The 71,845-nt window shown below is 39.7% G+C and overlaps 2 protein-coding genes across 6 annotated transcripts; both read right to left on the bottom strand.

Moving 5' to 3' along the window:
* Positions 1-1,341: 1,341 nt before the first annotated feature.
* Positions 1,342-18,098, bottom strand: PRKAB2 (protein kinase AMP-activated non-catalytic subunit beta 2). 4 transcript variants are annotated; one of them, XM_080803028.1, is made up of 10 exons: positions 18,006-18,098; positions 17,535-17,715; positions 13,409-13,575; positions 12,481-12,574; positions 12,127-12,247; positions 9,035-9,168; positions 8,267-8,335; positions 7,353-7,389; positions 6,147-6,190; positions 1,342-2,650 (listed from the first exon to the last, which is right to left on the bottom strand). In XM_080803028.1, the coding sequence occupies exons 2-9, from the start codon at positions 17,688-17,690 to the stop codon at positions 6,171-6,173; spliced, it is 798 nt and encodes a 265-aa protein (XP_080659154.1). In that variant the 5' UTR covers positions 17,691-17,715; positions 18,006-18,098; the 3' UTR covers positions 1,342-2,650; positions 6,147-6,170. The 4 variants fall into 4 exon arrangements, with proteins under 4 accessions (XP_080659154.1, XP_080659151.1, XP_080659152.1 ...); XM_080803025.1 differs by lacking the exon at positions 7,353-7,389 and having other exon boundaries at positions 18,006-18,088; XM_080803026.1 differs by lacking the exons at positions 7,353-7,389; positions 18,006-18,098 and adding an exon at positions 17,917-17,925.
* Positions 18,099-39,979: 21,881 nt separating this feature from the next.
* On the bottom strand, positions 39,980-70,940 carry FMO5 (flavin containing dimethylaniline monoxygenase 5). Of its 2 annotated transcripts, XM_080802980.1 has the most exons (9): positions 70,890-70,940; positions 70,452-70,624; positions 58,292-58,480; positions 54,912-55,074; positions 53,782-53,924; positions 50,434-50,633; positions 46,409-46,761; positions 44,345-44,417; positions 39,980-41,726 (listed from the first exon to the last, which is right to left on the bottom strand). In XM_080802980.1, exons 2-9 carry the CDS (start codon positions 70,584-70,586, stop codon positions 41,381-41,383), a joined length of 1,602 nt encoding a protein of 533 aa, XP_080659106.1. In that variant the 5' UTR covers positions 70,587-70,624; positions 70,890-70,940; the 3' UTR covers positions 39,980-41,380. The 2 variants fall into 2 exon arrangements, with proteins under 2 accessions (XP_080659106.1, XP_080659107.1); XM_080802981.1 differs by lacking the exon at positions 70,890-70,940 and having other exon boundaries at positions 70,452-70,717.
* Positions 70,941-71,845: the final 905 nt, after the last annotated feature.

Raw genomic sequence — 71,845 nt, 5'->3', positions numbered from 1 at the left:
GAAATCAGTGAAAAGAGAAAACTCTCAAGACAGAAACCTCCTTCAGAGCACAACCGAATGCCCGAAGAATTCCAAATGGTAGGAGAGCATGGAGAAATTCATCTTCAGCCAGTGTAACTGCCCTGGAGCCAAAGAATGGGTTTAGGGTGAGAAAGGACTCCAGACTTGCATATGTGCTATGGATGAACACTGGCCATGTAAGCCCGTGGTGGGGGACAGGGGACGGGAAGCAGAGAGATTTATGTCTTTGAGCAACGCATATTGTGTCGGTGCAGAGGATGAGGGTTGGAATACAAGACCCCAAACCAGGTGGGCCAGAGAGAAATGCTTTAGGAACCACACACCAATGCAAGTTTGGACCTTCATAGAATTCTGGTGCCATGCTGTTTTAGAGATCATGGTGCCTGATGTTTGGGAGAGCATTCGGTCAGAGGCTAAGTCCGCATCACATCTGACACTTTGCAGATAGCAAACTGACAATAGCAGTTAGTCTCTTGACCTGCTCCTGGGGGTTAAGGTGAACTTTTCTTCTGTCTGCAATCAACTCGTCTTCATCACCTGCCCGACTTCACCCCTTCACACTTCACTGATCACCTTCCCTACTGTTTTCACCCTGTAGTCACTCCCCGTGTCACTCTCTTATCTCCCTTAAGGAAATCCCACTTTAGACACTGTAGAGTGGCAAATATAGGGGAGTGTGTTGTTTTAGGCAGTCTAGAGCTCAGCTATGTAAAAATCCTGTGAAATAAAGGGATGGAAGACAAAAATTACCCTGTTACCATCACGAACATAGCCATTTGAGAAGAGTGATTTGCTGTCAGAATGAAGCACACAATCCACTTTCATATATAACGAAGTATCTGTCTGACAGTAAGAATAAGTCGGATCTTCATCCTTGGATGTGCATTAGAATCATCTGGAGACTCTAATACAGATGCCTGGAACCCATACCAGAGATTTCCATTTAATTAGGGATGGAGGTAATAGATGGGGCACCAATATTTTCATAGGACCTGCGTAGGTGATATGAATGTACACACAGGTGAAAACCCTAAGTCTAGGGCCTCAGCAAATCCAGCACAGGAAAATAGCTAAGTACGCAGCTTTACAGAATGTGCCAAATTTCAAATCCCTGAGTTCACATTCCTCTAGTTAATGATGGGATAGCTTGGAAAAGAGGAAAATTGGCAGATGGTTGGATGACACCACTTTTGTCCACACCTATGACCTCTCTTTATTCAAATGTGTTTGTGTGGCAGTTTGCATCCTTTACATTCTGAGATCACCAGAGCAGATAGATCTTTATAATATAACCAGTGACCAATGAAGAACTCAAATATTATAGCTGTATGATACTTTTATTCAACAATTTTCTGGGGAAAACCTCACATTTCTGTATGTGTTACATCACATAATTTTCAGACATGTCAAAGTCCAGTGACAAATGACATTTGGGGAAAAGATGTGAAACCCATTCTTGTATGCCAATTCTTGTATGCTGAAAACCAGCCCTGTACCTCAGCACTAAAGGTTACAAAAAGCACCATTTAAAGGACTCACATATTTAATTCCCTTCCAAATTATAGTCTTACTCCCCCTTTATGACAGAGCTGCACTCATTCAAAATGCTTCAGTGAAATAACAACCAGCATCCTTCAATTTACCAAAATTCAAGCAAGTCTCACCTATGAGGCCCATTGTGCAGATTAGGACTAATGGACATCAGTGACCTTTGGCTGTTCTAAAACCACAACCTAGGTACAGTAAGTGTTCTTCGGATGGGAACAGAAGACGACCAAATACATAATACAATACTTATGGTAGGTAGTTATCCCTTGACCACTTGACTACAAAATCCAGTGGTTTCACAGCAATCTTACTGCAAAAGCACTGTGCTCCAATGCAATTAATTCAACTCCAACTAACATTGGAACTAATAAAAAATTTAATTTTTAATGAAACTTAATCACTTCAAACCACAATAGAGAAAAGCAAATCAAGACAAAGTCCACATTTGAATCCTAGAGGGATTCCATTGTTAAGAATTAGATTTCATAGGTAACAGACTCTTGAGACTTCTTTCTTTCTTCTTATAGTTTAAAAAACAGATTGGCTTTTTTACTCCAGAGGTCTAGGATCACTGCAGAAGTGATAGCCCTTCAATCTTCCACTGTGGTGGGTGCTTAAGGAAAAATAAATGCCTAGGATCCAGAGTCTTCCTAATCCTTAGCCCTCACAGGTGCTCTATCTGTAACTGGAGCTATCAGTCCCTGGTAGAAGACAGCAAGGACTTGGTTTTAAGGATGTGTCAGAATAACGTGTGAACAAATTATGTATCTGCTTGTAAGCCTATGCCCCAAGTCACTATTACGTGAGGACTTAGAAATCTCTGAGAATAGAATATTTTTCAAACACACACAACATAGACTATTGCATATCAATTTTAGTTGAGGTCAAAATTTTAAAAGCCCTATTTCCCCAATTAGAAGCAGGGGATTCTATCATTAGTATGTCTTCTTCATTTATACTCAGATTAATACAAGCAGAGTCTTGTATTAATTAAGAGTCTTCTTTCCAAACTTAACTTCATTTTAGCAGCATACACGGAGTACTGACACTTTGCAAAGGTTTTATCTCAGATCCATTAGTTCTACGAGAGACAAGAATTGGAGGCCTGGGATTAGTATGATCCTCTCAGAATCTCCTCTTGGACTATTCTTTTATAGGGTTTCTCTACCATATAAGCATTGTTTAAAAAAAAAAAAAAAGCCAATACACTTGAGGCCAGGCATGCTCACAGGGGGTGTTACCTAGAGTGACCAAATCCCATTCAACTCTAAGCTTTTTTTTTTTTTTTTTAAAGATTTTATTTACTTCTTTGACAGACAGAGATCACAGAGAAGCAGGCAGAGAGAGAGGAGGAAGCAGGCTGCCTGCTGAGCAGAGAGCTGGATGCGGGGCTTGATCCCAGGACTCTGGGATCATGACCTGAGCCGAAGGCAGAGGCTTTAACCCACTGAGCCACCCAGGTGCCCCTCAACTCTAAGCTTAATGCAAGCTTTAACCATGACCGGACCAGCAGGATGGTGAAACATTTGTTTTAGGTAATATTTGACCTAAGGCTCTGGTAAAGTCAGCTTGACAAATGAAGGTAAAGCAGAATACAAAAGAAAGGATAGACAAAAGGAACAAGAGACAAAGGGATGTTTATAAAGTAGGTTTTGCACAATGAGATCCAAAGGATACCAGTATGTTATGTCTCATTTAATTAACCACAAGAAAAAGGCTATTTTTAGTTCTGAGTTACTTAAGCCTTTTAACTTTCCAGTATCCTTAGCTCAGTCACTCTTCCTTTTTCCTCACAACCCCCAAACCATGATGTATTTCTTAAAGGATTAGCACTCCTGAAGAGTGATTTTCAAACTTTGACTCTGTGAAACTCCTATAGGAAAAAACAACAACAAACAAAAACAAAAACAAAAAAGCCATGTTTTTTAAAAGCTAAAAAGGTGGGGTTTTTTTCTGCCTTTTTTCATTTTCAAAATCTGCCAAGCTCTCTTCTTTAGAAAATAAACTACCCCTTTAACCAACATAGAAGAATGAATAGGTTGTACTTTGGGCTACCTTCCTCCTTCCCTCTCTACCTTCTAGAACAGTTTCTTGGGGACAGACTGTGTGTAATAGGCTTATCAGGCCCAAGGGGTGTATTAGGAAGGAGTGTGGAGAAGGAACGGTGCTAAAGGAGGCATCACCCAGTCCCCCTTGCCTATCCTCTTCCATACCAGCTGGTAGGCTCTCATTTCGCATTTGGCTGGGAGATTACCAAAGAATTTCGGAAATTGACACTTTCTGTACATATCCAGATTAGGAAGGTTTGAAGGCCACCAGTACCAGTGACTGGAGCCAGAGCCAGTTCACAGAAGCTGCTGGCCTGAGAAACTGAAGGAATCTCTCTTCCTGCCCCACTCTACTGATACATCTGTGTAAAAAATTTAATACACCGAATACATAGGCAATTACACTTCAATACTGTTGACAAGAAATAGTGTGATAAAATCCTCCAAGTAACAACCAAAGCTTTGAATCCTCCTATGTGCCCCACTTATCTAATGGGTATTAGAAAAAAAACAATAGTATAACTGTAGACAGTGCAGATCTTGAGAATTGGTTATAATAGGATTTGGCCTGGATTTTTTAAATGAAACACCACTCAAAAAGTGGTTGGGACCATAAATGGTTTCCCACAAAAGTGTTTTGCTGCAGAAAGGGGCCTCAAGTGGCTAAAGCTCAAAGTTTTAAAGCTCAAGCATTTACTTTCAGAAAGTAACCACCAAAGCACTTAGAAATTTACATTCCCAGCAAAACAACCCCACGCCCTACTGCCTCACTCCCAGGATCTAAGGCCTACATACCCAACGATAGCTGTGTCATCAGCTTTGAACAAGAAAGAAAGGAGGTAGCTAAACTGACCTATGGGTGCCCTTTCAGCGTGCCTCATCCTAATAGTCAAGTCGTCCCTCAAGCATCAAGTTTGGCCTCCTTCAGTGTTCAATGTTTTGACCTGCATTTATCCTTAATGGAAGAGCCACAGATACTTGGGGAAAAAAAAATGTTTTCTCTCTGAACCCTAACAGTGGATTGAATAGCTACTTTTCATTCCACAAATGAGAACCATTGACCCCACTTCTTCATCAAACACTTTAAAAAAAGAGAAAAACAAAGAGGTCCTGTTTGTACTTGGTACAGGGAAGCAATACTATTCATGGTTAGGAACCCCAGGGGTATCTTTTTGCTTCTTGGCCTACTAAGTCTAAGTTGAGGGAAATTTTTAGGTGCACCAAAGGAACCCGAATTTGTTTCTAGAACACTGTTTAGTGATGTGCACAGGGTTGGCCACACTAATGTAAGCCTACAGAGGGCTAGACTACTTCTCTCTTGTTGAAGAAAATCTTGGGAACCATTTGTCAAGAGCCTAAAATTTTCCTATTCAGTGTCTTAAGAATCATGAAAAGGTATTTTTTAATTAAAGAAAAAATGTAGGCACATAAAAATCTCCCAAAGATAAAAGACATTAAAGTTTCCCTGGTTCCACTCCCACCTTCGAAACTGTCTGCTCTGTGAAAGAAAATACAGAAGCAGGGCCAGGCCAGGTGGGACTAACCTATGGGAATGTGTCAAGACAGCCTAAGCTGTGGCACTAAACTAAGAAAGTAGACCTTCTGCCCTCTGCCTTTCTTATAATGCTGAGACATATTTCTTTAGTAGAAGGGAAAACAAGTGTTAACAAAGTGGCCTGGGCCTGTGCTGGGCTGAAAAGGAGACTTCCTGGCAGCCCCAGTCTGTGTGGTAGGTCAGGTCTCACATAGCCTTTGAAAGGGGTCACTGGCCAGTGACTTCTGTGTTAGGGATGGGTCAGGTATAGGATCTGAGGGAGGTTATCAAAGTAAGAACGTGAAATGAGATGAGAAAGGGTTCCTGTGGGGCATCTGGTATCATAAAAAGCACAGATTGTGCCACATACTCTAGGAATACAGAGAACCCATGCAAGGGAAAGCTGCCCCTGCAAGGAGGCAACTGTAAGTGGGGCAGAAGTCTGGCACAAGCCCATCCCTTGGAAAGCCAAGGTAGCAGTGGCAGAATCTCTATCCAACAAGGATCCTGAGAGTTGGCTCTTCATCCATTTTAGGGAACAAGCTTCCTGTAACTGGTCTTTCTGCAGCTCCCCCAAACTGGTCTTGGTGAGTCCCCACAAGCAGAGAGAACACATCTAGCTAGGAGGCTTCCATTAACCTTCCTCTCATATATGTGTGTGTATATATATATATACACACACGCACATATATGTATATATGTGCATATATATATATATATATAATACACACACACACACACATATATATATATAACTTTCTCGTCTTAAAATAAATTCCATGAATTCATAAAGCTCCCATCTGCAATCGAATGCAAAAGCAGAGCATCCTACTCAAAGGCTCTGAAACACACATATCAGCCTCAAAGCAAATTAGCCTTCCAGTCTTAGGTAAGACTGGTCCAGTCCAGAAAGGCAAGGGAGATGCTTCTCTTAAATCCTGGGAGGCAGGAAGGGATCCCTTCAGATGGGCTTATACAGCAGAGTAGTGACATACTTCTTCTTGTAGCGATGGGTTGCACTAAGGACCATCACACTGTCCTGCAACAGAAAGAAACATGCAGCTGATTCGTTAGTTCAGATGACAGGTGGCTCTTCCAGCCACCAGTCCTTTACAGTCACTCACTTTTAACAGAGAGAGTTGGAAAAAAAAAACATAGAGAGAGTTGATATCATATAAACAGGCTGGTTCAATTCAACTTAAATTCCAATCCTGACTCCAACTGTTACTCTATTTGTGGCCTTGCATAATCTACTTGATGCTTCTAAGCCTTTTTTTCTCATCAGGACAAAGGATAACACCTACCATGAAAGTGGTTATAGAAGACTATCTGGCACAGTACCTGACACATAGCAGATGCTGAAGAAATATTACTTTCCTACCTTCTTACTCCCTTCCCTACCTCAAATTTGAATACTGGGCTTAAAACTAGCGTGGCGGCAGAGGGAGGGGAGGGAGAAGATATCCTGACATTCATTTGTAGAAGTCTAAAATGCAGTGAGAAGAAAAGGGAGTGATTTTTTTTTTCTATTTCCAAGCCCCAAAGCAAGTCTAATTTCCATTTCATGCAATGATGAACTTAAAAAGTTCATTCTAATCAAGAGGAGACTCAGGAATCCCTCTCTATCCTTGAACAAAGTAGACCCCCAAAATCTTCCCTGAAAAGACACTCAATCCAATGGATCAACTCACACATCCTAAACACTCTGACAGAACCTGGAGTGGGTTAAGGGCAAGCTGAATCACAGTAATCAAGACCCTGATCTGCGTTAGAAGCAATGTGCCAAGTAAGAGGTACTCTTTCCCTGGCTGTGTTACAGCTCAAGGGTATGCCATAGGAGGAGATGGTAGGCCCGGGAGCATCAGTTGATAGCCAAGGAGCAGTTACAGGAGGCAAAATTCAGTCTGATTCAAAGAACCCAAGCAAATCCAACTGAGAAACCAATGCATCTTCCCAATTTCCCACACAGTGAGTTATCTACAATGAATGCTTCTCAGATTAACATTCTGTGACCAGAGTATGCTGATCACAGCCTAAATATGACAGACGCTAGGAAGGTAAAAAAAATTTGGCTCCAGGAAGGGTCTGGTAGAAATGAGGAGCAGATGAGAGAAAAACCTTGGAAAGACCTGGCACAGAGATCTCTAGGAAAGAACGTGGAATGAGGACAGGAGGACCTGAGTCCTCTCTCTGGTACTTACTGGTATTATGACCTTCTCTGAGCCTTAGTTTCTTTATCTATAAAACAGGGGTTAAAAATAATACTTACCTCACAAGGTTATTATAAAATTTAAATTCAATAATATATATTTGAAAAGTACCACATAATCTGTTAAAGGTAGCTGTATCAGTGATTTCCCTAATCTGGCTGCACACCTAAGAAATAAAAGCAGCCTAATAAACAAGTACTGGGGGTCCATCCTAGATGGACTTGTTTAGAATCTCTGGGGCTGTAGGCTTTGGAGCTGTATTTTCACAAATTTCCCCAGGTCATTCTGACAATGGTCAGCCTAGTCTGATAACTACGGAGCCATATAAAACTCCATTCCAACAGCCAAACCACAAAGACATGACAAGACTGAAAAGGTATTTTCAACCCAGACTCTAACGTGGCAGAGAAGCTAAGGACTCTAGAATTGGAGGGGACAGAGAAAATCTGGTCACATTCCTCCTTCACCTGGTGTAGTGGAGAGATGCAGCACTCAAGAGCAGCTCACATCCACCTTTAAAAAGCAAAAGCCTTAATCACATCCAAGCATTCTCTGAACTGGAAGATCAACTTGTTTTGCCTGCAAATGAAATCCTAGTGCTATGAACTCCAATTTAATGAAGTAGGTGGTACAAAAGTTATAGCTATCCAGAAAGAAACCAGGAAGCAAACAAGTTCATTCAATCACAGGGCAATTCAGCTAGCCAGAACATAGGGATGGGGACTAAGATTAAAAACAAACAAACAAAAAACCCACCTACCAGTTAATAAAAAGAAAGTTCATCTACTATAATTTGACCTTACAGCCAGCTTTAGCTTCAGTGAGGTAGCAGGGGAAGTAAGCACTGGAGAAAACATGTTACCCCGGCCCTCCCATTTTGGGGAAGAGGGAGGCCCACCACTTACCTTAATGGATAATGCATAGAGATGGTTCAGCATAACATGATTGGGCTCAGGAAGCAAGGCTGGGTCACACTAAGAGAGAAATTAAAAAATCACTAAATGGAGTTAAGTGCACAGTTTTGATTGAAACAGTTTTCTCTTCCTTAGAGCTCTTTGGAACTGTTGAGAAATGCTAAACTAGAATGCGTGTTTCTTTTAAATAATACACTCACTCTAGTACATATCAATTTTTACGTTCTCACTACAGAGAATTAGGAAAATTCTGAGTCCAGGACAGAAACTCTAAGCCTTAGCATCTATTTATCTCCTTTAATAGAACTAAAACAAAAATCTTGCCCACAACACATATAGAAGATTTGTGTTAAGAGACAAAATAATCTTAGTGGGAATCAAGTGGATTGACTAAAGATGTAAATTATATGAAAAAAAGAAACCAAAAACCAACCCAAATCCCTTATACTCCCTTTGTATATCCCCAAATGGTAAGTATGCCTTATCTTGTGTTGAACTGGAAGTCCCAGAAATCGGTTCTAGCAATCCATGGCTCTGGGTCTAATTCATTAGGACCAGAAGATAACTATGAATTTTGATATTAGTACCTGGAAAAGTAACAACTCGGCCCTGGAAAAAGGAACCTGTAATGTTATTGATATGTATGATTTATATTCTCAACATAGCTTTGTAATAATCCTGACTTCTAGGATTACTAACTTTGGCTCAAATGGTCCTAATAACCCCCAGATGCTGCAGCAATTCTCTCAGAATACTCACAGAAATATTAGTGTCCTTGTTAAGAATAACTTGAAGAAGGTGAGGAGGTAGGATGGGTGGGGATTTGAATCTCTCCTCAGATCGAAACACATACATTTCTTGACCATAAGGCCCTGGGGGAGAGCTGGAAAGGTCTGGAAGAGATTTATCCAAATATAAGGGAAAGTTGTAGAGCTAGTAAAACTGCATGGAAAAAACCATCAATACATGGCAGCTAATATTAAATACAGTCATAGTTCATAAACTTGTAACCTGCTAGTCTACAACTGTAATGCAAAGAAAAAGTCTGAGTCATCTTGAACATGAACCCTGAAATTCCTCAACATGGTAACATGATGTAGACGGCAGAGGAGGGCATGAGAAGTGAAAGGCATAGGTTCAGAGAAGAGCTACTCTATTTATCAGTTGTATGATTAGAACAAATCCTTCTACTATGGTCAGTTTCTTCATTAATAAATTGAAAGACAATAATCTCTAACCTATTTCACAATGTTTTTACAGGAATGAAAGGAGATAACAGATGTGACAATGCCTTGTAAACTCTCGAACGATGTGAAAAAATTAGATTTTTTTCTTTTTTCCACACAAGAACAGATAACAAGGTTATAAACACTAAGACTTGCTGGTACTACAATGATTGCAACAATGAGGACAAGATTACTAACAATGTAGTAGTTGTTACGGAAATGTAAATCAAGTAACACTTCACACTCATTAAGATGGCTGTAATAAAAACACACACAATAATAATGGTTGATGAGGATGTGGAAAAACTGGAACATTTGTACGATTCCCATTGCTGCTGGGAATGTAAAATGGTGCAGGAGCTCTGGAAAACAGTTGGGCAGTTCCTCCAAAAGCTGAACTTGAAGTTGGCATATGACCCAGAAATTATACTCTTGGGAAATGAAAACAAGTCCACACAAAGACTTAAGCACAAAAGTTGAGAACATTGTTTTTAACATACAAAAAGTGGAAACGAGGGGCGCTTGGGTGGCTCAGTGGGTTAAGGCCTCTGCCTTTGGCTCAGGTCATGATCTCAGGGTCCTGGGACCGAGCCGCATATCGGGAATCTCTGCTCCCGGGGAGCCTGCTTCCTCCTCTCTCTCTGCCTGCCTCTCTGCCTACTTGTGATCTCTGTCAAATAAATAAATAAAATCTTAAAAAAAAAAAAAAGTGGAAACGATCCAAATGTGCATCGGCTAATGAATCCCTATGATGGAACTTTATTCAGCCATAAAAAGGAGTGAAGTACTGAGACATAGTACAACATGGATGAACCCTGAAAATGTGCTAAGTGAAAGAAGCCAAACACCAAAGACCACACACTGTATGATCCCATTTATATGAAAAGGTCCAAAACAGGCAAATCCATACAGACACAAAGTAGATCAGGAAATTGGGTGAAAGAGGGAAGAGAGAGATAACAAAAGTATGCACGTCTTCTTTCTACAGAATGATGATTCCCTATCTATTGTTCATCAGGTACTTCTCCAGAATCATATAATCCAAAAATGTAGAGTTGCAAGTGGTCTTGTCACTTAACTCAGTATAATTAAGCCCTTGTTAATCACTGCCCTACCAGTCAAAAAGAATGTTCAGCTTTACTTACTGGGCTTGTATAATGAAAACTATTTTTACGATTTTCATAAACAATTATTATACTCTTGATTGGTCTTTTAGAAGCTGCATAAGCCACATCTGTGCCCCGAGATTCCACTTTGGGTCGTGTCTCCACAGATGAGAATCAACTGAGATTCTAAGCCTCGATTTTCGTGATACGGAACTGAGAACCAGAAAGGCTGAAGGACCTGTGCGTGACTTCAAAGCTGGTGAGTAGCCGGGGCAGGCTTTGAACTCACAAGGAAACAGTATACCCACTGGGAACAGGGTGCACAATTATTTAGACAGTTACAGCCTTTAATATAATTACTAAAATGGTAACTGTGAGCGTGGTTAGCAAATCAGTCTTCTGATGCTGTAGCAAATGTGATGAAAGCCATGGGAAAAAGTAAGATTGGGAAAAACAAAAGGATACAGGTCTTTTCCTCTAACAGGAAATTTATTTTTTCATCAAAAACTAATAAAATTTCAGTTAACATACACACAAAAGAGTTGTGGGGGTTTTGTAACCCTTTCTCCCCAGAGACAGTCATAGCTGGAGGGCCATATAAAACTGTGGAACACCCAGCCTGCTAACTGGCAGGATTAAGCTAATGCAGAGGCAACTAAACAAGGCAAACCAGACAGAACTAGTCTCAGCTCGTGAAACTGCCAAAAGGTCAATGAAAACTTGAAATATTGCTAGAAACAGCTTTTTAAACTATAGGCTATAACCCATTAGTGGCTCATGAAAGAAAGGATAAAATAGAAAATAGAGCGTATCACATATAACAAAGACAGACATTCTGCTGAGACTTGTCTTACAGTGTGCATGTGTGTGTTTGTGTGTGTGTGAGACAGAAAGAGAGGGAGAGAAATGGGGACAGGAAGAGAGATGGGAAGAGAGAGGCTGGGTTCCAATGTGTAAAACAAATGTCTTGCTGTAGATCTTGGTTAAAAACTTTGAAATCAAATACACTAGACTGAGTTTTTTTCCTCTCAGACAAGACCTAAATGTTCAGAGGACAAATATATATGTATATATATATATATATATATATATATATATATATAAATATAATGTGTGTGTGTGTATGTGTGTGTATACACACACTTCTATATCTATATCTATATATAGATATATAGCTATAAAACGCGTATGTGATTCAGAGGATTCCTGAGAAAAAGAAAAACAAAACCACTCTTGGGAAGAAACATGCATTATAGGAAAAACACATCAAGAAAGAGCAAATACGGGGCGCCTAGGTGGCTCAGTGGGTTAAAGCCACTGCCTTCAGCTCAGGTCATGGTCCCAGGGTCCTGGGATCAAGCCCCGCATCAGGCTCTCTGCTCAGCAGGAAGCCTGCTTCCCTTCCTCTCTCTCTGCCTACTTGTGATCTCTGTCTGTCAAATAAATAAATAAAATCTAAAAAAAAAAAGTTATAAAAAATATTTAAAAAAAAAAGAATGAGCAAGTACTATAAAATTACCTCGACAAGATGTCTCGGAGCTTTCCATTGAATCTAGCTTTAAAGCATCAAACACCTCGAAGTCAGATTTCTTGACATGGATCAAATTGTTAATTGTGCCAAGCTGACTGGTAACCACAGGCTGAAACAATGAAAGGAAAATATTCATATACCCTGTTTTAAATTCATCTCTTCCATCTAACTCTCCTGTTTTAAAAAATGATCATGCTCGGCACCTCGATCTTTAATCAAGAGAGAAATCCTCCAGTGTAGGAGCCCATCAATCCTGAGAGCAATGACGTCTGACACCAAGAGGAATAATAGCCAAAAGGACAAAGTTCAGTTAATGGTTACCCTTGGAGATCAAGGCCTTACCTCTGATGGATCATGAACCCACTGTCCATCCACGAAGAACTTGTACTGGTGCTCTCCCTCAGGGAGGTCTAAGATGGCAACAAAGTCATTATGGCTACAGAAAGAAAACAGAAGGTTAAACAAGCCAAGTTCCTGTTAGAAGACAGAATGTCAATGTAAAAACCATGAGACACTCACAACATACCCCAGTAATCTCCCACATTCCTAAGTGATTGTCCCCACTGGAATAAAGAATGTATAGACCCATTCACCTTTTCTGTATCACCTTGAGCACATTATTTGCCAGCCCCTCCCAATAACTTTAGTTCTTAATATCTGGAAAAGAATAATAGATGTTAATCCCCCAAAATGATTCACCTTAGTACAACTAATTTGCTTCAGTAGGAACAGATCCTTCACAAGTGTAAAAAAGATAGCAGGTAGCTTCAGAATAGAGAAGTGCCTCAAGGTACCATTTTCCATATTTTGGTGAGCACTTTCTGAAAAATAACCTACTGAAAAAGGGCCATTCTGATTACCAAGTAGTTCATTATTGCTCTGCAAGCAACAGCTCACATTACTACCTAGAACAACAATTGTGTTTTTAGTGCAGAAGTCAGAACAAGTGGACTCAGCCAATTACAGATGACTTCCCACAGGCATAGACAGGACTTGTGTTAACATAGTCCTAGAGAATGTACCCACAAAGCTGTATGATAAGTTCCTTTGAGGCAATGACATTCTAACTGGTTAAGCATTTCTGACTCACTATGAGATTAAAAAAAAAAAAAAAAAAAAAGCCACAGATGTAATCACTGGCCACAGAAAATGTTCTAGAGAGAGTCCCTAGCGGGTGGAGAGGAGCAGTCCAGCCAGGTCTCTCTCCTGAGTAGGAAAATCAGGTCTGTACTCCTGACCCTGTAGACTCAACCAAGACACTCGTCTTCACCTCTTAATCAGTGGAATCTTGGTGCTCCAATTGTTGAAGGACCCAGAGATGAAGACCTCCTTGCCTCCTTCAGACCAGCGGATAACAGTGGGCCGGGCCTGCTGTGTGGGCTTTACGGAGTCCTCCAAATCCTGCTGCCATGATACAAACTCTTTGTCCCCAGGGAGCTGTAAGAAGCATTAGGTCATCCCTAAATTGTGACCCAGGAACTCTTAAAAGGTCACTCTCCTCCCTAGGGCAGAGAGAGGTGCTATGTTTCTGGGAAGGATCAGTAAGCCTTGAAGTTAGCAACTGAATCAGATTTTGAATACACTATAGAGAAATAACCCATCTAGGACCAAATGGTCAATTGGCTTATGCTCAATGGTTGCCCAAAGCAAAGCCTAACTTTAGAGTTTGCATAGATCACTCACCCTTTCAGAGCCTGAGGATCTCCCTTTCAGAAAAGAGGTGGGGGAAGCTTAATTCTCCCCGTTCCAGATTAACCTACAGGCAGGCAATTACGACATGCTTCTGAGTCTCTCTTAAGAGAAAAAAATATGAAAAAAAAGTACACTTCCATAAAAAACAATAAAGTTAGCCAGGTATTTTTCACATGTAAATATGAATAGCTCTGAATTACCAGTCGTAATGCAAGTTTGAGACACTGAAATTCGTAAGTAATTCATAAACTTCATTTTGGCTAATCAGTTACAAAAAGGACGTTAAAAGTATAGTAAAATCGTATCATTGGTTTCTTAATTTTTTTAAAAAAAGTTTTTAAGGATTTTATTTATTTATTTGACAGAGAGAGATCACAAATAGGCAGAGAGGCAGGCGGGGGTGGGGGTGGGGAGGAGGAAGCAGGCTCCCCGCTGAGCAGAGAGCCCAATGTGGGGCTTGATCCCAGGACCCTGAGATCATGACCTGAGCCCAAGGCAGAGGCTTAACCCACTGAGTAGCCCAGGAGCCCCTGGTTTCTTAATTTTTGAGAAGTGGTTATGAAATCTTACTTGCTCACTTCTGCCAGGTATATACTAATTATTTCAGGAGTAGGGATGAAAATTCTGGAGGCTCAAGGAGGATCAGATCAAAAACAAAGCTTCCTTTTACAAAAGCGGTTCCAATATCAAATAAGGTCTGTAGGATTAAGAAAAAAAAAAGAAATGGACTTCTTAGTTAGTTTCTTTTCATTACCATCTTTTAGAACAAGAGTTGGCAGACTATGGCCAGGGAGTCATATGCTTTTTTTTTTTTTAAGGTTTTATTTATTTATTTGACAGACAGAGATCACAAGTAGGCAGAGAGGCAGGCAGAGAGGGAGGGGGGAAGCAGGCTCCCCGCTGAGCAGAGCGCCCGATGCGGGGCTCGATCCCAGGACCCCGGGATCATGACCCGAGCCGAAGGCAGAGGCTTTAACCCACTGAGCCACCCAGGCGCCCCGCCATATGCTTTTATAAATAAACTTATTTGGAAAATAGCCACACTCTTTCATTTAAATATTATCTATAACTGCTTTTATGCTAAGCTAAACTGAACAACTGACGGAGGCTGTATGGTTCACAAGGTCTAAAATATTTACTGTATGTTCCCTTACAGAAAAAGTTTGCTGATCCCCACTTCAGATTGGTTTAAATGACTTTGGTAAACAGGACTGTACTGTATCAAGTAAAAAATCCCCAAATAAAATAATGTGAGTTAAAAAAAGGATTAACTTATTCATTTGGGCTTTACTTTGAAAATGGCTAGGGTAGTCTACCTTCCACACGGTCTCTCAATAGTCCTCAAAACTACTGTGAGTTACCAGGAGCAGTATAAACTTAAGTAAACAGAGAAACAATTGAAGGGACTTTCACATTACATAAGGAAGAGTCATAAGTGAAAAGCTTTATCTCCATACTCTTAAGGCAATGCACTGTTGCCTGACTGGCTGCATTAGAATTACAGAAATTTTTACATATGCCTAAGAATGACTCTCAGATTCTGATTTAGATATAGGGCCTAGGAATCTGTTTTTAAAAAGATTCACAGAGAATAATACTGATTGTTAAAATAAACAAAGAAAAAAACTCTACAGATACATTCTAAAATATTTACAGATAAAATAATATTTGATAGGATGTCTGGAATTTGTTTCAAAATAATTGGGGGGGGGAGAGTGGCTTGGGGTATAGAAGATATAAATTTGTTCACAATTTGATCATTGTTTAAACTGGGTGATGGGTATATAGGAGTTCATTACACATTCTACTCTGAAACATGGAATATGTTTCCAAATTTCCATGCAGTGTTTAAACAAATCTCAAGTGATTCTAATGTGCAAATAGGATTGAGAACCAGCGAACTGGTCCACTGAAGAAGACTGGTGGCATTTGAAGCAATGTAGGCCCCACTGCCACTGTTCTATAAGTTACTTTCATAATTTAGTATTTTCAGTTCAGATTTTGAAAGCTAGAAACTATTAATATGCCTAGCTTTGGAAGAAAGCACTTCCACATATGACATGACACTTCTATGGCAGGCCTGTGTTCAGCTAACAGAAAGACCATTTACTTCAAGTTAAATCGTCACCAAAATCATCAGGAAAAGAGGCAAAACAATGAGAACTACAGGTTGAAAATATTTAAGTAAAACAATGAAGGAAGATGTAAAGAGACTAGATTGAGAACTATAAAATTTAAATGTAGAATAGACCTTAGGAATTACCTGAAACAATGTCTTTATTCACAAATGGCAAGACTGAGGTTAGGGAAAGAATGAAACAAAATAGGCTCCATTTCAGATGGACCAACCTGGCTTTTATCCAGCACACCGGTTATTGCAGTCACAGTCTGACAATACACTGTACTTAAATCCTGAGTCACTGATGTAGGAAAAGGGTAAAATTATGAGGTGGATCACCTTGAGAAAGCTTTGAAGAAATAAATTCAAATGACTGGATAGATGGCCCAAATGTTGAGGAAGAAGTTCTGAAGTGGGAGAAAGAAGAAAGGAATGGAGAAGAAACCCCAGGAAGTGTTACTTTTTCTTTTATCACCTTCACTTCTTATTCTGTAGTTATGTTCTCAATTGGGATTCAAGAAAATAAACAGAATCCAATTTTTTTTTTCCCCCAGAATCCAAATTTTATGTGCTACCTATGGGGCAAAGCATTCTTTACTCTCTAAAACCCCAGTTTGGTGAAAGGTTTGAAATACAGGAAACATCAAATGCACCCGAATCTCTTCAATCCCTCCATTTTTGTACTTTATCCCACTCATACTGCCTGCAGGGATTATTGTATTTCATGCTGACAGCTCTAAATGTGAATAGAAACATTCGGATGGTAAGCACATTGCTGTCAGCTCCATCTAACTCCTACGGGTGAGCACAAGTTGCCACTTTTCTGAAAGTCCTTGGATTTGAGAGCAAGGTCTTCCGGGCAGCTGTGGGTTGCCCTTTTTCAGTGATGCTAACAGCATGTACTACTGGATGTGAAGAAATCCTGGAATCATTTGATCTCCCGCTACAGAATATAACTGGGCGTGAGAGAAGCACCTCAGCCACCACAATATAAAGTACGAGATGAATATTGAGCAGTCAACCAAAGGAGGTCCTTTCTTGACCCCCAAGACTGGTAAAAAGTATCAAATAAGCAAGTGGTTGCTGCTCACAATCATGCCAAAGGAGGTAAGGATCAGAAGCGCGGAATTCTTAGAAGGGCAAAAATGATACGGATGCATAGAAACTGCCAGGAAAAAGTTCATTTACCCACCACAGGGTAAATTTGAGAAACTGCCGCCGATGATCAGCAACTCAGGCAACCAACCATCTTAAGTTTTCTACCAGGGTTTATAACCTATAAACTCATCAGTACTCTAAAAGCGGGCATTTGCCTGTTAGAAAAACCAGGGATGGGGTGGGGGTGGGGGTTTGAAGTCCCCATAGTAAAAATATGGCCAACAGATTAATCGAGAAACAAAAACTCTACCTCTATCCTGAGAGAGCACCGCAGTAATAATTACCCCCAACATCCCCGTCCCCCTCAAATTCCTCTAATTCAGAAAACCGCAACCTAGCTCAGTGTGATAAGAACCAGGAAAGGGAGGAGGAACTCTGACCCCCAGCCTGCTGCAGCTGCGCCCACTGAGGGCGTGGGGACGCTCACCTTGGAGTCCGGCAGGCTGAAGACGCTAGGATCGTCGGTACTCCCCACCATGATCTTATGCTCCTTGCCTGGCGCATGGCCGCCGGCGCCCTCGGCGCGTGAAGACTTGGCGCCGTGGCGCTCGCCAGCCACCCGGTCGCTGGTGGTGTTTCCCATGGCTGCAGCTCGAGTCGGGGGCCACCTGCCGTGGGGAACAACAGAGGACTAGGAACACCCCGGCGGCCGCGTCAGGGGCGCCCTCGGCTCCGCCCCTGCGCCTGGGGACCCGGGCAAGGGAATCCCCGCCCCAGGGAAGCCGTGCCCGGGGTCCCCTTTCCCCGGCCTCCAGGAGCGCCCGAAACCCCCCAAAACCCTCTCGATGTCCGCTGCTCAGGAAACCCACTTTCGGGAACACCCGGCATCCCCGCGCTCACTGCCCGGGGGCGTCCCCCACCTCAATCACCTCCCGTGATGCTCTCCCTCCTCCCCTACCCACTAGTGCGATGGCTGTTCTGCGGATAAGGCCACCAATAAAGTTATCGAAATTGAAGCCGCGCCCGGGGCTAGCGATCCGGGTTTCCTCCTAAAATGGCTACAAGGCCAGTGGCGCGAGACCCGCCCCGCGCGCGTTCCCTACAGCCGCGCGGCGACGGCTCCCGAAGCTCGCGGGCCCCTCTAGCCGCCGTCGCCTCTATGGTGGGCAGCCTCCTGGGCCAGGCGGGGGCGCCAGCCATGCAGTTAGCCTCGGGGAAATGTCCTCCGGTGGCACTGGCCCAGGAACCGCTGGTGCGGTCAGCTCCAGGGCCTGCCTTCGGGAGGAGACGGTCTCCAGATGATAATTAGGGCCACCTCCCTGGGCTCAGGTGCTCTGTACCCGGAGATGCGGTGCTTTCTTCCAGCCGCCTCACCTGGCTTCAGGTTAGCCAAAATGTTTTTTCAGCAGCATTTTTACGTGAGGCAACCCGGGGAGGTGGGTTCCCATGGGGAATTAAAAACCGGACTTCCTACTGCAGTCAGAAGGAAGGAGCGGCAGTTGTTTGAGGTTCAAGCTAACTGCTGTGGGGAGCGGTCAGCCCCAACCGGGGGCCAGGGAAGAAGGGGTCGTTAGGAGATAAACCTTGAAAAATTAGTGAAACGTTAGTCTGAAGACGAGGAGAAGGCTATTCTAAGCCAAGAAAAGCATATGCAATGAGCCACTCGAAAAGAAATCCAGTTTGAGAAACAGAGCAACAAAAACGTTAGAAGGAACACCGAAAGCAGAAAAGAACAAAGATTGTCCTCGGGCTGAGACAGATATAGGTCTTTACTGATAATTGATGGTACTTATATGGTATTTACGAATTCTTACTTTGTATTATAATCATGTGCATGTCTAATTCCCTACTAGAAACCCTTATCACTCAGTATGTGTTACCCAGACCAGCAAGCAGCATAGGCATCACCTGGGAGCTTTTTAGAAGTGTAGAATCTGAGGCTCTATCCTATAGAAATCAGAATCTGCATTTTAACAAGATCCTCAGGGGGAATGTGTATACATTTTTAAGTGTAAGAAGCACTGCGTAGACAGCTGGCAGAGAGCAAATCTAGATTTGATTACTTTTCATATTCTGCTTGCATCTTGTACTAAGTTTTTAATAAACATTTGCCCAATGAAGGGTACATGAATACCGTTTACTGCATTTCTACCAAGATAATACCACTTAAAGAGCCAGTGATGGGGAATCCCAAGTCGTACAAGGCCACTCTTTCTGAATGAGCAGCTCTATTTGTTGAAAAGTTTATTTTTAATTGCAAACCCACTCACATGAGTTCGGCAAATCCACTTCTCTGCCTTTTGTCTTTCCTCTGCGCCTAGTAAACTCAGTTATTCTCTGGCTCTTAACCACTTTGCACTTTGCAGAAAAAGGTACGTTTTTACTGTGATCTTTTGCAGGTCCCTCCAAAGTCTCCACTGCCTGGGTACCTCCTCTTTGGTCCCTACTGTTGCTCTCCCCGCCAGTTCCTTTCTTTCTTTCCATAGGACTCTGAAGCCAGGCCCTTGAAGTAGTAATACATTAAATCTTGTGTACTATTCAGCTTTCTGACCACAGGTTGGTTTCTCTATGCCAAATAATATGTTCCCGGTGTATACCTTACAATAGTCAGATCAGCATTGGAGAGGCAAACCAGGTATTACATTGGCCAATGGAAAACTTACAAAGAAAAGAATTAAACTGCTTGTAAAATTAAATACAAGTGCTTTGAGGGTTATCTCCTTTGGTGGATTACCCATGACACTGTTTTGCTCTAATAGCATTTATAAGTCAGTCAATAGTTAATAAAGTCACCCTTGCATATTGCATATTCAGACACAGGAGAAAAGTAGTTAACACTGTAGGATGGATTAATTGCTTCTTTCTAGTCCCAAGTTTGTTTATTTGCTGCCACTCCAATGTTCTCTCTTTCCTTACAGAGGGAAAGAAAAGGAGGTAATAAGTAATGTAATAATAAGTAATGTAATTGGTGGGGGTTCTCCTGACGTTACTGTGTCTCACATGTCCTTGCCACTGATCTCCTCAGATTAGCCATTCTGCCTGATAAACAGGAAAATAACAGAGAGCATGGGAAGTCTCATATCACAGTAAGCTTATATGTACATTGCTAAAGGTGTCCTTCTGAGAGGTGAAATGGAATGGGAAAAGAGTCTATTGATTTTACAGAACGTGACGACAAATTAGTTTGGGCATCTGGAGGTTTATATTCCCATTTCCCCTCCCATTTGTGGTCAGAGATGGGTAGGACATCTCATCTTGGTGATTTACATTCTAAAAATGATCTGATATTTTGTATAAAGTTGAACCTTCGCTTAACATGTAGTTTAGTAATCCCACTGCTAGGTATTTATCCAGGTGAAATAAAGGTGGGTTCATTCAAAAACCTGTATGCAAATGTTTATTTGTATTAAGTATATGTGGCTTTATTCATATTTATCCCCAAATGGAAACAGAAATGTCTTTCACCTGGTGAATCAATGAACAAAAGGTGACATAGTTGTAAATGGAAAACTACTCAGCAATAAAAAGGATTAAACTCTCCATACACACATGGATGAATTGCAGATGTATTATGGGGAGTGAAAGAAGCCAGATTGTATTTACATGACATTCTGGGAAAAGCAGTGTCAGAAACAGAACCATGCCTTCTAGGAGTTGAGGATGGGAAGGGAGAGGCTGACTACAAAGGAGCAGGAGGGAATTTGGGGGCGGGGTGCAAGGAACAGTTTCATTTCCATATCTTGATTGTAGTGGCCAAAACTTACAGAGCTGTATCTGCCAAAACTCACAGAAATGTACAATTAAAAGGATGACTTTTATTATAAGAAAATTATGCTTTAATAAGAACTAAAAATACATACTATTTTAAAAATCAGCTGTAGCAAGAGGAAAGATTAAGTTTATACACAAGAGACCACTCAGTCATTGCAGAAACTAGTTATTTTTAAAAACAAATACCATTGATTTTAAGTGTTTTCCAGCTTTATTGCAATATAATTGATAAAATTATATATATGTAAAGTGCACAACATGACAACTTGATATAAACATTGTGGAATGATTATCACAGTCAAGTTAATTAACGCACCTGTCAATCCACATAGTTACCTTTGTGTATGTGTGATGACAATACTTAAAATTTGTCTCTTAGCAAATTTCAAGTATATAATATAGTTATTATTTACTATAGTCACCATGCTATGGTTACTCTCTAAACAACATCTTGCAGTTTTTTCCACCACCTAGTCCCTGGCAACTACCACTCTACCATCTGATTCTCTGAGTTCGACTTTTTTTTTAGATTCCATGTAGAAGTGAAATTGTATGGTATTTGTCTTTCTCCGTTTGACTTATTTCCTTTCTTGTCTGACTTATTTCTTTTCTCTGACATTCACTTAGCATAATACTCTCAAGGTCTATCTATGATGCCACAGGGGGCAAGATTTTCTTCTTTCTCACGGCTGAATAATGTTCCATTATATATATATCACATCATTTTATCCATTCATCAGCAGATAGACACTTAGGTTGTTTCTGTATCTTGACAATTGTAAATAATGCTGCAATGAATATGGGAGTGCAGCTACTTCTTTGAGATCCTGATTTCATTTCCTTTGGATGTATATCCAGAAATGAGATTGCTAGATCCTATGGTAGTTCTATTTTTAATTTCTTGAGTAACCTCCATACTGTTTTCCATAGTGGCTATACCAATTTACAGTGCCACCAGCAAAGTATGAGGGTTCCCTTTTTTCCACAATGATAGCTGTTCTAACAGATATGAGGAGATACCTCACTGTGGTTTTGATTTGCATTTCCCTGATGATTCGTAATGTTGAGTGTTTCATGTACCTGTTGGCCATTTGCATTTCTTCTTTGGAGAAATGTCTATTCAGGTCTCTCATTGTTATTTTAATAAGAAATGTTTATTTGGCCTTTATCCCATTTCTGGCACAGAGCTTCTAAAACCCTTGGAATTTCCCGAGTGAGGAGGGCACTAAAGTTGTCTCTTGTTATGTTAATGACGGGACTTTTAGAAGAAGGGACTAATTTAGCTGGTTAGAGGGCTGGAACTTTCAGTCCCACCCCACTGACCTCCAGGGAGGGGAGAGGGTTTGGAAGTTGAATCAATTGCCAGTGGCCAATGACTTAATGCATTATGCCTATGTAATGAAGACTTCATAAAACCCCCAAAGGACAAGGTTTGGAGAGCTTCCAGGTTGGTGGACATGTGGAGATTCGGGGAGTTGTGAACTAGGAAAGGGCATGGAAGCTTCACACTCTTTTCCCATACCTTGCCCTGTGTATCTCTTTGCTGTTCCTGAATTATATCTTTTTTTATAGTAAATTAGGAATCTAGTGACTAAATGGGTTTCCTGAGGTATGTGAGCCACTTTAGCAAATTAATGGAACTCAAGGAGGTCTAGGAACCTCCAGTCTATAACCTGTTAGTCAGAAGCCCAGGTGACAACTTGGACTTGTGACTGGTTTCTGAAATATGTGTGTGTATGGGGGTTGCTGGCACTTCTGTAGGACTAAACTCTTAAGCTCTGGGATCAGACACCATCTCCAGGTACATAATGTCAGAACTGAGTTGAATTTTAAGACACACAGCCAGCATCCTGAGGATTGTTTGTTGGTGTGGGGAGTTATTCCAACTCCCATGTTGAAATTGGTAACCAGAATACTTAAGGACCTTTGCTTTAGTTGAATTATTTGTTTTCTTGCTATTGAATTGTTTGAATTTCTTATGTATTTTGGATATTTGTCCCTTTTTAGCTATATCAGATATATGGTTAAATAACAGATAAATATTTTTTCCTATTTGATAGGTCACCTGTTGACTGTTTCCTTTGCTATGCAAAAGCTTTTTACTTTGATGTAGTTCTGCTTGTTCATTTTTGCTTTTATTGCCTTTTCTCACCAAGACCAACGTCAAGGAGTTTTCTTTGAGGAGTTTTATAGTTTCAGGTGTAAATTCAAATCTTTAATCCATTTTGAGTTAGTTTTGTGAGTGCTATAAGATAGGCATTTAGTTTCATTCTTTAGTATGTGTATATTCAGTTTTCCCAGCACTTTTAAAGAGATTTTCCCAGAATTTTTTGGTTTTGGCACCCTTGTCAAAGATTAGTTGACCAATGGTTAGTTGACTGTTAGTTGACTATGGGTTTATTTCTGGGCTTTCTGCTCTCTTCCTTTGGTCTGTGCCTACTTTTATGTAGGTACCATACTGTTTTGATTACAGTAGTTTGAAATCAAGAAATGTAATACTTCCAGTTCTGTTCATATTTCTCAAGATTCCTTTGGCTTTTTGGGGTCTTTTGTGGCTTCTTATTTTTTATTTTAAAATAATTTTATTCTGGACTGGAAGTGGTAGTGAAGTTCTTACATTCTGTCCATCCAGAGGAAGAGGAGCCAAATTAAAGAGTCCAGAATTTTCCTCACATATTATCATAATTCTGTCTTTCAGATTCCAAAGGACTTGCATGTGAATTCTATCATGTGATCTTAAAACTGTCCTGTGAGGGTGGCCAGAACAGATAATTATATCTTATTATAAACAAGGCTTAGAGTAAATATATAGCCAGCATTTCCTAAAATGCTATGTATACCTCATTCATTTTTTAAAACTTTGATGAGGGCCTAATACCTGCTGGGCCTATGCTGAGCAGCCCCTAGAAATTTCCAAGTGAAGAATGACTATGACTCCAACTAGGTATGACCCCAAACCTGGCACTTATAGACACAGTATCTGTAGTGACACTTATAGCTAAACTAATTCACTGAAAATTTCCTCTTCCAAAAGTATAAACTTACATTATTTGGAGAATTAGAATCTCAATTAATATCATCATAATTGATTGAGCACTTAATATATATATCACTATATGAGTATTATTTGGTACTGAGAGACTGTTGCTGTAAATTGTTTGACTTAGGGCAAATATCTTTATCTTTCTAATTGTTAAGTTTTCTTATATGTAAAATGAGAGGAATTGTGCATGTCATCACTAAATCCTGGGTTAGAGTTGAAAGTATCAATATGAATTCATGTTTACCTTAATATAGATGCAGATGGATAAATATGGAAATAAATTTGTGTGTATTCATGTGGTAGTATATGTATACATATATTTCCAAGTTCTGTCCTCTGAAGGCCCTAGAAAAAAATGACAGCCCAGTAGCCATGAGCACACCTGCACCCAGGTTTTTGGGGGGGGGGGGTTGTTTTGTTTTGTTTTTTTTGGTTTTGGTTTTGGGTTTTTTTTTTTTTTTTGTACCCAGGTTTTGGTTTCTAATACCATGCTCTAATAAAAGGAACCAGGACTCTTGGGAGAAATGGCTGCTTTTAGGACTGGAACACTGAATATGTAAGATGAGTCTGGAGCATCTGGTAGTGCCAGAAAGTGAAGAAGTGCTTAAACCAAACAAACAAGCAAACACACACACAGGAAACAACTGGGGGTATGTCACAGGGACACAGGAGTCAATGCAATAGCTCCTAATGGCTAAAGAAGGAATAATATGAGCAATGAAATAAATAATACAGTATTGGATTATAATCCAAAGTATAATATAAATATCCATGAGTCTATGCTGTTAATAAAGAAATGATTAAATAAGCAAATAAAGGGGAAAGAATTCTTCCCATACAGAAAAATTCCAAAAAATTTATGTAGATATTCTGTCTTCAAAGAGATGGAACATAACTGTCAACTGCTTAAGTGTAGGCTGAGTATAGTAATTCCTTCTAAAGAGTACAATATATAAGGGGGAAAAGGAATAACTTAACAGTAGAGAGACATGACAAACACTATATCAGCCAGTTGATCAAGATTAACATCATTAGTGATAAGTCATTAGTAGTATGTACCCTTGGTATAATATAATGAAAATAACACTTTACCTCTGTGGTCTTTTTCCTGAGAAGCTATAACCTCAGCCTAATTGTGAGAAAAAATAGTAGACACTCACCAGGTAAGGGATATTCTACAAAATGCTTAACCAGTAGTAGTCTTAAAAACTTGGAAGATCATCAAAAACAAGGAAAGTCTGAGAAACTATCACAGTCTAAACGAGCCTAATGTTGAGGGGTAATGTATTTTGAGTGGGATCCTGTGACAGAAAAAGAGCATTAGAAATAAATGAAATAAATTAGAAAAAAGTACAGAACTTAGTTCTTTTTAAAAGTGTCAAGGTCCGGAAAGGCAACAAAAGCCTGAGGAGCTGACAAAGATTGGGGGAGAATAAGGATACATAACAACTAAATACAATATGGGATCCCAGAGTTGATCCTGGAACAGAAAAGGGAAATTAGCTTGAAAATTAGTGAACTTTGAATAAGGTCTGTGGCTTAGTTAACAGTATTGTATCAATGTTAATTTCCTTGAGGATTATAATGTTATATGAAATCTTATAATTAGGGAGTCTTGGCTAAGGGTATATGAGAACTCTCTGTACTGTTTTTTTTAATTGAAATATTCAGGCAACTGGGTGGCCCAGTTGGTTAAGCATCTGCCTTTGTCTCGGGTCATGATCCCAGGGTCCTGGGATTGAGTCCCATGTCTGGTCCCACCTGATGGGGAGACTGCTTCTCCCTCTCCTCCCTGCTCATGCTCTCTTTCACTATCTCTGTCTCTCAAATGAATAAATAAAATCTTAAAAAAAAAATAAAAAATAAATAAAAATGAAATATAATTGACATACAATATCCTAATGGCCTCGGATGTTCATCATAGTGATGTGATATTTTTATACATTATGAGATGAGCCCCCTGATAAGTCTAGTTACCACCTGTCACCATACAAAGTTATTACAATGTTATTGACTATATTCCCTATGCTGCACATTACATCTGCATCACTTTTTTTTTTTTTTTTTTTTTATAACTGGAAGTTTCTATTAAGAAATCCCCTTCACCTTTTTTGCCCCTCCTAACCCCTCCTCACTCTGGTAACCAACAGTTTGTTTTCTATATCTATGAGTCTGTTTCTGTTTTGTTTTGTTCATTTGTTTTGTTTTTTAGATTCTACATGTAAGTGAAATCATACAGTATTTGTCTTTGTCCCGCTTATTTTACTTAGCATAATATTCTCTAGGTCCATCAGTTCTGTCAAAAATGGCCAGATTTCATCCTTTTTTTTAATGCCTGATAAATATATATATATTTATCTTCTTTATACTACATCTTCTTTATCCATTCATCTATCCATGGACACGTAGTTTGCTTTCAAATCTTGGCTGTTGTAAATAATGCTACAATGAACATAAGAATGCATTTATCTCTTCAAATTGGTGTTTTCATTTTCTTTGGATAAAGACCCAGAAGTGATGGGCATTGAGGAGGGCACGTGTTATGATGAGCACTGGGTGTTATACATAAGTGATGAATCATTGAACACAACATCTAAAACTAGTGAAATACTGTATGTTGGCTAATTGAATTTAAATTTAGAAATATGCAGAAGTAGAATTGCTGGATCATATGCTAACTCTAGTTTTAAATTTTGAAGAATCTCCATACTGTTTTTGATAGTGCCTGCGCCAGTTTACTTTCTCACAACAGTGTATGAAGATTCCCTTTCTCCACATTCTCCCCAACATTTTTTGTGTTTTGTCTTTTTGACAATAACCAGTCTGGTGTAAACCAATCTGATGAGTCAGTATCAGTTGTGAGGTGATATCTCATTTTGGTTTTGATTTGCATTTTCTTGATAGTAAGTGATTTTGAGCATCTTTTCATGTGCCTGTTGGCTGGCCATCTGAATGTCTTCTTTGAAAAAAGTGTCTATTCAAGTCCTCTGCCCATTTTTCAATCAGGTTGTTTGTTTTTTAGATATTAAGTTGTATAAATTATTTATTTTGAATATTAATCCCTTTTCAGATGTATGATTTGCAAGTATCTGCTTGCATTCAGTGGGTTGCCTTTTTGTTTTGTTTATGGTTTCCTTCACTGTGCCAAAGCTTTTTAGCTTGATGTAATCTCATTTATTAATTTTAGCTTCTGTTGCCCTTGCCTGACAAAGCTGGTCCATAAAAATATTGTTAAAGCTGATGTCAGAGCTTACTGCCAATGTTTTCTTTTGTTTCTTTGGTTTTAGGTCCTACATGCAATTCTTCAATACGTTTTGAATTTATTTTTGTACATGGTGTCAGAAAGTGATCCAGTTATATTCTTTTGCATTAGCTATTCAGTTTTCCAACACCATTTATTGGTCTTTTCCCCATTGTGTATTCTTTTCTCCTTTGTCATAGATTAATTGATGATACATGTATGTGTTTATTTCCGGACTTTCCCTTCTATTCCATTGATCTATGTGTCTGTTTTCATGCAAGTGCTATATGGTTTTGATTACTGTAGTTTTGTAGTATAGTTTAAAGTCAGGGAACATGAGACCTCCAGCTTTGTTCTTCTTTCTCAAGATTACTTTGGCTCTTCAGGGTCTTTTTTGATTTTGTACAAATTATAGGATTGTTTGTTCTATTTCTGTAACATTACCTTTGGAATTTTAATAGAGATTATATTGGATCTGTAATTGCTTTTGGTAGTCTGAAGATTTTAACAATATTAATTATTCCATTCCATGAGCATGGAGTATCTTTCCATTATTGGTGTCATCTTCAGTTTCCTTACAGCTTTTAGCATACAGTTCTTTCACCTTCTTGATTAAATTTGTTCCTAGGTATTTTGTTCTTTCTAATGCAATTGTAAATAGGATTGTTTTCTTAACTTCTCTTCTTTGTTGTTAGTGTATAGCAATGCAGCTGATTTCTTCAATATGCAGATCTATCGCATTTCTATACAATAATAATGAAGTAGCAGAAAAAGAAATCAAGGAATTGATCCCATTTGCAATTGCACCAAAAACAATGATACCTAGGAATAAACCCAACTAAAGAGGTAAAAGATCTGTACTCTAAAAAGTATAGAATACTTAAGAAAGAAATAGAAGAGGACACAAAGAAATGAAAAAACATTCCATGGTCATGGACTGGAAGAACATATTGTTAAAATGTCTATACTACCCTAAGCAATCCACACACTCAATACAATCCCTGTCAAAATACCAACAGCATTTTTCACAGAGCTAGAACAGACAATCCTAAAATTTGTATGGAACCACCCAAATAGCCAAAGCAGTTCTGAAAAAGAAAAAAGAAAAAACAAAACTGGAGGCAACACGATTCTGGATTTCAAGCTATATTACAAAGCTGCGGTCATCGAGCTGGCACAAAAACAGACACACAGATGAAAGGAGCAGAATAGAGAACCCAGAAATGGACTCTCAACTACTTTGTCAACTAATCTTCAACAAAACAGGAAAGAATATCCAATGGAAAAAAGACAGTCTCTTCAACAAATGGTGTTGAGAAAACTGGACATTCTGCAGAAGAATGAAACTGGACCACTTTCTTATACCGTACACAAAAGCAAATTCAAAAAGGATGAAAGACCTACATGTGAGAAGGAAACCATCAAAATCCTAGAGGAGAACATAGGCTAGCAACCTTTTTGACCTTGGCCATTGCAGCTTCTTACTAGATATATTGCCAGAGGTAAGGGAAACAAAAAGCAAAAATGAACTATAGGGATTTCATCAAGATAAAAATCTTCTGCACAGCAAAGGAAACAATCAACAAAACTAAAAGACAGCCTATGGAATAGGAGAAGATATTTTTAAAAGATATATCTGATGAAGGGTTGGTATCCAAAATCTTTAAAGAACTTATCAAACTAACACCCAAAAAGAAATAATCCGGTTAAGAAATGGGCAGAAGACACGAATAGAACTTTTCTAAAGAAGAGATCAAGATGGCTAACAAAAATGAAAGGATGCTCAACATCACCATCAATAGGGAAATACAAATCAAAACCACCATGAGATAATACCTCACACCAGTCAGAAGGTTAAAATTAATAACACAAGAAACAACAGGCATTAGTGAAGATGTGGAGAAAGGGGAACCTCCTGCACTGTTGGTGGGAATGCAAACTGGTTCAGCCACTCTGGAGAACAGTATGGAGGTTCCTCAAAAAGTTAAAAATAGAACTACCCTATGACCCACCAATTGCACTACTGGGTTTTTTTGTTTGTCTTGGTTTGGTTTGGTTCATTTGTTTGTTTTCAGAGAGGGAGGTGGGAAGGGGCAGAGGGAAAAGGAGAGAGAATCTTAAGCAGGCAATTTCACTACTGGATATTTACCCAAAGGTTATGAAAATACAGATTTGAATGAGTACATGCTCCCTAATCTTTATAGTAACATTATCAACAATAGCCAAACTATGGAGAGAGTCGAAATGTCCATCGATTGATGAATGGATAAAGAAGATGTGGTGCGCGCACACACACACACACACACACACACACACACACAGGAATATTACTCAGCCATCAAAAAAAGAAACATTGCCATTTGCAATGACATGGATGGTGCTAGAGTATATTATGCTAAATGAAATAAGTCAGTCAGAGAAAGACAAATGCCATAGGATATCACTCATGTGAAATTTAAGAAAGAAAACAAATGAATATACAGGAAGAGGGAATAAGGAGAGAGGGAAACAAAGTATAAGAGGCTCTTAACAATAGAGAACAAGCTGAGGGTTGATGGGGGAGGTGGTTTGGAAATAGGCTAGGTGGGTGATGGGTATTAAAGAGGGCACTTGTTATAAACACCACGTGTTGTATATAAGTGATGAATCACTGTATTCTACTCCAGAAACCAATATTGCACTGTAAGCTAACTAAAATTTAAATTAAAAAAAGAAATACAACTGATTTCTGTATGTTAAATTTCTATCCTGCAATTTTACTGATTTCATTTATTAGTTCTAACAGTTTTTTGGTGGAATGTTTAAGGTATTCTTTATGTAGTACATCTGCTATTAGTAACAGTTTTATGTCTTCCATTCTGTTCTGATTGCCTTTTATTGCCATGACTAGAACTTCTGATACTATGTTGAGTAAAAGTGGCGAGAGTGGGCATCCTTGTCTTATTTCTCAACATAGAGAAAAAGCTCTCAGCTGTGTTAGTTGTGGATTTGTCTTGTATAGTACATTATTTCTATATCTACTTTGTTGATATAGGTATCTTTTATCACAAAAGGATATTGACTTTCTAGTCTTTTTCCAATTTTTTTAAAAGGCTGAAACTAGTTCAAAATAAAAAGTTTTTTCAAATTACTAAAGCAATCAAGGGATAGCTGGGTGGCTCCATGGGTTAAGCCTTTGCCTTTGGCTGGGGTCTTGATCTCAGGGTCCTAGGATTGAGCACGTGTCGGGCTCTCTGCTGGGCTGGGAGCCTGCTTCCTCCCCCTGCCCCCACTGCCTGCCTTTCTGCCTACTTGCGATCTCCGTCTGTCAAATAAATAAACAAAATCTTTTTTAAAAAATTACTAAAGCAATCAAAATAAAATGCATGAACAAGTCCAATGCTATGATTTGTAGTCAGAGGACTCTTCAAATGAGAGAATTTACATCCAAGGAGTAGAGAAAAAAAATGTTCTAAAATAAACTTTAAAAGAAGTTTATTTAAAATTATAGGGAGGGGACGAGGCTAGTTTGAATACATCCCAGCTCCACACCACTCCTTACTCCAACCCAGTTTTCATAAGTCATTAACTATTGGTTCTTGCAGATAGTAAGAGTGCATAAAGACCTCAGGATTAATTTGACGCCTCACAGAGCAGGTACTGGTCTTCCTCACCTTCTGGCTAAATCAAAGGTTCTCAAACTTTGCTTTACATCAGAATTACCTAGAGGGCTTATTAAAGATTTTATTTATTTATTTGACAGAGATAAAGAGCACAATTAAGCAGAGCGGCTGGCAGAGGGAGAGAGAAGCAGGCTCTCCGCTAAGCAGGGAGCCCTACGTGGGGCTCGATCCCAGGACCCTGGAATCATGACCTGAGCCGAAGGCAGCCGTTTAACCAACTGAGCCACCCAGGTGCCCCTAGAGGGCTTATTAAGACACACTTGAATAGGCCATGTGCCCAAAGCTTGTGATTCAATAGGTCTGAGGTGGGATCTGAGAATTTCTGTCAAATTCCAGAGGATGGTGGTGTTTCTGGGTACTTGAAATGCTAGGCAAGAGTCTGGACACCAGTATAGGACCCTGATGTGCACAAAAGAGCTGAATTTTACAGCCATTATAATGCTTCTCATATCCCCAAAATAAAGATTCAGATACCAACCAGGATGTGGAACAACAGGTTTCCTGTACAGAATTCCAAACAAATTATGTAGATACTACCCTCTCAAGGGGATGAAGCATAATTTCACCTCCTGAGATCACTTGTCTTTATTCATTTTATTTCTTTTTTATAGTACTTTTTTTTAGTACAGTTGACATACAATGTTACATTAGTTTGAGGTGTACAACATAGGGCTTCAACAACTCTATATGTTATGCTACACTCACCACAAGTGTAGCTACCCTGTGTCACCATACAACACTATTACAATACCACTGACTATATTCCCTGTGCTGTACCTTTTGTTCTCATAACTTATTCATTCCAGTTATGGATACTACTTATCATTAGAAAGCCCTGCTTCCAAGTTTGACCTATGGCTTATGTCTGGGAACTTGAATTTGGAGAGGGTTATTACCATCCTAACTGATAAGAGTGACTTACTGTGTCTAAGCTGTTTGTGCAACCATGTGCTGTAAGCTGAACACCAGCTTTCCTTCTGGGATTCAGGAATTTTGATACAAGGGAGGTAGAGGGTGTCTATGTCTAGCCCCTATTAAAAACACTGGATGCTGAGTAGAATGATGTGGAAGTCTTCTGATTGCTTCCTATTTCATAGAGAAAAAAAAAGAAGCAAGGTGATTAGCTGACCCTGAGGAAAGGGGGCAGGTTTGAGGTTTGAGCATACTTGTTAAAACCAACTACAGGAAATAGTCATATTTATAAAGAGAGTGAGGCAGAGAGCTTGGTGCTAAAACCTTCACTGAATGAAGGAGAATAAACTTGAGAGGTCTGTAAATTACTTCAAATAGTAGAGGTGGTGTGTACTTGGAAGAAGGTGGGAAATTTGAGAAAGGAGAGAGAAATGGAAATGAGGATCAAGGAAGACATTTACCCCACCTTCTTTCCTGTGTTAAGATGCTGAGTTTTAAAATTTATTTATTTAGATTTTATTTTTTAATTTTTTTAAATTAAAAAAAATTTTTAGAGAGGGGGCAGAAGAAGGAGAAAAATCTTAAGCAGACCCCATGCCCAGCATGTGTGCCCAACTCGGGGTTCCATCTCTCAACCCTAAGATCATGACCTGAGCTGAAATTAAGAGTTGGATGCTTAACTGACTGAACCACCCAGGTGCCCCAATGCCTTTTAGATCCTATGTTTGATTGAGGAAGTAAGTTGCAGACAGGACATATCACTTGCATTTCAAAACAAACATAACATTAGAGATGACATACTGACTCAGATCAATTATCTATTCCAGAATATTTTCTAGAAGAACATGCTTGCCCTGTAGACATTTCAAAATGTTCCGCATCCTTAAACTCCTTAATAACTTTTTAATAAAAGCATTAGTCCTTTTGTTTCATTTTTTTGTATGTATAAAAATTGAGGTATATTCATGATTTGATTTAACGCTTTAAAAACATTCATATATTAAAGAATACTCATGTATTTATTTTAAGTACTCATGTACTTACTCATTCAATTAATTAACTTAATTTACTGAGCTCTTGCTATGTTCTAGGCAACACTGGGAATATACAGAGTAATTACAAAATGTCTTCCTCCAAGGAATTTTCTAGTTCAAGGAAGAAACAGCTGAAAGAACCAACTGATACCAAATAGTGTAACAAAAATATTCACCAAATAAGATTGAGCAAAATACCGGGTACAATAAGTGCACAGAAGAAGGTCACCTATTTTGTATTGGAGATCATTAGTAAGAGATTCCTGGAAGATAACAGATGAAATGAATCTTGAGGGTATAGGTGCTAGCCATCTGGGGAAGTGGAGAATTTACCAAGAGTAGGGTACAGCAAAAAATATTTACAGAAGTGTGGAAAAATACAGCCGTTTGGAAAATTCCAAGTAGGCACTCTGGAGGATGTTTATATACTGTTATATATTATATTGCCATTGACAAAAGTAACAGGGCACAGACCCAATATTAAGTAAAGTTATTTCATTTATGAATGTACTTGCCATTAATGTACCATAAATTTTGCTAGTGGAGACTAGTGGCTCAATGTGCTCAGCTACAGGAAAGAACTTAATCTAAGTGATCTTAAGAAGATGTCTATTTTGACCTCATTTCACCATTTTCTCCTCTCCACAACTATAGTTTATATTTATTCAGCGAAGAAAACAAAATTGCTATGGTAAGTAATACTATGCTTTCTTAGAATAACTTAATTTGTAATCAAGGGAAAACATAGTAATTTATTTTTATTTTTACTTATTTTCATTTTTTATTTAAATTCAAGTTAGTTAATGTATAGTGTGGTATTGGTTTCAGGATTAGAAGTTAGTGATTCGTCACTTACATATAACACCCAGTGCTCATCAGAAGTGCCTTCCTTAATGCCCATCACCCATTTAGTCCACTCTCTTACTCACCTCCCCACCAGCAACCCTCAGTTTGTTCTCTATAGTTAATAGTCACTTATGGTTTGCCTTCCTCTCTGTTTTTATCTTATTTTTCTTTCCCTTCCCCTATATTCATCTGTTTGATTTCTTATGAATGAAATCATATGATATTTTTCTTTCTCTGATTTATTTCATTTAGCATAATTCACTCTGATTCTATCCACGTAATTGCAAATGGCAGATTTCATTCTTTTTGATGGTTAATATTCCTCTATGTGTGTGTGTGTGTGTGTGTGTGTGTCAAATCTTCTTTATTCATTCATCAGGCTATGGACATTTGGGTTCTTTCCATAATTTGACCGTTGTTGATAGTGCTGCTATAAACATTGGGGTATATATGCTCCTTCAAATCAGCATTTGTGTATCCTTTGGATAAATACCCAGTAGTGTGGGATGCCTGGGTGGCTCAATCAGTTAAACATTTGACTCTTGATTTTGGCTCAGGTCACGATCTCAGTGTTGTGTGAATGAGCCCCACATCAGGCTCTGCACTAGGCATGGAGCTTTCTTAAGATTCTCCTTTTCCCTCTGCCCTTCCCTACATCCCTCTTTGAAAACAAATAAACAAAAACAAAAACAAAAAAAAACAAACCAAGCCAAACAAAAAAACCCCAGTAGTGCAATTGGTGGGTCATAGGGTAGTTCTATTTTTAACTTTTTGAGGAACCTCCATACTGTTCTCCAGAGTGGCTGAACCAGTTTGCATTCCCACCAACAGTGTAGGAGGGTTCCCCTTTCTCCACATCCTCACTAATACCTGTTTCTTGTGTTCTTCACATCCTCACCAACATCTGTGGTTTCTGTTGTTAATTTTAGCCATTCTGACAGGTGTGAGGTGGTATCTCACTGTGGTTTTGATTTGTATTTCCCTGATCATGAGTGATATTGAGCATCTTTTCATGTGTCTGTTATATATGTCTCCTTTGGAGAAATGTCTGCTCATGTCTTCTGCCCACTTCTTAACTAGATTATTTATTTTTTGGGTGTTGATTTTGATGAGTTTTTTTATAGATTCTAGATATTAGCCCTTTTTCTGATATGTCATTTGCACGTATCTTCTCCCATTCCCTTGGTTGCCTGTTGTTTTGTTGATTGTTTCCTTCACTGTGCAGAAGATTTTTTGTTTAAGAGTGGGAGAGAGAGAGAGCAGGATAGGGAGAGGGACAGAAGGAGGGGGGAGAGACAGACTCTTAAGCTGGCTCCATGCTGGTCATGGAGCCTGACATAGGGCTTGATCTCACAACCCTGAGATCATGACCTGAGCCAAAATCAAGAGTCAAATGCTTAACTGACTGAGCCAGCCAGGTGCCCCTGTATAGAAGCTTTTTCTCTAGGTCAGGTCCCAATAGTTCATTTTTGTTTTGTTTTTTCTTGCCTCTGGAGATGTGTCTAGTAAGAAGCTGCTGCTGCTGAGGCAAAAGAGATTGCTGCCTGTTTACTCCTCTAGGATTTTGATGCTTTCCTGTCTTACATTTAGGTATTTCATCCATTTTGAATTTATTTTTGTGTGTGGTGTAAGAAAGTGGTCCACTTTCATTCTGCATTTTGCTGCCCATTTTCCCCAGTACCACTTGTTGAAGGGACTATCTTTTTGCCATCGTATATTCTTTCCTTCTTTATAGAAGATTAGTTGGCCATAGAGTTGTGGGTCCATTTCTGGGGTCTCTATTGTGCTCCATTGATCTATATGTGTGTTTTGGTGCAGTACCATACTGTCTTGATGATAACAGCTTTGTAATAGAGCTTGAAGTCCAGAATCTTGATGAGTCCACTTTGCTTTTCTCTTTCAACATTACTTTGACTGTTTGGGATCTTTTGTGGCTCCATGCAAATTTTCAGATTGTTTATTCTAGTTCTGTGAAAAATCCTGGATATTTTTTGATCAGGATTGCATTGAATCCTGTAGATTGCTTAGGGCAGTATAGACATTTTAACAATGTTTATTCTTCCAATCCATGAGCATGGAATGCTTTTCCATTTCTTTGTATCATCTTCAGTTTCTTTCATAAATGTTTTATAGTTTTCAGCGTACAGATCTTTTACCTCTTTGTCTAGGTTTATTCCTCAGTATCTTATGGTTTTTGGTGCATTTGTAAATGGGATCAATTCCTTGATTTCTCTTTCTGCTGTTTTATTATTGGTGTATAGAAATGCAAAAAAATTTCTGTGCATTGACTTTATATCTTGCAACTTTGCTGAATTCATGTATTAGTTCTAGCAGTTTTTTGATGGGGTTTTTCAGGCCATGACTTCCAGTACTGTATTGAACAACAGTGGTGAGAGTGGGCATCCCTGTCATGTTCCTGACCTTAGGGGGAAAAGCCCTCAGTTTTTCCTCATTGAGGATGATATTAGCTGTGAGTCTTTCATATATGGCCTTCATGATGTGGAGATATATTCCTTCTATCCCTATTTTCTTGACGGTTTTTATCAAGAAAGGATGCTGTATTTTGTCAAATGTCTTTTCTGCATCTGTTGAGAGGATCATATGGTTGGTGATGAATAATCCTTTTAATGTACAGCTGTATCCAGTTAGCTAGTATCTTGTTGAGAATTTTGGCATCCATGTTCATCAGGGATTTGGTCTGCAGTTCTCCTTTTTGGTGGGCTCTTTGTCTGGTGTAGGGATCAAAGTAATGCTGGCCTCATAGAATAAGTTTGGAAGTTTTCCTTCCATTTCTGTTTTTGAAACAGCTTCAGAAGAATAGATATTTGTTCTTCGTTAAATGTTTGATAGAGGGGCACCTGGGTGGCTCAGTGGGTTAAGCCTCTGCCTTCCGCTTGGGTCATGATCCCAGGGTCCTGGGATCGAGCCCTGCATCAGGCTCTCTGCTCAGCAGGGAGCCTGCTCCGCCTCCCCCTCTGCCTGCCTCTCTGCCTGCTTGTGATCTCTCTCTCTCTGTGTCAAATAAATAAATAAAATATTAAAAAAAAAATAAATGTTTGGCAGAATTCCCCTGGGAACTATCCGGCCCTAGGTTCTTTTTGTTGGGAGATTTTTTATTACTAATTCAATTTCTTTGCTGGTTATGGGTCTGTTCAAATTTTCTTTTTCCTCCTGTTTCAGTTTTGGTAGTTTTTATGTTTCTAGGAATGCATTCATTTCTTCTACAGTGCCCAATTTGTTGGTATATAATTGCTCATAATATTCTCTTATAATAGTTTGTATTTCTCCAGTGTTGGTTGTGATCTCTCCTCTTTCATTCCTGATTTCATTTATTTGAGTCCTTTCTCTTTTTGATAACTCTGGCTAGGGGTTTATCAATTTTGTTAATTCTTTCGAAGAACCAGCTCTTAGTTTCATTGATCTGTTCTATTGGTTTTTAAAATTTCTTTATCATTTATTTTTGTTTTAATTTTAATTATTTCTCTTATTTTGCTGGTTTTTGGCTTTATTAGCTGTTCTTTTTCCAGCTCCTTTAGGTATTAGGTATTATTTAACACTTCTCTTGCTTCTTGAGTAACACCTGGATTGCTATATACTTCCATCCTAGGACTGCCTTTGCTGCATCCCAAAGATTTTGGACTGTTGTGTTTTCATTTTGACTTACATGTGTGTTTTTTTTTTTATTTCTTCTTTAATTTCCTGATCAACCCATTCATTCTTTAACCTCCATGTATTTGTGTTCTTTCCAAATTTTTTCATGTGGTTAACTTCAAGTTCCATAGTGTTGTCATCTAAAAATATGCATGGTATGCTCTCAATCTTTTTGTACTTGTTGAGGCCTGATTTGTGACCCTGTATTTGATCTATACTGGAGAACGTTCCATGTGTGCTCAAAAAGAATGTATATTCTGCTGCTTTAGGATGAAATATTCTGAATATATCTGTTCTGAACATATCTGTTAAGTCTGTCTGGCCCAGTGTATCATTCAAAGCCATTGTTTCCTTGTTGATTTTCTGCTTAGATGATCTTTCCATTGCTGTAAGTGGGGTGTTAAAGTCCCCTACTATTATTGTATTATTATCCATGAGTTTCTTTATGTTTGTTATTAATTCATAATTTATTTATTTGGCCTACTCCCACGTTAGGGACATAAATATTTACAATTGTTAGTTCTTCTTATTGGATAGACCCTTTTTTTGATATAATGTCCTTCTTCATCTCTTATTACACTTTTTGGTTTAAAATATAGTTTGTCTGATATATGTATCACTACTCTAGCTTTCTTTTGATGTCCATTAGTGTGATAGATGTTTTTCCATGCCCTCACTTTCAATCTGGTGGTGTCTTTGGGTCTAAAATGAGTCTCTTGTCAGCAGCGTATCAATGGGTCTTTTTTTTTTAATCCATTCTGATACCCTGTGTCTTTTGATTGGAGCATTTAGTCCACTTACATTCTGAGTAATTATTGAAGGATATGAATTTAATGCCATTGTATTATTGGTAAAATCACTATTCCTGTATATTGTCTCTTTCTGATCTTTGTTGCTTTTGGTCTTTTCCTCTCAAAGCTTCCCCTTTAATATTTCTTACAGGGCTTGTTTAGTATTCACAAACTCCTTTAGTTTTTGCCTGTCTTGGAAACTCTTTGTCTCTCCTTCTATTCTAAATGACAGCCCTGCTGGATATAGTATTCTTGGTTGCATATTTTTCTTGTTTAGCTTATTGACTGCGTGATGCCACTTCCAGTCTTGCATGCTTCCAGTCTGCAAAGTTTCTGTTTAGCTTATTGACTGCGTCATGCCACTTCCAGTCTTGCATGCTTCCAGTCTGCAAAGTTTCTGTGGACAGATCTGCTGCTAAACTTATGTAGCTACCCTTGTAGGTTAAGGATCTTTTGTCTCTAACTCCTTTCAGAACTCTCTTTGTATTTTGCAAGTTTCACCATGGTATGTCACATTTATTGCCAGCCCAAATCATTGAAACATCTTCTCTGTCCTTTACCCATTAAATGGTCTTATAAGTTACAAGACATAGAATATGCTTGTGTAAATCCTTGGCCATTCTTCATATATAAATCCCTCATCACTGTAAATTTCTGTGTCCTGCTGTGTCCAGTTTTTTGAGCATACACTTTTGGCAATCTACTTCAACTTGCCTTTTGTAGGAATCTTCTATCATTGGGTCATATATTTCAACAAAAACTCCAGGAACAAACTGAACTGTCAGAGCACACTTCCCATGCCTCCTAAACCAAGGGCCACTAGTTTGTACTCATGCATGATACAGTCTGTTTAAATACTAATGGTCTACTCAGTGCCATTGAAGGTGCAATGAGAAACGCACTGTTATATACAGGGTAACCACCCTCTGATCCAGTTATCCCACCTCTAGGAATCTAGCCTCCCCTGCCCGACCCAGGCCCGGGCCTCCTCCTCTCTCCTCTCTGTGGTGGCTCCTGCTCTGGCTCTGCACAGTGGTGGCAGCAGCAGCTGCCCCTCCAGGACACACTCACCCACCTAGTATTTAATTTTTGCTTAATTTTCTTCTTATGTTCCAGTTCCTATACAGGATACATTACATTAGCTCATTTGTTTTGTTGCTCAGATTGTCTTGCCTTTGGCCATTGAGACCACTTGCAGTTGGCTTCTGTATCCCTTTGAAATACCTTTATCAGTTTGCTTTTTGAGCACTTTCTTACTTTCTGGCACAACAAGAATGTATGTGTGTGTATGTGTAATATAATGGGAAATGAAATAAAAGGAAAGTTATATAACCTTTCAACATAATTAGAAAAGCAAGATATGGTGAATTGATGAATATTAGTACACAGTCATCAGCAACTAGGGCTTTGTATCTTGGGTTGTTTTTAGTTCAGTTTGCTATTCATATCTCACTTTTAGCTTGATTTAGAAGCTAACCAATGAATTTTTTTGTGTGAACTTGCGTTTTGTAAATAAAATGAGAGAGTCAGTGAATTTAGAATGACATACTTTTTACTTAAAGAGGAAACTGGGATACTTATTATATTATCAAAAGATTGTTCATTCAATAAGTATACATGTTAAGAGAGGTAAATTTATATGTTAAAAGAAGAAAACAACCTCTAATTTACTTTTGAACTAGAATAATCTGCAGATTTTAAGATACTAGGTCTATTTTTATAGATGATAAACCATCAGTATCACAAGTTTTAGGGAAGGAAAAAAACCTAAGAAGTAATACCATTTCTCAGTTCTCTAATTCTCAAAAGGCATTTCCATAGGTAAACTGGCCAAATGGCATGGAACTGTGCAAATAGTTGAATGATCAGGAGGAGGTTGTAGTTATGTTTCTGGTTCTCTTGTGTATTCACACAGGAGAATGTTGTTCCTTTACTTGTTCACACGTATCCTTTTGTTAAATAACAGGAAGCAATGTGAAAATGTATTGGACAACAGTTTATTTGTGAATATAAACCTGGCTGGTACATCCAGTATCATTCCTGATGAAATTTGGTGTGCCCAACAGTAAACACTTATTTAACTTTGTGAGACAAAAACAGAACCAAGGTTCTACAAATGAGAAGAAAGAACCAATAGCAGTCCTAGGACATAAATGGAAGTCCCTGCTTTTCATTTCATTTGCTCCTTCAGAACTACATAGTATGACATTAAAAGAATTGTTATAAGCAGAATGTCCTTATATTTAGTTAACAACAATCAAAACTTATTTATTTATGTATTGAGAGAGGGAGGGGGACATGGGAGAGGGGAAAAAGAGAATCTTAAGGAGACTTCACACCCACTGTGTGAGCCTGCCACAGGATCTCACAACCCTGAGATCATGATCTGAGCCGAAATTAAGAATCAGGACGCTCAACTAACTAAGCCACCCAGGCACCCCCTCAATCCTGTTTTAATACATAAATGACTTCTTTGAATATGTACTACTTAGACTCTGTGTGTGTGAGGGAGTAGAGAGGAGAAAATAGAAGTGAGGAATGACAAATCAAATCACATCGATAGGCTATACTATAAAAGAGGGCAGCTACGGATCTAAGACAAGTCTTATTGGATCCTAATATGGTAACAAAGTGACCAAAAGAAGATGGGACAGCTAACTTAATGTCGCAAATTTTTCAACCAGGTTGAACCTATTGACAGATGCTAGATTATTAAAATGACCCATGAGCCTAGAAAGCTGAAGATAGTTTTCTCATTGAAAAAATAATGACATGTTACTTAGGGGAAAGAGTAAAAAGGATGAGGTATCAGACCACTAGTGAATAGTTAGTGAAATAAAATGGTTAAGTGTTTATATATCTTATCTTAGATGCATATAAGACTATTACTTCTCTTATATCTCAGGAGATACACATTTAGTTACAATATTAAAAACAAAAGATTGAGCTTCTAAAAGAAAGCCAAATCCTATCAGATGCAGAATTACATGAAATCATCCATTTCTTATACAGATACTGACTTATGCTCCCCACTGTTATATTTGATAAATGACAACAAACATGTATTCAGCACATGCCACAGGTCAAGAAGTCTGCCAAGGACAAAGAAAGATGACTAAAAAAAATACCTGAGCTCATAGTTCAGGGGTTACTAAAAGGAAAAAGTGGCGGGTCATAAAAGGAAAGGAGGGAAATCAATATGAGTGAAAAACTAGAATCTCACTGTAGGGAAATGAGGACAGAGGATTAATCCTTTGGCAAAAGAAATAAAAGGGGATTCCTGGGCAATGTGAAGCTGAGAGTTGTTCAATCGCATCAGATTCTTAAGGCATCTGTAGATCCAGTTTTCCAGAGAAAACTAGGGCAATGACAAATGGGACAGCTAAAAGTAGGTCATAATTATAGCAAAGAAAACAATAGCCAGCATAAACCTGGCCATTGTTATTGTGGAAGTCATGGAATTTCTGCTTTCAATTACTCTAGTCATCATTGGCTTCCTGATACGATCTTCTGTGGTGAGAATAGCTTTTCGGGCTCCATCCCATTTTCCAGGGCCTTGAAGACGATAGTGGATTGGAGTGCAGGGTCCCCAAAATAGCTGTATTGCCAATTTGGGGTCAGTGAAGGCCAGAGACAGCAGATTGGGCCTGACGCCCACCAGATCAGCAAGCTCTTCCATGGTATCTACATAGTCTCCCTGAATAGTATGACGTTGGCTCTCCACATACCTGAAGCAGAGAAAACAAAAGTCATGGCTTAGCAACAATTCAATCAATCAGTCAGTCAGTTATTCAATGCTTCTGAGTGCCTGTTACTGGCTCCATATTCAGCTAGGAGCTGTAGAAAACAGAGAAGAAAGACAAGACCTTGTCTCCAAACTTAAGGACCTTATATAATCTACTGGAGGACATAAGCTGCACATGAAGCAGAAAAGAATGTAAGACTTTTGGTATATTGTGTGGTTTTAGATTGCTAAATAGAAATGTTAGAAGAGGGTAGTTAAAAGAGAGCAATAAGTCCTTGAAGGATGTGGAGGATATATCCCATAGCAAACAGCAAAGGGTTACAAGTCAAGGGAGCAGCAGAATGAAGGAATAAAGTAGGAATGGGTATGGAATATGAGGATGGAATATCTATGGATGCTACCTACAGTAGAAGAGGAATGTTGTGGAAAACAAGAATGGATAGAAAGAGGCAAGTATAGCACCAGATACAGAGGACTCTAATGTTATGAAAGAACTCACCACAGAAATTCTCAAGTTGGGGATCTTCAGTTGTTTATGAGGGCAGTGGTAGTGGGGTCCACAGAGCAGGACTTCCCATGGCCAGTGCTAATTTGGAATACTGAAGGGAGGGGGAGGATGACTTATCCCACTAGAGGAAGCAGCCCTCCAAACAGAATCAGATGGAGTCATTACACTACGTGCAGATTTGAAGAGTTAGAACTTTTTAGGGAGAAAATGTGGTAACAGATACTTGTGGAAGGAGTGGGATTTAGAGAGCTACCTGGTAACTATTTCCTATAAGGAAAATAAAATAAAGAAGAGTAGGACAGAAAGGAAGAGAAAAGCCAAGTCAAACTAATTGAGATTAGATGGGATAACTTGAGGAATCCAAAAACAAGAACAAGAAAAAGTGAGAGAAAATAAATTTGAGGTGGTGGAATGGAATTTTAAAAGAACTAACAGATGTCAAATTGGAATTTATTGAAATGGGACCAGTTTGATAGAAATGGGACTAGACAGGAAAGAATTTAAGAACTTCCCCTTAGGGATATTATGTTGGCTTAAGGGTCTGTAGCCATTCATTTATCCTATAGTAGTGTGAGTCAAGAGCTGAGTATTCATGAAGGTTTCACAAAAGGGATTCACTACACCAGCCTTGTAGAATTGTTGCAAGGATTAAATAAACTCGTGCATATAAAACATTTTGTGTACATAGATGACCCTCAAAAAAGATTATTGGAAACTGCTCACAGTGAGAAGGTACTAGACAAAAATAAGTCAAAGGAAAGAGAGGAGGAAAGCTGAAACAGTTTACAGCCAGTAAAGCAAGGAAGGAAAGCATTCTAAGAAGGAAGAGACATTTAGAAGCACCAAACTCAGGAGTGAGAAGAAAAATGAAGTTGGTCAATGATGACCTTCAAGAGAGCAGTTGCAGAATTAAGGAGGGAAGTCACAATGCAGAAGGCTTAGGAGAAAGAAAAGGGTGAGAATTTAAGCATATATTGTAGAATATTTATTGTAGAAATTTGGCAGTGAAAGTTAGGAGGGAAATAGCAGAGTACCTCTGACTTTTGTACAATAATTTAGGATCTTACCATCAACTTCCACTTTATTCAAATGAAAATCATCCAGGAAATGAACTCAAGTTCTGAAATTAACATTGCTAAATTACCATATTCACCCGAGCACTAAGAAACTAGCTGATGTTACCACCTTCCCAAAACACAAAGACTATTTGTACCACGAGCTGCTGTGACCTGGGTGCACTGTCACATGATGACAGCCATCGAAGTAGCCTAATCTGATTTGTAAATCCACCTGCAGATTTGTAACTGGACCATACCTTCCTCCCATTAAGTGATTGACACTCTTCTTTTGTCTGGCAGCTCCACTAGCATTTCAAGTAATTCTACCAAATTAATATACCTGATTTTCTCTCCATGTGCTTTTTCCTACTTGACTTTTCTTTTAGGTTTAATCACAGGATTTTAAATGCTTTTCTCTCCTTTTCTGTAAATATTCAAACCACTTGGTATTATTTCTCCATTTTATTGTTGCAAACTATTATTTCTCTTCCCTTCAAAATATAATCTAAATCCTTAACACAAGGAAGATTAAATATAATACAATAGGGGCACATGGGTGGCACAGTTGTTTGAATGTCTGACTCTTGGTTTCAGCTCAGGTGGTGATTTCAGGGTCATGAGATCAAGCCCTGAGTTGGGCTCTACCTGCAGGGTGGAGTCTGCTTAAGACTCTCTCCCTCATGGGGCACCTGGGTGGCTCAGTGGGTTAAAGCCTTTGCCTTCAGCTCAGGTCATGATTCCAGGGTCCTGGGATCGAGTCCCGCATGGGGCTCTCTGCTCAGCAGGGAGCCTGCTTCCTCCTCTCTCTCTCTCTCTCTGCCTGCCTCTTTGCCTACTTGTGATCTCTGTCAAATAAATAAATAAAATCTTAAAAAAAAAAGACTCTCTCCCTCTCACTTTGCCCCTCTCTGCTGCATTCATTCCCTCATATAAATAAATCAATCTTTAAAAAAATTAATAAATATAGTATAACATTACTCTAATTAAAAACTAAGTAGAAAAAGTAACTGCATCTCTCCTGGGAGAATTTCTTACCTTTTAGAAATTTCCTCTTGAGCCTTAGCTATTTCTGCATTCATTTCACTTTGTGAGGGCAATGTCTTTAGCCCTAAAGAGGAAAATCAAAATTTTAAGTGTAAAATCACCCCATGGGGAACAATAATCCTATTAATAATCACTATGCCAGGGAGAACTCAAAGAAATACAGGATAATTTTCTGTACCCAAGGAGGGTATACTTCACTAGATCTAGTGAATTATCCCATTATCCTTACAATATGACATTAACAACAGTTACTTACTGTATTCTACTTTTGGAAGATATTTCTCCTATTCTACCTTCTAACCAATACCGTCCTCCTCCCTAACATCATCTTCCTGATTGGGAAATGAAATAATGGACATGAAGAAATAATTAATGGCCCCACAAGTATATGAAATATAAAGGAGGAAGTAAAAGGGCAGGATGGGGAACCACACCCACATTTGTACTCTTTGTAACAGACTTTGTACCACAGGGAGAGAAGGAAAACTAAATTTTTGATCCCATTTTATGCCCAAAGTCCTATAAAGGTAAGCTTTTCCCTATTCTGCTTGGATTCATCATAGTTTCAGAGGCAGCCCATTTCATCTTGAAATGGGAATAGCTGACCAAAAGAAAAAAAAAGAAAAAGAAAAAACGTTGGCATGTTTGTTCCTAATGTTAAGCTGGTTTTGTCTAACCCTCAAAGTTTCACTCCTTGATTCTGGTTCAACCCTTTGAAGTGATACTGAGCAAATCAGATCCTTCTGCCAGGGACATTCTTCAAACCTTTGAAGGGAACTCTCTTATCTCCCCTGAATTTTATCTTCTCTAGGTAAACCACTCTGGCTCCTTCAGTTGTACTTCAAATGTCACATTTTCAAATCCCTTAACCATTCTTCGTCTCTCTCCTTTTCATGTACCCCAGTTTCACTTTTTTAAAAAAATATTTTATTTATTTATTTGACAGACAGAGATCACAGGTAGGCAGAGAGTCAGGCAGAGAGAGAGGAAGGGAAGCAGGCTCCCTGTCGAGCTGAGAGCCCGATGCGATGCGGGGGCTGGATCCCAGGACCCCGGATCACAACCCGAGCTGAAGGCAGAGGCTTTAACCCACTGAGCCACCCAGGTGCCCCCCAGTTTCACTTTTAAAATATGTCTTTGGGAAAAACCAAATAAACTATGTCTTTGAGTATGTACTGACCAGTTGAGACAAAAACTTAAGTTCTTAGAGAAAAACAATTGTAAGTTCTAGGACATTAGAGTTCTTTAATGCTGCTAGAGATAATTAAGCCTTTTAGAAGCCATATCATTTTCCTGACTCATATTGAGCCTCCCAAACCCTTAAGTTTTTTCTGATGATCTCCTAGCCAAAACTAAAAGAGAAGGAAAAGGGGGAAAGTCAGAATTTGAGAGGTTGAATCTTACATATTCTGGACTAGTCTTTAACCAGGTCTTAATTTTTGGCTGAAATCAAATCATACCATTTCTATATATGCTTTTCTCTATAATGAAAGATTACATTCCTTTGCTTTACAAATATGTATCAGTTGTCTAAAATCTAGATGAGTGGATTCTAGTCTGCAGTACCCTTGTAATTAATGAAGGAACATATTCTCAGAGATCTTATGTCTGCCCCACTTAGATATATAAAATAAATACCACCAGGCAAAGCATACCCATTTTGGGGGCACCCGGGTGGCTCAGTGGGTTAAAGCCTCTTCCTTTGGCTCAGGTCATGATCCCAGCGTCCTGCGATCAAGCCCCGCATCGGGCTCTCTGCTCAGCAGAGAGCCTGCTTCCTCCTCTCTCTCTGCCTACTTGTGATCTCAGTCTGTCAAATAAATAAATAAAATCTTAAAAAAAAAAAAAAGCATACCCATTCTGGGAAAATTTCCCAGGAGATTCCAATATATGTCTATAGTTATAAGTTATTACTTTACATTCACTCAAAAATAATTTTTGAGCATGAATTTTAATGCCAGTATGTATAGTCATACATACTGTTTAGTTATTTAAAAGCAAGAACATAAACATAAGTAAGCATACCACTAAGTAGTTAGGTAGCATGTCACTTACCTTTAAATACTTGAGTGACCCAGCGTCCTTGCAGCTCTGAAATGGGCATAATGGCACCCAAGGGCTGGATCAAGCCTATGATTGCAAGAGTAGGCTTTTCCAGGTTAGGAGGGAAGACCTTTTTATATAGGGATATCTTGTTTTTGACTACTTGGACAGAATCTTCAAGAAAAGGGAAGGCAAAAGTATAGCCTGTGGCAAAGATAACAGCATCAATATTGTCCTCCCTGGAGCCATCTTCAAATATGGCAGCTGTTTCTGTGAATTCCGTCACATTTCCTTTCACCTTCACCAAGCCAGAGATTATACGATTTGGCAGGTCATCATTCACTGTTGGATGTTGACTCAGAGCTCTGTAAGCGGTGATAAAGATCAGAAGAAGGAGAAATGAGAGAAAGAAAAAGAGGTATCAGTAATATGTAAGTAAAATTCTACTTTGATGGAGGTGGTTAAACAATATGCTAATGGTGTCCCTCTTGGTCTATCCATGAAATTTGGGAAAAGTCTAATGTATACCAGTTTGGCACAAATCAGGATCTCAGAGCAGACGTTGGGACCTGGATGTCATTGAAAGAGAAGACAGGGGGACCTGGGTGGCTCAGTTGGTTAAGGATCTGTCTTTGGCTCAGGTCATGATCTCAGAGTCCTGGGATCAGGGCCTGCATCTGGCTCCCTGCTCAGTGGGGAGTCTGCTTCTCCCTCTAACCCTTCCCTGCTTGTGTGTACTCTCTCTCTCTCATAAATAAATAAAACATAAAAAAAAATAGATGACATTGGAGAATTAAAAGAAGAATGGCCTTATTTGAAGAGTGTATATATGGTTTCTCAAGAAACAGTAGTAATATTCTCAGTGATATGATAAGGCCACAGACCTACAGATTCTATCCACAGATCAATGAATCTGGAGAACTGAACTGTCTGCATTCTATTGAGTCTCATTTCTAGTTTCAAAGGCCCAAGAGCTAGAATTAAACCATGATTTTCCAAACTGTATTAATATATGACATGTATGTAGTAATTTATAGTTAAAAATTGATTCTATATATATTCACTTATTTGAGTCTCACACAAACCCAATGAAGGAGGCAGGACAGGTATCATTATCCAAGTTTAGAGATGAGGAAATTGAGGCCTACAGAACTTAAGTGGCTTGCCCAAGGTTATACAGACCAGGATTTTAGAATTTATCTCGAAATGGTTTTCTGCAAATTCCTTTGGGAGCCTCTGAGCCTCTTAAGTAGTATTTTCCTAGAGACAGCATTGGATAAGGGTACCCCCCAAAATTGGGTTTCCAGTGTCTTGGACCTTTCTAAAAATCAGTCTGGATCCTTGGGCCCTTAGTTAACAGGCTCTGAGAATTCTCAGCCATCATATTCAGACAGAGCTGGTCTATCCTCAGGAACATAGTCTCAAAGTATCACCCCACTGATCAAAGGGAAAAAAATCTTTACAAAGGAGAAATTTCGTAGGTGCCACCTTATCCAACTGATCAAATTTAACATTAGTACAGGATAAACTCATATCATGTGGATGCTGGTGTGATCCATCAAGAAGGTACAATATAACCTATGAGTATTTGTGTCAAAATGTTTAACCGGAATATAGTAAAGGTGGAACAACTATGCAAGTCCAAATTTAGAGATTTTTCTATAAAACAATTGGCTCAATTCTTTTATAAAAGTCTATGTTGAAAAATGGTGAATTATTTCAGATGAAGAGAAATTAAAGAGACCTAACATTTAAATGCAATTGGCTAGAAGGGAGTTGAGGGAAATTGGAAGGGGAGGTGAACCATGAGAGACTATGGACTCTGAAAAACAACCTGAGGGTTTTGAAGGGGCGGGGGGTGGGAGGTTGGGGGAACCAGGTGGTGGGTATTAGGGAGGGCACAGATTGCATGGAGCACTGGGTGTGGTGAAAAAACAATGAATACTGTTATGCTGAAAATAAATAAAAAATTAAAAAAAAAAATAAAGTGGCAATAGCCTTGGAAAACCGTGTGGAGATTCCTTAAGAAATTAAAAATAGAGATTCCCTATGACCCTGCAATTGCAATATTGGGTTTTTACCCCAAAGATACAGATATAATGAAAAGAAGGGCCATCTGTACCCCCACTGTTCATAACAGCAATGGTCACAGTCGCCAAACTGTGGAAAGAGCCAAGATGCCCTTCAACAGATGAATGGATAAAGAAGATGTGGTTCATATATACAATGGAATATTACACCTCCATCAGAAAGAATGAATACCCAATTATTGTATGAACATGGACAGGACTGGAGTAGATTATGCTGAGTGAAATAAGTCAAGCAGAGAAAGTCAATTACCATATGGTTTCACTTACTTGTGGAGAGTAAGGAATAACACGGAAGACATTGGGAGTTGGAGAGAAGAGGAAAAGTGAATTGGAAATCAGAGAGGGAGATGAACCATGAGAGACTGTGGACTCTGAAAAACAAACTGAGGGTTTTGGAGGGGAGGAGGGTGGAGGATTGGGTGATCCTGGTGGTGGGTATTAAGGAGGGCACATAATGCATGGAGCACTGGGTGTGGTGCATAAACAATGAATCTTGGAAAAGTGAAAAAAATTAAATTAAAAAAAAAACACACCTTTAAAGAAAAAATAAATACATAAATGCAATTGGCTAATACCTGAAAGGATCCTAGATTTAAAAATAAAAGAGCCATAAATATTTTGAGGACAATTTAGGAAATCTGAATATCTGATATATTAGAGAATGTATTTTATCAATGCTGAATTTCCTGTGTGGTCTCTGTGTTATGTTTATGTGGGAGAATATCCCATTTCTTATATCCCATTTCTTTAATATATGTTGAAGAATGTAGGATAAGTTGTCCTAGTGACTATGACTTACTCTGAAATGGTTCAGGAAAAAATATGTATGTATGTATCTATGGATGGATGGATGCTCTCCATATGTGGGGATTTATCTATCTTTAGAGAGGTAGAGAGAGAGGAAGCAAATACAGCAAACTGTTGATAGGTGAATCTAAGTGAAAGGTATTATGTGTACTCATTGTACTTATTATTTTGGAGTAAGTAAATCTGAACACTAAAGAAAATAAAGAGTTGGAAAAAAGCATTTAAAAATCTGCCTCTAGGGCGCCTGGGTAGCTCAGTTGGTTAAGCGACTGCCTTTGGCCCAGGTCATGATCCTGGAGTCCCGGATAGAGTCCCGCATCAGGCTTCCTGCTCGGTGGGGAGTCTGCTTCTCCCTCTGACCCTTTCCTCTTTCACGCTCTCTCTCTCACATAAATAAATAAATCAATCTTAAAAAAAAATTAAAATCAGCCTCTAGAAATGCTTTCACAGTCTACCTTCCTGTGTGAGGACTCCCATACTTCATATCCCCACAGCTCTCCATGCATTTATCATATTCTATTGCTTGTCTTCTCCTTAGAGTATTTAAGGTAAGATCCATTTCTCAAGTCTGACATTTATTTCTTGTGTAACCTCATAAAAATTAGTTTCTCTAAGTGTCAGTTTTTATATCTGCAAACAAGCAATTAAAAAAAAATAGTTCTAACCTATAGAGTTGTGAGGATTAAATGAGATCATACACAGAACTCAGTTAGCAATGTGCTTGTCTTATAGTAAGTCTTCAGAAAAGTAAGGTGTTATTATTTGTATTAGTATTACTATTAGGTCTTTAGTCTCTATTCTCGTGTGCAGTATAATGCTTGGCTCATAGCAGGTGCTCAGTGTTTGTGGGATGAATGAATAATTTACTGCCATCTGCTACCATTTTATTGTTACTGGGTATCATATAAAAAGAACCTGTGTCTGAGGAAATGATAAAATGGTTAATGCCAAGGAGAATCACAGGCTAATGATTACAGATCAGTAGATCTTGGACTTCTATAAGGGGCAAAGTAGAAATCTGATTTCAGATATGTGTATTTTCTTAATGCATGGGTAGAAGTAGCTTTACTGTTATCCCATGTGAAGTCCTTATTCTTGTGCATTGGCCATCACTGCCCTACTTACATTATGGCAACATACCTGTGTTTTGGCTTTAGGCCAAACATTTCGTGGTCAAACCTTTGGTTCAACTTTTTCTCCAAAAAACTGTTGACTAATGATCGACCACAAATCTTCGAAAGAAAGTATTTATATCGAGAAGAGAATAACACATCAAAAGGATATCCAAAGTCTGCTACACGATTCAGGATCCAAGCCCCTCTCCTGGTACTGAGGAAAACCTGGGGCATGGGGAAAAAATTGTTTGCTTTTGTCATTCTCTCCTCATAATCCTTTAATAGCACCCCACTCTCTTCAAGATTAAGTTCAAACTAGTTTGTCTGTCTTTTTAGTCCATGCATGGTCTTTTTTTATTTCCTGCAATTTTTCTTTTCAAACACTAAGTATACAATTAAATTAGTACATTCACTGACCAAGAATGTGTCTTTCTCTCAACCATGACTGCATTTCTGTTTAATGTCATTATGCCTCCTTGAAAAGCCACCTATCCTTTTAATTCTCCAAAGCCTATTTATTGTCAAGATCCTGATAAGTATGCCTCCTCCATAAGACACCACTGACCATTCTGCCTGACAATTTTCTCTTTGTCCTTTGAACTTCTCTAGCACTTAACCTGTCCAACTCATTTAAAATCAAGGAGCAGTAGAACTGAAAGCAATTGGAAATCATTTAATCTGAAACCCTCAGTCTCTTTTGCTTTGACATTATTTGCATATTACCAAAAACCCCTGTTATTTATCATTTATATTGATATTAAACTTTTAACACTCTTATTTCTGTCTCTGCAAATGTGTTTCCTCCAGAGTGGGAGGTACAGTGTAGACATCTTTCAGTCTTTCCCAACCCACCATCCAACCCAACATCCAACCCACCATCCTTGTTGCTTCCATTTATTGAGAATTGTGACCTGTAAGTCACTGTGCTGGTCCTTTATCTATAGTCTTACTTAATCAATACAACAACCTCTTGAAGTAGATATTATTGTCCCCATTTTACGGATGAGAGCCATGGAGAAAATGAATAACTTACTGAAATCATATAGTTAGTAAGTGGCAGAGTTGAATTTCCAACCCAGGTCTGATGACCCCAAAGCCTGTGCCTGAAGAAGTGTTGCACTGATTATTTTATGGAAAAACTGTAGGTCACTAGTAGAACAACAGGAAGCTGGTCAGTCTTTATGTGTCCTCTGCAGGCTAAATTCCATGCTCAGAGCTGAGTTCTGACATTCAATTACCTGGTGAAAGTATCACTTTCTCTACAAAACTCTCTAGAGATAGTTTCCATAATTGTAAGGTACATAAGTACATGCTTTATGGTCTTTTGTCTGTAAACTCTCACATAAAAAGGTGACCAGTCTACAGAGGGATAATAACATACTTCACTCATAGATTCTCACTGATGGTAACCTTATACGCTCTGATGATTAAGGACAGTTGAAAAAGCATGCATGGTCTTAGGAATCACACAGGTTAATGCTCAGGGTCTCAATTAAAAGATTCCCTTGGGCGCCTGGGTGGCTCAGTTGGTTGAGCAGCTGCCTTCGGCTCAGGTCATGATCCCGGACTTCCAGGATCGAGTCCCGCATCAGGCTCCCAGCTCCTTGGGGAGTCTGCTTCTCCCTCTGACCTTCTCCTCTCTCATGCTCTCTCTCACTCATTCTCCCTCAAATAAATAAAATCTTTAAAAAAAAAAAGATCCCCTATGTATAAAGCAGTGAAAATAATACATCACAAGGCTGTTGTGAGAATTAAATAGTGGTTCTGCAAAGGGTGGGGCATATAGTAAATACTCAATAGATGCCTAATGGCTATCGGCATACTTCTCATTTCAGTTTCCCATCTATAGCTTATTTTAAGCATACAATATTTACAAATCTGGATTTATAAGAAAAAAATGTAAGGACAGTTGTTTTATAAGAAATGGATGTTTTCACAAAAACATTATACCACAAAATGTATTATACCAAAACTTCCTTGATAGGCTGAAACTTATAGGTCCATTAAATTTTTTGATCTACAAACAAATTCTAAAAAATACAATTTAATATGTAAAGCAAAAAGTTAGAACCCAGCAATTGAGTTTCTTTGATTTGCATTAGAGGTGTGCTAGTGTCACCCCTGCCATGCAGACATGGTTGTGCCGTGAGTTGTCCTCAGGCCTTCTCAGACACAGCCACCTTATCTCCATCCACTCTGGATGCTTTGTTCTTTGGCAATCTACAGCTCCTCAGTGCATGGAAGTCCCAACTCCCTTATAACTGACCATTTGATAAGCCAGTGCTATTAAAGAAGACTCATGCTTTGGGTTACCATCATATACCTTGCACACTCTTTTATCATAATACCTATACACATTTTTACCCTTTTTTGTTTATATACCTATTTACTGATAAAGCTTGTTGAATTAATTTATGGGGTAACATATGAAATTACTTTTGTGGTGATAGATGGGGATAATATTGAGAAGTGTTATTGAATGGAATTTCTGGATAAAGGTCATTTAACAAAGGTGTGGCATTAAACTTCTATTTAAAAAAAATTAAACATATTTGTGGAGAAACACAGCTTAAGTAAAGTTGCTGGAAAATGACCATTTACCTATTGCCAATAAAGTTATTCAATAAAGACATGAATAGCAAGATAATAAAATGACATGTCTTTTTCTGGGAATTTATAATGAAGACATTTTCTTTCCAGCTCAAAATATATGATACAAAAAACAAAACAGCTCAGGTCTTTTTTAACACTGGAGTGCAAATCGGGACCCAAAAAAACAAAACAAAAAAACTCGAGAATGTAGAAATTGCTTTAGAGTGAATGTCATTCTGATACCTAACTGTATGCAAAGGCTGGGGTGAACTCCTTGCACATGCTACAGCATGGATGTTTTTCATACTGATATCCACGTTATCTTTGGGAAGATTAGGTTGTTTCTATTTCCCATTTGGGGAGTGAAGAGAAAAACTCCCCCACCATCCTATGAATTCAAAGGCTTCCACTAAACCAGCGTGCTTTCCTTTATATGAGAGTGTGGCACTTCCACTAGCCTCAACAGGCGACACACTCAATGCTGCATTCAACCAAGCTCCTCAAGCTACTGCTTGGTCTTCAAAGTCAGAGGCATACTCAGAAGAGACAGCTGACTGGGATCATTGGGATTCTTTAGTGCGAAGTCAACTGAATGATGGGAATCTAACAGGGAATGTTGACTCCATCATCTCATTGTCATAATGTTGCCAACTGAGGCAACAGAGCCAAGCCCTGCTTGCCAATGGCATTGATAGGCTGTGGGCAGAGGTATTTGTACTCTATGTTGGGTCTACATACAGCTTCCTTGATGAAGCAAAGAAAATAATTTACTAATTCAAACCTGCTTGGCTGTTTGGCAGATTTCCACAGCCAGATCCCCTCCCGAATTCCCAATGCCAATTACAATGACTCTCTTTCCAGTGAAAATATCTGGATTCTTATAGTCTCGGCTGTGGAAGTACTGTCCTTTGAACTTCTCAATTCCTGCAAGAGAAGGGAAAATAATTCTCAGATGAGGTTTATCTGCTATTATTCGTTGAAACATTCATTTTGCTGGCTGTGTGTAGAGTTCAAGCACGTATCTATATTCTCCCTCTATTCAGCTACATACTTGCCTTTCTATTTTTGCCTGTTTTCTCATAGTCTCAGAGAAAAACCTTGTGACTTCCTTATCACGGATAGTCTTCTCACCTCAGGATCTGTTTGTATTTTGGACTTGTAGATTCCCAAATCCAAACCGCTGCAGAAAACCTTTCTCTTTTGTCTTTTCATCTTTTTTTTTTTTAAGATTTTTTATTTATTTATTTGACAGGGATCGTAAGTAGGCAGAGAGGCAGGCAGAGAGAGAGGGGGCGGGGGAAGCAGGCTCCCCGCTGAGCAGAGAGCCCAATGTGGGGCTCGATCCCAGGACCTTGGGATCATGACCTGAGCCGAAGGCAGAGGCCCAACCCACTGAGCCACCCAGGTGCCCCGTTGTCTTTTCATCTTTAAATACCTACTCCCATTTCAATTGGAGTACATATCTTTTCATATACTCTAGATTATACTAGAGTACTTTTTTTTTTTAAATGAAAATCCAGGTCAAAAACTATAATTAAATTCTTTAAGTTTTCATTTCTTCCTTAGAAACTCAATACTTGTTTGTTCCCTTGATTGCTGAAAAAGTCCTTATTCAACCTGATATGGATCAACTCCCATGTTCTTTCTTTTTTGATCTTTAGAAAAACCAAGGTTATTGTGAAACCAAAGATAGAGCCCTCTAATGTTTCTCTAGGTTCCAAAACTAAGGTTATTTCTACCTCCCAAAGAGCAGTAATCACAGTTGCCCCAACATCTTTCAGGGGTCATGTAGAATTAGGATAAGCCTTATCTCATCCTTAGGTGGGGATCACTCGGGCCACAACCCTCCCTTTCCTCAGAGATCAGGTCACAGGCACAGTTCAAGAGTTTCCTTCCTTGTAGGCTACTCACCAGGAAAGCTTTCCAAGGGTAAGTGAGCATTGGTGTGATGGCCAGTGCAAACCATGACTCCATCAAAGACGTTTACCTCCTTTTTCCCTTCAGATTCTGTGACTACCTCCCATTGGCCTGAAGTGGAGAAATCAGGCCGCTTCTTCACACTGCACACAGTGGTCTGAAAAGAAAAGTGATAGCTACAGGAGACTAACCACAGCCAATACATTGGACATCTTCCTCGACATGACTCTCTTTGCAGAGTGTTACACAAAGGCCTGATACCACATGAGAGAGCTCATGCGGGGATCTTTGATTTTCATATTCCACACATAGGAACTTTTTTGTCTGGGGCTGTGGTCAGAGTGAGAAAACTCCCACAAGGCAGGCTAAATAAAATAGTTGGCAGGTTAATGTTGCACTCTCCTCTGCTTCTAGAAAAGTGCAAATCACTCATTCTCTTAGACCATGCCCTCAGATGTCCTGAGACACTTGAATAGAACTTGGGTTTCCCCTGTGCTTCTAAGGCACTCCATTGCACTAAATGCCTATTCCTCCCCTGGCCCCCAGACATCCTGGGACCCTCTGATATCTTTTTACCCCAAGTCCTGTTCTCACTCTAGGCTTAAACTTGTGACTGAGTCATAGGACTCTCTTTCTTAGAGTATAAAAACATCTCAGTGGCTCATATTTTATGTAAATGAATCTCTCTTTGGCTCCCATAAATGCCCATGTTACAAGTAATTATTAAGAAAGAGACTGCAAGGGGTACTTGGTTGGCTCAGTGGGTTATGCCTCTGCCTTTGGCTCAGGTCATGATCTCAGGGTCCTGGGATCAAGCCCCACATTGGGCTCTCTGCTCAGCAGGAAGCCTGCTTCCCCCACTCTGCCTGCCTCTCTGCCTGCTTGTGATCTCTGTCTGTCCAAAAAAAAAAAAAACTTAAAAAAAAAAAAAGGCTGCAAGATGGGATAGCCAGTGGTATAATTTTTGGTTTAAAACAATGGGTTATTCTATCCAGCCTAGGGAAACATTAAGAATGTATTGGGTGTGGTGCATAAACAATGAATCTTGGAACACTGAAAAAATTAAAAAAAAAAAAAAAAAAAGAATGTATTCCTATGTGGTTCTAGGGTCTCTGACCATAATGTCTTGGTAGACTCCTAGAGATACTACCTAGAGATACTCTAGCCATCCTGCATTATTTAGAGTTCTTTTCTGTAAGGTTCTTGGTTTTACACAGGCTTGTGTCGCTGCATTGGTCATCCTTTTATTCCTTCTTCATTTGGCAGATTCCTATTTACCTTTGAACATTTAGCTTACATATTATCTCCTCTAAGAAAACTTTCCTGGTTCCTATTATCTCATGCCCTAATGGGTTAAGCAGCATTCCTCTTAGCTAACAATATATAAATCTCTATGGGATTTATTACCCTGTAACTCTTTACTTTTATTAGTTAAATTTACAGAAATTTTTTTTCTTCAGTTTTTTACCTTCTTAACGAGGCTATGAAATCACTGATTTTTTTTTTTTTTTGTCTTTGTATCTCCACTGATTATTATGGTAAAAACTTGTTCAATGTGTTTAACAAGTGAAGGGAAGTCACTGAGCTAGAAATGACTTACTTTGGAAGTTGTCACTGGATATTACCATTTTATTATCATTGTTAAATTGTTAAATAGAAAAAGTAATGATTTAGCAGACTAATCAGAAGGTAAAAGGGAGGGGCGCCTGGGTGGCTCAGTGGGTTAAAGCCTCTGCTTTCAGCTCAGGTCCTGATCACAGAGTCCTGGGATTAAGCCCGGCATCAGGCTCTCTGCTCAGCTGAGTATCTGCTTCTTCACCCACCGCCCCCCCCAACTCTGCCTGCCTCTCTGCCTACTTGTGATCTCTGTCTGTCAAATAAATAAATAAAATCTTTAAAAAAAAAAAAAAGAAGAAGAAGAAGAAGAAGGTAGAAGGGAGGTGGGGGTGGGGAATTGGATGCTGGTGGTCAAGAGGTACAAAATTCCAGTTATAAGATAAATAAGTACTGGGGGTATAATAATGTATAATGTGATGACTGTAGATAATACTGCCATATGGTATATTTGAAAGTTTATTTTTTTTAAATATTTTATTTATTTATTTGACACACAGAGAGAGAAATCATCAGTAGGCAGAGAGAGAGAGGGAAGCAGGCTCCCCACCAAGCAGAGAGCCCGATGCGGGACATGACCCTAGGACCCCAAGACCATGACCTGAGCTGAAGGCAGAGGCTTAACCCACTGAGCCACCCAGGCACCCTATTTGAAAGTTGTTAAGAGAATAGATAGATCCTAGTAGTTCCCATCACAAGGGGTAAAAAAGGTAGAAGATTTAGGCTTTTTGCCAGCTGTCAGAAATATGTATTCTTCTATGGCCATGGTTAAAGATGATAGAAAAATCGGGTGCCTGGATGGCTCAGTCAGTTAAGCATCTGTCTTTGGCTCAGGTTGTGATCCCAGGGTCCTGGGGTTGAGTCCTACATTGGGGTCCTTGCTCCATGGGGAGCCTGCTTCTCCCTCTATTTCTCATGAACAAATGAAATAAAATCTTTGGAAAAAAATGATAGAAAAATCATGGAAGACGTAACAGGAAAGAACCATTGAAGTGATCTAATATAATCATCTTGTTTTACAAACAAGAAAATTTTTACAAACAACAAAACAAGAGACATCAAAGTAGAGGAACTTACTTATCTGAAGTCACAAATTGATTAGGGGTAGAGCAAAGACTAGAACTCAAGTTTTTGTTCCCCATTTCAGTGTTCTTCCCTCTACGCCAGAGTTAACTTCTTGGTTTCCTTAGTAGTTTCCCAATAACTGCTTCATTAGGTTGTTTGTGATCACATAAAAATCATGCATTGGTGTGATGTGATGAGCACTGGGTGTTGTATGCAACTGATAAATTGTTGAACACTACATCTGAGACTAAGGATATGTTGGCTAATTGAATTTAAATTTTTAAAAAAAAATGCATTGGCAGGTACGTCAGAAAGTATAAAAGGGTTAAGCAGTAGCAGATAAGTTATGGTGCACCCAGAGTTGTTTTAGGTTTCCATACCTGTCAGTTCCCCTCTCTAACTGGGAAAACACTTCCCCTCATTTGTTTTATTGCAATCAAATAATATGAAGTGAAGGAATGAAAACATCCTGGCCAGTGGCTTCTAGGATCTGCAGCCAAAATATATAGAAAAAGGACCTTTCCGTGGATGTATTTCAGGCACAGAGAAGACAAAAGAACAGTCTTTGTCTGGATAGGATAGATATATGAGCATATTAAAGCATTCTTTACACGTAAGCACTGGTTAATGAAGCCACATTATTCATTTATTTGACAAACAACTTCAAACACAAAGACACCCACAAAATTCCCTACCTTAAATCGAATATACTTTAGAAGATCAAATTCTTTGGCATACATCCTGAAATACTCGAGGACTTGGGAGTTGTGCATGAAGTTAGGATAATGATCTGGGATGGGATAGTCACTGAAGCACATCATCTCCTTAGATGTGTTGATGATCACTGATTTGTAAATACTGGCCCTTCCTTCTTCAGGATTTTCCTGCATTAAATAAGAAACATTCATAGCAACTTGAGAATTAACTTCATGATTTTTCTTTAAAGATTTTATTTATTCATTTGACAGACAGAGATCACAAGTAGGCAGAGAGGCAGGCAGAGAGAGTGGGAAGCAGGCTCCCTGCTGGGAAGGGATGTGGGGCTCCATCCCAGGACCCTGGGATCATGACCTGAGCCGAAGGCAGAGGCTTTAACCCACTGAGCCACCCAGGTGCCCCACTTCATGATTTTTTAACAGTCAGTAAATATTTGAAAAAGTTTTCTGAAAGAAATGCCGATTAAAAGACACACATACCCCTCCACATCTCCCAGTGTTTGTGCCCTTATGTGTAGTCTCTTCCCTTTGAATCTGAGTTGTCTTTGTGACTTGCTTTTGACCAAAAGTATCCAGTTGGAATGATACTGAATAGCTTCCAAGACAGTCCTAACTAGTCTTGCAGCTTCTGCCCTCTGTGTCTGAGAAAGCTCGATCTGGTAGAAGTCAGCAGATATGTAAATACTCCAGCTACCGTAAGTCACCAATCTGTGAGTAAGCCCAAGTCAGACATGTGAAGAGAATGTTTGGGATACAGAGATGTGTAGCTGGCCCCCAGAAATTTGATTTATCCTAGCTAAAGTTCTAAACATGTGAACAAAGAGACCATAGCAGATATACAGTCTCAGCTGTCACCTAATTGCAATGACATGAGACTCCAAGTGAGAACTATTCACTTAATAGTCTTACAAATTTTTATGTATTTCAAAGCCTAGGTGAGTTTCAAGGGTTGTTGTACACTGGCAAGACTGCTCTCCAGGAAACACTGTACTAACTTCTATTCTGTCCAGCATATGTTCCCATATTACCTCATTTTTACTCATTTAAAAGACTATTACTTGGTGTTAGCACAAACAGAAACTTAAGAAATGGGAACTTACGCTGGAGAGAGTGAAGTTAGTACAGTGTTTTCTGGAGAGCAATATGACAAGTATATGAAAACCCTTGAATCTTACTTAGCTTTTTAAGAAATATTCAGCATAGTAGACAAAGTTATGTTAAATGATGTTAATGATAGCATCACTTACAGAAAAGAAATAAGCTAAGTACCTGTAATATTGTGACTTATAAGAAATACATATTTGATCATTCAGATGACCAAATATATCTCTCATATGCATTTGGTCTTTGTATATATTTTGCATATATATGTGGACTTGCCTACAGTTCCTGACTCATAGCTCCCAAACCCTTGGAATTTCCTAAGTGTTAAGAATGATAAAGATGTTTTTTGTTGTGTTAATGAGGTAACTTCTGGAAACTACTTAAGGATAGGGGCTGATTGTCAAGGATAGGAGCCTGGGTAGCTCAGGTCAGTTAAGAATTCCACTCCTGGGGGCACCTGGGTGGCTCAGTGGGTTAAGCCTCTGCCTTTCGCCCAGGTCATGATCTCAGGGTCCTGGGATGGAGTCCCGCATCGGGCTCTCTGCTCAGCAGGGAGCCTGCTTCCCCCTCGCTCTCTGCCTGCCTCTCTGCCTACTTGTGATCTCTCTATGTGTCAGATAAATAAATAAAATCTTAAAAAAAAAAAAATTCCATTCCTGATTTTGGCTCAGGGTTGTGAGATTGAGCCCCACATTGGACTCCCTGCTGAGTTGGTAGTCTGTTTGAGATTCTTTCTTTCCCTCTCCTTCTGCCTCCTCCAACAACCACAAGCGCTCTCTCTCTCTTAAGAAAAAAAAAAAAAAAAAGTTAAAAAGGACCCAACCAAGTGATTATAGGGCTGGAAATTTCAGTCCCACCCCAAGTCCCACCACTGGTCTTTGGGGAGGGGAGAGAGGCTAGAAGTTGAATAAATTGTTGATGGTCATGATTTAATGATTTCATCAACCGTGCCTACAATGAAGCTTCCATAAAAACCCAAAATCATGGGTTTAGGGAACTTCCAGGCTGGTGAAGCTGAGGAGATACAGGGAGAGTAGAGTACTCAGAAAAAACACAAAAGCTCTGTGTCCTGTCCTCATACCTTGTCCTATGCATTTCTTCCATTTGGCTGTTTTGAGTTCTATCCTTTTATAGTAAACTGGTAACCTAGTGAGTAAATGGGTTTCCTGAGTTCTGTGAGCCACTATAGCAAATTAATCAAACCCAAGGAGGGAGTCATGAGAACCTCTGCTTTATAGCCAGTTGGTCAGAAGTATAAGTAAATTTGGATTTGTGACTGGTATCCGAAGTGGGGTACAAGTGGGTGGCCCTTTCACAACTTTAAAAGTACTTATTACTACATCTTCATTTGGAAAATTCCTATCTATCATTCAAGAGTCACATCAAATGGTACTTCTTTGAAGAAGACTTTCCTGTTTTCCCCACAGAGTTAGATGTCCCATTTACCTCTAAGCTCTCAAAGGCAACTTAAACTTAACACTGTATTATTCTGCATATATATCTATGGCTGTGCCGTACCTGAGAATAGGATGTATATCAAGACAGTGCCTGATATATAGTAGATGTTCAATAAGTGCTTTGAAATGAATTAATGACTAAATTATGGAACATGAATTTGGAGACACCTAAACTATAATTTTCAAATCTAGGTTGGTAGGAACATTGAAAATGGCCTATAACTCTTAGTAAAAAAAAAAAAAAAAAATTAGTAAAAAAATTAGTATTACAAAATTAGATTCACATTCTGACCACCAAATATATAAAATTATATCTGCATGGGGCAATTATATACTACCTATATTTATCCATGTTTATATAATTATGTATGGTATAAGATCTCCCCTGTCAGATGGTTTTCTCTGAGTATACTTTATTTTAAGTCAATAAAATGTGAAAATAGAAAAAACAAGTTGATTTATTAAGGATGTAGTATTTTTTCTTTTGTTTTTGTTGAAATGTTGTTTATACAACACCCACTCATGATTTAAAAAAAAAAAACCTTCAGCAAACTAAGAATAGAGAAATATTTCTTCAATTTGATTAAAAACTCTACAAAATACCCACAGCTAACATCATAATTTAACGTGAGAAAATGGACAATTCACCCCTTAAAATTGGGAACAAGGCAAAGATGTCCTCTCTCATCATTCCTGATCAACACTGTAGTAGAATTCCTAGTTGATGTAATAAGACAAGAAAAAGAATAGTGGCTATATCAGACTGCATTTCCACCAATAATGCAAGAGGGTTCCCCTTTCTCCACATCCTCGCCGATACCTGTTATTCCTTGTGTTGTTGATTTTAGCCATCATACCTGTTGCGTGTGAGCTGATATCTCATTGTAGTTTTGATCTGTATTTCCCTGATGATCAGTGATGTTGAGCATCTTTTCATGTGTCTTTTGGCCATGTGTAGGTCTTCTTTGGAAAAATGTCTATTCGTGTCTTCAGCCCACTTTATAGTTGGATTATTTGTTTTTTGGGTGTTGAGTTTGATAAGTTCTTTATAGACTTGGGATACTAAACCTTATCAGAGATAGCATTTGCAAATATCTTCTCCCATTCCATGGGCTGCCTTTTTAGTTTTGTTGATTGTTTCCTTTGCTGTGCAGAAGCTTTTTATTTTAATGAAGTCCCTGTAGTTTATTTTTACTTTTGTGTCCCTTACCTTAGGAAACATGTCTAGAAAGAAATTGCTATGGCCTGTGTCAAAGAGGTTGCTGCCTGTGTTCTTTTCTAGGATTTTTATGGTTTCATGTCTCACATTTAGGTCTTTCATCCATTTTGAATTTATTTTTATGTGTAATGTAAGAAAGTGGTCCAGTTTCATCCTTTTACATGTTGCTGTCTAATTTTCCCAACACCATTTGTTGAAGAGACTTTTTTCCATTGGATATCCTTTCCTGCTTTGTCGAAGATTAATTGCCCATATAGTTGTGGGTCCCTTTCTGGGTTTTCTATTCTGTGCTTTTGCTTTATGTGTCTATTTGTGTGCCAGTACCATACTGTCTAGATCACTACAGCTTTGTAATATAACTTGAAGAGTGAAATTGTGATGCCTGCAGCTTTGCATTTCATTTTCTTTTTTTTTTTTTAAGATTTTATTTATTTATTTGACAGAGAGAGATCACAAGTAGGTGGAGAGGCAGGCAGAGAGAGAGGAGGAAGCAGGCTCCCCAGTGAGCAGAGAGCCCGATGCGGGACTCGATCCCAGGACCCTGAGATCATGACCCGAGCCAAAGGCAGCGGCTTTAACCCACTAAGCCACCCAGGTGCCCCTGCTTTTCATTTTCAAGGTTGCTTTCGGTATTTGGGGAAAATAGTATGGAGGTTCCTCAAACAGTTAAAAATAGAACTTGGGAGAAATTGGAGGGGGAGACAAACCATGAGAGACTATGGACTCTGAGAAACAAACTGAGGATTTTGGAGGGGAGGGGATTGGGGGGTTGGGTGAGCCCAGTGGTGGGTATTAAGGAGGGCATGTATTGCATGGAGCACTGGGTGTGGTGCATAAACAATGAATTATGGATCACTGAAAAAAAATTAAATTTAATTTAATTTAAAAAAAAAATAGAACTACCCAATGACCCAGCAATTGCACTACAAGGTATTTACCCAAAGAATACAAAAATACTAATGCAAAGTTTAGTACAAGGAGTAGAACCATGCTTTCTAGAGCAGGTCTGTTGGGTTCACAGAGCTAAATGCATCGCAGATCTTACCCCTGTGGCAAAACTCATATATTTATATTCTTTTTCTTGTCACTAACACAGCAAAGTGTTTTCTTGGGTCAGCAAAACCATCAAGGGGCACCTGGGTGGCTCAGTCAGTTAAGCATCTGCCTTTAGCTCAGGTCGTGATCCCAGGGTCCTCGGATCGAGTCCCACATCAGGCTCCCTGCTCTGTGGGGAGCCTGCTTCTCCCTCTGACTCTCTTTCCCTTTCTCTGTCTCTCATGAATAAATAAATAAAATCTTAAAAAAAAAAAAAAACCAAGCTCTTCCAAACACCTTATCCCAGGTAGGGTTTACCACTGTGTCGACCCACTGCTTTTTTTTTTTTTAATTTTTTAAAATACTTCATTTATTTATTTGACAGATTGACAGAGAGAGAGAGAGAGAGTGAGCGTGCGCGTGCCTGAGAGAGAGCACAAGCAGGGCGAGTGGAGGGAAAGTTAAAAGCAGGCTTCCCGCTGAGCAGAGAGCCAGATGCGGAGCTGATCCCATGACCCTAGGACCTGGGACCAATGACCTGAACTGAAGGCAGCCATTTAACGACTTAGCCACCCAGGCACACCAACCCACTGCTTTTTATAAAAGAGAGTGGGAACAGAGCAATGTTGGGTCAGTGAGTGGAAAAAGAAGCTGCTGTACCAGGGTTTTAAATTTTCCTACCATCAATTAATACATTTGCCCTCTACAAATATACCTTGATTGTATTTCCTGCCTAAGCACATGACTCACACGTATGAAGAGGAAGTTCATACGAGAAAAGAGAACAGAAGCAGTGTTGCTCTTCCGTTCTTTTTACAGATTCAGAATTCCGTGCGACAGAAGCTCTCTTAGGACTGTGCTCAACCTTGTCTGCACTTTGGAATAATCTGGGAAACTCTAAAAAACACTAATACCTGGTCCCTACTCCCAAAGACCTGTTTTAATTGCTCCTTGTCTAATATGGAGACAAGGTTGAGATCTGCTGGGAAGAGCTGGTGTGCTGGCCCCAGAAAGCCCAGGGCACCAGAGTTCATCCCATCAACACATTCTTAGCTAAACTGCAAAATGCTTGAGGACAGTGACAGGAGTTTATCTTTATTTCGACATCATCTAGCAAAGTCCTAAGTCCAATATGCTGTTACTGATTTTTTTTTTTTAAAGATACCATGTCATCCTCATTTATCAACTGGGAAGCTGGGACTAAAAACTATAGGGCAAAGGTCTCCACACCAGCTGCACATTAGAAATAAGTAGTGCAGAGTTTTTTGGGGTTTTTTTTTTGTTTTTTTTTTTTAAGATTTTATTTATTTATTTGTCAGAGAGAGTGAGCACAGGCAGACAGAGAGGCAGGCAGAGGCAGAGGGAGAAACAGGCTCCCTGCTGAGCAAGGAGCCCGATGTGGGACTCAATCCCAGGACCCTGGGATCATGACCTGAGCCGAAGGCAGCCGCTTAATCAACTGAGCCACCCAGGCGTCCCAGTAGTGCAGAGTTTTATTGGCATCACAGGCCAATAAAACCACAACTTCTGGACGGTCTGACATCATTATTTGTTAAAGTCCCCGAGGTGATTCTTTAAAGTACAGCAATAATAAGAAGGAGGCAAGTGGAGAGTAAATCATATACTCTTGCTTGGCAGGTGGAACAGAAAAAGAGGAAGGGAGATAGGAAAATCCAAGTGATGGTATCTGAGAAAAGAATTATGGATGTATACTGAGTCTCTAGGACCTTTCACAAGAAAAGGAAAAGGGCAGCCCTGAGTCATGTCTTATTGGACACCTGGCAGTAATGGTGGACTTCCAGAGTGCTTGGAATGATGCTATGTATGAAACCCCCAGTGAATTACAGAAGAGTTAGGGAAGTGGGGAAGAGCAGGACTCCAAATAACAAATCAACCAGGGGGGTGATAGAGAAGTAGGTCTCAGAGGAAATTCTTGAGGAAAACAGCATCGACATGTAAAACACATTTAATCCAAAATTAATGGATGTTTATAATACCTCAGGATCCACAACTGTGTAACTGTGAAACGTACATGAGAACGAAGGTCTCTTGTTTCCACAAGCGTTTTAAGCAGCCCCTCAAGACATTTTGCTTTTCAAGGATTTATTTATAAAATATATATATTTGGCACCTACCATGTGCCAGACATCACACTTGGCTCTGGAAATATAATGGTGTGGGTATGCACATGTATATGTATGTATATATGTGTGTATAAAATATATTACATACGATATATAATATAATGGACACAGATGTAGTCTGTCTTAACAGAAATCAGAGAGTTAAGACAAAACACAACTTCTTTAGTTTCAAGGAAGCAGTTCATTTGGTGTTGAAATTTTTCCAAGTGGATACTCAGAAAAAAAATCCCAGGTTAAGTTTTTAACAGAGAACAAGTTTAAACCACTTTGCAGGTAAAAGCCAGAAACCTGATAAGCAGGTAGAATGGGGACCTGAACTTATTTCACTGCCTGATTAGTTATTGACAAGCCTGTCTAGGATGCTTACCAAAGATACCAGGGGCATGACCCCACTCCAGGCCTACTGAATAATAACAACAATGGCATGTAGCACTTATTGTACACCTGGCATAGTTATTAGTGATTGACATTATTATCCATTCACTTAATCCCCACAATACTCTATGCAATGGGTGCTACTATTATCTCCTTCTCAAAGATAAGAAACAGGTACACTGAGGCCTAAGGTCATAGCGCTAGTAGGACAGACCTAGGATTTGAACCCAGGCTGTGCACTTAACTTTTATACTATTTTGTGGCGGGATTTCAAAAGCATAATTTTCTATTAATTACCAAACACTAGTTAACAGCCTTTTCAGTTCATGCCTAAGACTGAGGCATGGAGGTTCTGCCAGGGGGTATTTATTCTAGGTCTGAGTAAGGACTATTGTCAAATAGAGTTTGTTGGGGCACCTGGGTGGCTCAGTGGGTTAAGCCTCGGCCTTCAGCTCAGGTCATGATCTCAGGGTCATGGGATGGAGCCCCACATAGGACTCTCTGCTCAGCAGGGAGCCTGCTTCCCCTTCTTTCTCTGCCTGCCTCTCTGCCTACTTATGATCTCTCTCTCTCTCTGTCAAATAAGTAAATAAAATCTTTAAAAAAAAAAAGTTTGTTCCCCAAGACAGAGCCACGATGCAAAAGGACTACAGTGCTGTTCAACTAAATAATGTTATGAAGTAATTTATGTATGTATGTATGTATGTATGTAGAGAGAGAGTGGAAGAGGCAGCAGGAGAGGGAGAGAGAATCCCAAGCAGACTGCATGCTGATCGTGGAGCCCAAGTGGGGCTCAATCTCATGACTTGAGAACATGACCTGAGCTGAAATTGAGAGTCAGACGCTCAACTGATTGAACCATCCGGGTACCCTGCTATGAAGCCATTTTTAAGTGGCCGATCAACACTGTGTTGTATGAAATATGAAACACATCTGGACACCTTACTTCCATTCACTGGTTTAGAAAGTGAGTTTAAAAGCAAACCCAATGAAAGCCTGCCACTTTGAAGATCAGTAAAGGAAGCTGATACTCTTTGGCATATAATTAGCTTAATTATCTTTTAAGTAGATGATAACTAAACTTAGTAACAAGTTGCAGGGATGGATGTACATATTAATAACTCAACTTTGAAACTGAATAAAATGGAAGGGCAAGAAATACCAGTTGCAGGTGCCCTCTGCCCTCTTCTGAAGACAGGCCTTTGAACTAAATTTGATTTTTTTTTCTTAAATTTATTTATTGGACAGAGAGAGATCACAAGTAGGCAGAGAGGCAGGCAGAGAGAGGAGGAAGCAGGCTCCCTGCTGAGCAGAGAGCCCGATGTGGGGCTCGATCCCAGGACCCCGGGATCATGACCTGAGCCGAAGGCAGAGGCTTTAACCCACTGAGCCACCCAGGCGCCCCATAAATTTGATTTTTTAAGTGAAAGAAAAGTTCAGAGTAAAGAAGGCAGCCAGAATTTATATTCTATTTGAGGACTAGGATTACTAGAGAATTATTTAAATTGAACTGGAATTCAAAGAGAGGAAAGAAAGAAAGGAAGGGAGAGGGGGAGGGAGGCATAGAGCGAGAGAAAGAAAGAAAGAAAGAAAGGAGGGAGGGAGGAAAGAGAAAAAAGGGAAAGAAAAAAGAAGACCATAAGGTCAGAGAGGACTGAAAAGGGGATCCCTGGAAGGAGTTGTAAGCAAGTATTCTAGATCACTTAGAACCACTCTTAATTTTCTACTTTACATTTTCTAATGTTTGTTGTCTTGTTACACTCCATCCCCGTCCCAAGATTGTTTACCCTCTTTCAGATAGCAGCAAAACTCATTAAATGAAAATGATCTCCATACCATTTTCATGTTCATAGACAAACAAGTGATACCTATGTCCTGCTAGCCTGGAGGGGTGGGGTGGGAAAGAACCTGAATAGCACTTGAGGGATGGCTGCTGAGAAGAGGCCAGCAAGCTGAATTCTAGCAAGTTTAATCACTTAATCATAAAGCCCATCATACTTTGCAATACAACATGAAATATCTTATTATTGGAGGAGGTCATCAAGAGGACATGACCACCGGTTGTCTGGCAAGCTGGACTCAGGCAATTGGAGCTTCTTACCCTTTCCCCTGGACTTGGGCAAATCTCCACTGGTGAATTCTGCCTCTGGGTAATCAAACCAGCACTGAGGGGAAACATCAACTGGGAACCAGTTAGCCTGTCATCCCTGTAGAGTGGTAACTGTCAATATAAATTGCCTGGGGGGCATAAGGAAATAGGATAAGCAACCCACACTACACTGAGTGGCCAGTAAAAGAGTCACATCACTCATGGTGGATGACAGCACATTACCAAGAACTGAACAAGGTCATCCCTCCCCATCTATGCAGCTGTGCCCAACATTGCCACCATCTTAGATAATTTGGTCAGAGTCCTAGGAATGTACCATGCTTTGCTGGACTTAGCAAATGCCTTTGGTCTGTACACCTCTGACCGAGGAGTCACAAGACCAGTTTGCATTCACATGGGAGAGGCAACAATGGGTCCTAAGTACTATGAAGTACCCCAAGGTGTACTTCATAGCCCTACCATATGTCATGGGATGGTAGCCTGAGACCTGTCCTGTTTTCCTCCCCCACATCACTAAAATGGATCCATTACATTGATGATATAATGTTAACTTGTGGGGGGGGGGGCGCCTGTGTGGCTCTGTCGTTAAGCATCTGCCTTGGGCTTAGGTCATGATCCCAGGGTCCTGGGATCAAGCCCCACATCGGGCTCCCTGCTCAGCAGGAAGCCTGCTTCTCCCTCTTCCACTTCCCCTGCTTATATTCCCCCTCTCTCTCTCCCTCTCTCTCTCTCTGTCAAATAAATAATCTTTAAAAAAAAGAATAATGTTAACATGGGAAGATTTGCCTCTGCTGGAGGCCTGGAGGATTTGCTGGAGCATATGTGAGAAAGAGGATGGGCAGTGAACCCACAAAAAATTCAGGTCAAGTCTCTGCCATAAAGTTTTTGGGAGCTGTCTGGTCAGATGAGACTTGTGTTTTCCCAGAAGCTGTGATCGATAAGGTGCAAGCCTACCTAGCCCCTAATATTGTGAACGAGATGCCTTTGTAAGGATTGGGGACTTTGGAGGACTTTTATTGCCCACCTGGCACAGTGCCCCCATTCCTTATACCACCTGGAAAAGAAAGGGCACCTGTGGGACTGGGGATCAGAGCAGCAAACTGCCTTTGAAAAAGCCAAAATACTAGTAAAGCAGGTTATAGTTCTGGGCATCTCTCAAGCAGGACTACCTTTTGAATTACATGTGTCTGTGATTCTGGAATACATGGGCTAGGCACTAGCAGAAGTAAGAGAAGGAGAGAGTACTCCCAGGATTTTGGTCTCAGCTCTGGAAGAGAGCAAAAACCTATCTACTCCCATAGAGCAACAGCTCCTGTCAGTGTAAAAGGACCCCTCCAGGTTAAGCCTATCCCTAAGGAAGAGTGCATTGTGGCAGAACTTCCCTGTCCATCAAGGGTTGGGACGAGAATACATTCCATTGCCTCCACTCTGCCATGGCTCAGATTGCCACTGTGATTCAGTGACATGCCTATCTGCAGCACAGGAGCACCCTGTCCACCAGCCTACTAGAAATGCAGGTGCCACTAGGACCTGTGGAGGAGGGAGAGCCTCCAGATGTCCCTTCCCCTATACCTGTTGTGTCCCTATAGCCCGTAGGGAGGGAGTGGGGAAATTCTAGGGGTGGTCCCATTTCAAAGGTCATGATGTGCAAGACTGGCCAAAAGTCATGACAGTGAATGGAGGGCCCAGCTCTCTTAGAATCCCCAAGCAGCAGAGTTGGTAGAAAGGAAAAATGGAATATTAATGGAGCAGATGAAATTACTAACAGGTAGGCCATTTTCGCCAAGTAGTCTAAAGTACTGTCCCAGACTTTAACACATTTGCGTAATCAACCAATAACTCCTATTACCGCATATGCCAGACCGGGGATCCCTGCCAAAGAAAGCACTGTAAAGGTGTGGAAGTTGCAGAACCCAGCCATTGCCCCAACTCTCACCAACATCAGCATGCTGGGCTGCTGAGAACACCAAACCCTGAGAAAGGCATGATCAGTCAGCTAATATATTACCTTTACTAAATCACATGAGAACGTAAGTGAATACCATGAGTGATCCAACCCCCAGCTAGGGATCAATGGTTGGGAGCCTGGGGTTCTTGGTGGAAAAACATTGTTTTGGGAATCATTACCTTAATCTGTGTTTTCTTTTGCATGTGCCTACACTGTTGCTGTGGTATCTGCCTCCCAGGCAGACAGACAAACACCAAATGGGTCACCTCCATGATAGCGAACCCCCTTGCTAACGGCTCAGGAGACACTGTAGAAGGGGTGGGGTGTGACATTGCAAAAGCTGGTCAGGAGAGGTGTCATGTTAGGAGGAGGTCATCAACAGGGTGTGACCACACGTTGACCCAGGAGCTAGACCCTTAGAGACTTCTTGTAATGTACATTCTGCTTGCCTTACTAGTGATGCAGTGTTGAGACCACGTGCATGGTAATGATTGAATCCAGTTAGAGCCTCTATATGAACTTTTAACACATGGCAGGTGTGGAGATGTACTTGTCTTGCTGCTGCCCAGGACAAGCCTCATATGTAAGCTCCCTTGCTTATTTAAACCAGTCACAGGCCAACCTGGAGGGGCCTGCCTCTTTCTTGGGTCTCTCTCTGCCTTCCATGAAGGGGACCAGTTTCAGATTACACCTGGGATGCTCCTGAGGTTGCAAACTAACACTCCTGCTGGGCGCCAGGAGACTTACCTGGAACCTCCAGAGCCCTCCGATGTCATCAGTCCTTTCAAAGCAGACTGGCTCCAAGCCTTCTTCCAGGCAGCACTTGATAGAGGAGAGTCCACTCACACCTCCCCCAATCACAGCAATTCTTTTCTTGGTCATGGTCTCCAGATATCTTTATCAGGCTAAATCAATGTAACCTGTCCAAAAACAAAAAGAAAAAAAAAAAAAGATGACAAAACACAGGAAGCACACATCAGCTGACACATTTCAGGGAGGAAAGATCTTGGCCTTGGCATCCTCCAAATAAATGCTGCGATAGCAGGTGCTTTAGGAGAAGCCAGATTCTGCGGTCCCCCTGGACACAGGAAATTGCTAGGAAGGGATATGGGAACCCCGCCTTCGCAAGACCCGAAACTGAGAGCCAAGTCGTGGTAGCCTATCTCACTGCCTTTCCTGCAGCACCTGGAGGATCCTTCAGCTGCCATCCAGAGGCTGCTCTGCACTTTTGGCTGTGGTGGAAGAAATATAAAACAACAAAGTGCAAACAGCAACAGCCAATGGGGAGGAGCTATTCCTCTCCACCTCCTTTCAGCCCAGGCCCCGCTGCTCAGCGGCACCCTCTCCCTCCCCGCGGCGAGAATAGTACTTTGGCCAAACCTGCTTTGGGCGGAAAAAAAAAATCCTCCAACCTCTGTTTTTGGATTGCAGTTGCCCGGAGGCTCAACTACAGTCTCTAGAGTCGGAGCAGCCCCGCGTTTCCATCCCCCCGCCACCCACTCCACGTTTAACTTCCTGGTATCCGCCTTAAAGTGACAAACTCCTCCTGGTGAAGGGACACAAGCAACAACCTCAAAGCAAGTCTTGCTCTAAAAGCTTCGGTGGAGAACACTTACCTTTCAGGATGTGTTAAAACAGATCCCCGCGCCCTCATCCCCCTCCCCACCCCACTCCCACCTCACAGGTTGTTCTCTGGTTCCAGGTTGCTCGTAGAAATTGACTTGAAATACCCCTGTACTAAACTGGCCGCTGGGGTTCAGTGAGAAAAGGATTACGTTTCCTACTTAGAGGAGTTTATAATTTAGCAGAGAGGACCAAACACAAACATTTCAATAAAATAGAAGGACTTTTAAAAAGTGTTTTCTTGGGGCGCCTGGGCGGCTCAGCTGATTCAGCGTGGGTGGGGAGATTCAGCCCCGCCTAGGACTCCAGTTCAGGGAGTTGGCTTACCTCCCTCTCCCTCTGCTCCTCCAGGCTTGCAGTCTCCCTCTTTTCTCTCTGTCAAATAAATCTGTTTTTAAAGTGCTTCCTCTCACACAGTTACCTAAGTAATTAAAAACACAAAATATCCACTTTTAAAATAGAACTTAGTTATAAAATCCTGCAGAACAGACTAGTGTAGTTGGATATTACACACTGAG

The sequence above is a fragment of the Martes martes genome (assembly GCF_963455335.1).
Source record: "Martes martes genome assembly, chromosome: 4".
NCBI classification, from domain to species: Eukaryota; Metazoa; Chordata; class Mammalia; order Carnivora; family Mustelidae; genus Martes; species Martes martes.
This window is presented reverse-complemented; position numbering and strand designations above follow the sequence as displayed.

What these genes read in the sequence shown, in the direction of transcription:
- FMO5 (XM_080802980.1), bottom strand. Translation starts at nt 70,586, where the DNA reads ATGACCAAGAAAAGAATTGCTGTGATTGGGGGAGGTGTGAGTGGACTC. An exon ending in TCTGCCAAACAGCCAAGCAG is followed by an intron (nt 50,634 to 53,781) that starts GTTTGAATTAGT and finishes CCCATGCCCCAG; the next exon opens with GTTTTCCTCAGTACCAGGAG. An exon ending in GGCCTAAAGCCAAAACACAG is followed by an intron (nt 46,762 to 50,433) that starts GTATGTTGCCAT and finishes CACCGCTTACAG; the next exon opens with AGCTCTGAGTCAACATCCAA.
- PRKAB2 (XM_080803025.1), bottom strand. Translation starts at nt 17,690, where the DNA reads ATGGGAAACACCACCAGCGACCGGGTGGCTGGCGAGCGCCACGGCGCC. An exon ending in ACAAGGACACTAATATTTCT is followed by an intron (nt 8,336 to 9,034) that starts GTGAGTATTCTG and finishes TTTCTCTCTTAG; the next exon opens with TGTGACCCAGCCTTGCTTCC. An exon ending in TCTATGCATTATCCATTAAG is followed by an intron (nt 6,191 to 8,266) that starts GTAAGTGGTGGG and finishes TTTCTGTTGCAG; the next exon opens with GACAGTGTGATGGTCCTTAG.